Source organism: Scyliorhinus canicula, chromosome 4 (genome assembly GCF_902713615.1).
Source record: "Scyliorhinus canicula chromosome 4, sScyCan1.1, whole genome shotgun sequence".
NCBI classification, from domain to species: domain Eukaryota; kingdom Metazoa; phylum Chordata; class Chondrichthyes; order Carcharhiniformes; family Scyliorhinidae; genus Scyliorhinus; species Scyliorhinus canicula.
Window position 1 is genome coordinate 102,758,185 of NC_052149.1, and position 71,641 is coordinate 102,829,825.

Here is a 71,641-nt window from a genome sequence, read left to right on the forward strand (position 1 = left end):
CGGTTAGGGGAGAATCGCTGCTTGCCGTAAAAAGCGGCAAGCAGCGATTCATGTCGTGGGGCGGCCGTGGGGGGGGGGGGGGGGGGGGGGGGGGGGGAGAATAGCGGGAGGTCGGGAAAAATGTCGGGAAGGCCCTCCCGCTATTCTCCGACCCGTCGTCGGGGGGCGGAGAATCGCGCCTGGGTGTCGTTGTATGCAGATGACCTGCTGCTGGTCATATCAGACCCATTGGAGAGTAGGGGATGAATTATGGGCTTATTAGAGAGGTTTGGGGCCTTCTCGGACTACAAGCTGAAAGGAAAAAGTGAGGTGTTTCCGGTGAATGAGGCGGGTCGGGGAGCCAATTTAGGGGTAACCCATTTTGGGTAGCCAGGGATAGGTTTCTGGGGGATCAAGAGACAGGGGAGTGGGTGACGATGCCCAAATGGAGCCTAACGAAGTTGGTGGAGGAGGTAAGGGAAGACTTTAGGAGGTTGGATATGTTACACCTGACACTGGCGGGGAGGGTCCAAGTGGTAAAAATGAACATTCTGCCAGGGTTCCTCTTTGTATTCCAGACCCTCCCAATCTTCATTCCAGAGGCCTTTTCCCGGAAGCTGGACGCAATGATCTCGTAGTTTATATGGGCAGGGAAGGTACCTAGGGTGAAAAGGGCCCTCCTACTGAAGCAGAGGCAGAATGAGGGGTTGGCATGACGGAATCTGATGAACTGTTACTGGGCAGCGAATGCGGAGAAGGTGGGACGCTGGTGGGAAGGAGAGGGGTTAGAATGGGTTAGGATGGAGGAAGGGTCCTGTAGAAGATTGTGGGGATAGAGGCCCGGCCGGACCCCATAGTGGCGATTTTTGGGCTATCAGAAATGCCAGAGCTGCTGAGGGCAAGGAGGTGGCCTTCGCCTCTCTAGTTGCCTGGCAAAGGATTTTGCTTGAATGGCGGTCGACAATGCCGCCGGGGGTGGTGGCTGGCTGGGAGACATGTACGACTAAGTTTGAAGATTAAGTTCGAATTGAGGGGAGCAAGAACGTTGAGACACGGTAGGGACTGTTCATGACCATGTTTGAGGAATTGATTGTCGCGCGGCGGGAGAAAGACCTGTACAAAATGTGAACCAAGAAATGTGGAGAGTGTTCTCCGATTTATTTATGATTTGTGCTTTTGAATATGTTTGGAATAAAATACAGTTTTTAAAAAATGAATAAGTTCGTTAGAGGTTTCAAAGTCCTTTTGTCCTTGTCTCTGTTGGCATGAACCGAGCCTTATAAATTTAGAGGGCCTTTGTACACAGCCTTGGGTTGTAACAAAAACAGAAAATGCTGGACAATCTCCGAATATCTGACAGCATCATGGAGAGAGTACAGAGCTAACGGGACCAACTTGGTGTCACAACAAGGCCGATGATTCGTGACGTTCGAGACCTCTCTCAAGATTCAGCCGCACCTTGCGACACTTCGCCATCTGGATCTCACCCAGATCAGCATATTTAAATGAGCAATTAAGCCTCTCTATGGTGCAATTTAATACTGTTCACACAAATGTGAGCCAGGTGAAATGACATCTGGGGTATCTCCCAGGCCATTGGGCAGCCGGGGGCAGGGCGCCCCCCCCCCCCCCACCCCTGTCTCCCTCTGGCATCTGAGCACCTTGGTGCTTCCAGCCTGGCACCTTGGCACTGTCACCCTTACACTTTGAAGGTGCCCAGGTAGCATTGCCAGGCTTGTAGGGGCACAGCTGGGTGACTGGTTGGCAGTACCAGTGTGCCAGGATGGCACTGCCAAGGGTCAGGGCCTGAGGGGGGCCATGTCCATGAAAGGGGGATGAGGATGGGATGAAGGGTGGGGGGATGAAGGGCAGGTATAGAGGGGCCTGAAAGTGGAGGCTGAAAGGGGAGGGTGGGGAGACCTGAAAAGGAGGCCCTCAGTGACCCCATTGCAGGTTATCCTCACTTGGGAGGATGTGGGGTTATGCCCATCCTTGCGGGGGTGACAATGCCCATGGATGGGGGGTGTGAAGGACCCTCAAGCTCACTTAGAGGTGGAGCACCCTTTCAAAATGGCGCCCCAATCTCTGAGGAGCCAGACTCGCCAGTGGGTTCTGCTCCCCATCGCTGAAAACATTTCTAAGTGTGGGCTTGACCGGGGAGAAACTCCTGCAGACCTCAAAAAATGATTATTGGGTGAATACCGGTGTGGATCTGACCCAAAAAGTTGGCTGGTGTTGGCAGGGTGCGGGATTGACATTACATTCGTTACTGATTATTGTTTATTGTTGGGTGTAAATTTGGGAGAAAATGTGAAAAAGGAGGAGAATAAAAAATATTTATTTAAAAAAAGATTCTGAAAGGGTTTGACAGGGTAGGCACCAGGAGAGTGTTTCTGCTCTTCTCTGGTCATATGAACTCAAAAGGTTAACTGTTTCTATCTCCACAGATGCTGCCAGACCTGCTGTGTTTATCCAGCATTTTCTCTTTTTATTTCACTCTTATGCTTAAGTAGGGTGCTCTTTCGAAGGGTCGGTGCAGACCCAATGCAGGCCTCCTTCTGCACTGTAAATCTTCGATGATGCCTTTTGCTCTTTCTCTATTAATCCTCGGCTAGATTCTGCAGCCCCCAGCCACATGTTTCTTGACGGCACGCTCTCGCTGGTGGTGGGATTCTCTACTCCTGCTGCTTGTCAATGGGATTTCCCATTGAATCCACCCAACGCTGCCGGGAAACCCGAGGGTAAGGGTACGCTGCCGGCGGGAACAGAGAATCCCAATGGCCGGAGAATTCCAGTCCTCTTCTCCAATTGATTTTTCATCCTCCCTTTGTATATTTATTGGAGCTTCCTGTTGCTTCTCAGTGCTTTATGGTGTGATTGATCTCAGCCTCAATACCACACTGGGTTACCTGCGTGAACCCATTGACTTGTTTCCTCCTTCCTTCCCTTTGGAGATGAGTTCTATGGCGAAAATAAATCATCGTACAACCAGAACAGTGAGAAAAATAAATAATATCAGTAGATTCACTGTGAGGCAAAGGTCTTGCATTCAAAGAACCAATAAAAATGTCAAGATATCTAGCTTTAGTGTCAGTACCAGCAGATTAATCCAGCACTGGAAATCTAGAATTTATTTCTTCCCTTTGCAGGGCAAGTGGGCCGATTCTTTAGATGAATGCAATCAGTATATCCTGCACAATCACTTGATAACTCCAATTCAGAAAGAACACAGGCCATTTGAAAGTAAACCACATTCAGGATTTATTTCACCGCCGCATTATGTACTTGCATAACTTCAATGATGTCACTTCGGAAATGGTCTTGTCAATTATCCATTGACATAGAGTAAATCTTTTGTTATTCAACATTCGTTACCTTAAAATTATGCTCGTGATGAGAACTAAGATTAGTACAATAATAATTGTTAGACAACATATTAAAGTGATGACATAATAATGATGACATAAGCCTCCTGTTGACCACAAAGTGAGCCAAGAGCTTTTATATTGAGCGAATCCTTCGTACAATGTCAATACCCTTCCTAAAGGCCTAACCCGCTCTTTGACTGTCAACCTAAACTGTTGAACTTTATCCGTATGTAATTCATCCGTTTCAGGATTTGACAGGTGCAAAGCATCTTCTTGAGACAATCTGTCTACATGGTCAATGCCAGAAAAGCCTTGGGAGATCTTTGTTGTAATGGTGTGACAGAATGGACACCTCGGTGCTTGTGGAGGTAAACTTGAATCTTTAGAATTCACTGTTACCTAAAATAAAATATTTTCATCCTCACACCACAGAAAATATTTACTTCAAATAAAAGCTGTACTTCTATGCAAACTCATAGGAGATTTTTAAGAGGTTCCTTCAAAGGTTCATACCCAATATGTAGCATCACGTATATCTTTGTTCTTGCTATCTCCATGAGACTTCATACCTGAGTAAATTAAGAACAATTTCTCGTTGATATGGAGCTTACCACCTTCTCTATAGGAGGAAGTTCATTAACAGCTTTATCTTGTAAATTTAAAGAATAGATAAAAGAACTTACTACAACCAAAAGAGTACGAGAATACAACATCAATGTGGGTTTTGCATCTCAGACATATCCTTGTGCTTGACAACAATTCCTTTAAAAATCTACAGAAATAAACCCTCTGGGTGGAATTTAGTGCAACCTGCCAAAGAGTGTTTTGCGGTGACAAAGGCCATAGATTCAGGTAGGGATGGACAAGTAGGAATATCAACAGTAGAAACTAATACTGGGAAGGCAATGGGGTGGTGATCCCACATCGATGTAGTGGGAAGCCAATTTAGATGGTTAAGAAGGCTCATTCATTAGCAAGCCGCTGAATGGTATTACATGTACAATTTGGGATCAAGCAAGTGACGAGTGGGAATTGTGAGCCATCAGATCCCTGACAAGTGCGGGGTTCGACAGGGCCAAGGCAGTGTTATCGATGGTAGGTCAGGTTTGGGGTGCTTTACCTGGTGAAATTGTGGGTGACGTATGAAGGCCGGGAGTATTATATTGAAACCCCAGAGGAGGGCAATGACTTTATTAAAGAGCATAAACTGGGGGAGAACCGAACTTTGATGGGAGATGGAGGAATTGGCACAGCAGAGTTGGGAGGACAGAGGTTGTGGGGGTAGGAGGATGGGGGGCTTTTCTTTCATCTCGGGTGAAGAATTTCATTGGGATGACTATTTATTAAGGGGTAATATGTTTGCAAGTGGGCAAATGCCTCCCCCACCCCCACCACCACCGCCTGTGGTGATGATTAATTTTCGGAGGAGGTGACCTGTGGTTTTGGATGTGAGGGGGAGGGGGAGGTCCACAACAAGCTGCTTGCATAGCCCAAGGAAGAAAGGGGTGGGGGGAGGGGTAGATAAGAGGAGCCTTCGGGAAGGAGCTGCCACATGAAGTGAGGTGGAGGAGATGGCCGCGGGGGTTGGCCAAGGGATGATGGGGAGGGAAGGGGGAGGAAGGTCATCACAGAACATCAAGGAATTTACAATGCATAAGGAGACCATTCGGCCCATTGAGTATGCATCAGCCCTCGGAAAGAACACCCCACTTATCCCCACACTTCCACCCTATCCCCGTAACCCCACCTAACATTTTTGGACACTAAGGGGACTTTAGCACAGCGAATCCACCTAACCCGCACAACTTTAGATTGTGGGAGGAAACCGGAGCACCTGGAGGAAACCCACACAGACACAGGGAGAACATGCAGACTCCACACAGACAGTGACCCAAGCCAGGAATGGAACCTAGGACCCTGGGGCTGTGATGCGACAGTGCTAACCAATGTGCTACCGTGCCGCCCAGGGTGCGATGTGACAGTGTTGGAGGGGAAGCATGGTCATGGGTGGAGAAGGGGGCAATCTTTGATGGGCCCGGTTTAGGGTGAAATTAAAAAGGATGGAATCAGTAGGGTAGTATATTGGACAGTAGAGGGGAATGGAGGTGCAAGCCCCAAGTAAGGTTCATAACATGGAACGCGCGGGGACTGAACGGCCAATGAAGAGATGTCGGGTCTTTGCGCACCTCAGAAGTTTGAAGGCGGGGATGGTCTTTCTGCAGGAGACACACCTCCGGGTGAGGGATCAGCTTAGGTGAGAAAGGAATTGGTGAATCAGGTATTTCACTCGGGGTTTGACTCAAAGTCACGGGGTGGGGTGGGGGGTGGAGGGGGGGCCATTCCGTTGAGTAAAATGACAGGGTTTGTAAGTGCCAAGGAACCGGTTGGGAGATACGTGATAGTGAGTGGGGTGTTAGAGGCGACGCAGGTGGTGCTGGTGAACGTATATGCACCAAATTGGGACAATGTGGGGTTAAGGGGGCAGCTGGGAATGATGGCCACACATCAGTTGATTATGCGAGGGGACTTTAATTGTGTGCTGGAGCCGAGGGTGGACAGGTCGAGCCACAGGTCAATGTGAAGGCTGCAGATGGTGAAGGAGCTGGGAGGATTTATGGAGAGGATGGGTATGGTGGACCCATGGAGATTTAAAAACCTAGAGTGGGAGGGAGTACTCCTTCTTGCATGTATACTAGTTATATTCCAGTATTGCTTTTTTTGTGGTGAGCTGTGAGGTGTTGGTGGGTGTGGTGGGGACAGAGTACGCGGGATTGTAATCTCGGAACACGCGCCGCACTGGCTGGAGGTTCGACTTAGTTCGGCGTGGGAGAAGATGCCGGGATGGAGGTTAGACTCGGGGTTGTTAGCTGACAGGGGATTCAGTGATAAGGTGCGATCAGTGATTAAGGAATATGTGGAGTTGATCCAAAATGGGGAGATATCGGCGGCCATATTTTGGGAGACATTGAAGGCAGTGGTTCGGGGGCGGGAGATTATCTCGTTCAATGCGCACGGAGACAGGAAACGGAGAGAGGAGTATGGACAATTATTGGGCGAGATAGTCAAGGTGGACAGGGAGTATTTGAGGGGCCCACTGTGGAGGGATTGGCAAAAAGAACGAAGGTACAGATGCAGTTCGATAGGTTGTCGACAGAAGGGCTGTGGGACAGCTACGGAGGGCAAGGGGGGTGCAATACGAATATGGAGAGAAGCCGAGCCACATGCCAGTTCACCAGCTTCAGAGGCAAGCAGCATCCAGAGAAATCTTGAGGGTACGGACAGGGAAGGAGAAGGTAGTGTCGGAGCCGGGGAGGATAAATGAGGCATTCAGGGAATATTATGAGGAATTGTACAGGGCTGATCCGGGGGGGGAGGGGGGGGAGAGGCGATATGGGGTGGTGTCTGGACCGGCTGGAATTCCCACGGTTGGATGTGGAGAGGAGGTAGGCACTAGAGGAGCCTCTAAGGCCAAGAGAGGTGATGGAAAGCATACAGGAATGAGATCAGGGCTGGACGGTTACCCGGCATAATTTTATAAGGAGTTTGCTGCTGTGCTGGCATTACACTTGCTGGGGCAGTTAGCAAGGCGCTGGAGAAGGGGGACTGCTGGAGACAATGACACAGGCGGCGATCGCGCTAATACCAAAGAAGGGAAAGGACCCGTTAGAGTGTGGGTCATACGGATCCTTATCACTGTTGAATGCAAATGTGAAAGTGTTGGCTAAGTTAGTGGTGGGGAGGATGGAAAGATATGTTCCAGGGGTGGTTGTAGATGATCAAACAGGCTTCTTGAAAGTCAGGCAACTCTTGAGTAATATAAGGCGACTATTGAATCTGATCATGACCCTGTTGAGAGGGCCGGCACCAGAGGTCGTGTGTCTATGGACGCGGAGAAGATTTTGATCGGGTAGATTGTCGGTACCTCTTTGAGGTCATGGGAAGGTTTGGGTTTGGGCCAAAGTTTGTGGCATGGGTGGTCTGCTGTATGTGGCCCTGGTGGTGAATATATGGACCAATGAGATGAGCTCACGGAGTTTCGGGTTGCATAGGGGAACGAGGCAGCGGTGTCCGCTATCGCCATTGCTGTTTGTACTCACGATAGAGCCCTTGACGATGGCCCTTAGGGGGTCAACAGAGTGGCAGGGGATTATGAAGGGGAGTAGGGAGCACCGGGTGTTGCTGTACACGGACGACCTGCTGTTATATGTGCCAGACTCTCTGGAGAGTATGGGGAGGATTATGGGCTTATTGGAGAGGTTCGGGGTTTTCTTGGGTGATAAGTTGAATATGTAAAAAAGTGGGGTGTTCCCGGTGAACAAGGCAGGTTGGGGAGCTAATTTAGTGGGGTTGCCATTTAGGGTAGCCAGGGATAGGTTTAGGTATCTGGGGATCCAGGGGACAGGGGAGTGGACGACATTGCACAAGTGGAACTTAACAAAGTTGGTGAAGGAGATAAAGGAGGACTTTAGGGGGTGGAATACATTGCACCTGATGCTGGAGGGGTGTGTCCAAGTGCTGAAAATGAATGTCCTGCCGAAGCTCCTAATTGTATTCCAGACGCTCCCGATTTTTATTCTGAAGGCCTTTTTCCGGAAGTTGGGCTCAGTTATTTCTGAGTTCATACGGGTGGGGAAGGTGCCAAGGGGTGAAGAGGGCCCTGCTACAGAGGCAGAGGCAGCAGGGGGTGGGGGTTGGCATTACTAAATGTACTGGACTCCTATTGGGCAGTGAATGTGGAGAAAGTGAGGCGGTGATGGGACGGAGAGCAGTCGGAATGGGTTAGGATGGAGGAAGAGTCTTGCAGGGGGTCCAGCCTGAGGGCCATGGTGGTGGTGGCGCTCCCGCTTGCACCGAGGAGGTATACGGAGATCCTGGTTGTGCAGACCATGATTAGGGTATGGAATCAGTTGAGGACACACTTTAGGATAGAGGGGATGTCGGTGCAAACGCCGGGGGAGACGGATGATATGTACAGGAGGTGGAGAGAGGTGGGGTTGGTGAGGGCGAGGGATTTATATTTGGAGGAGAGGTTCACGAGTCTGGAGGACCTGTGGGAGAGGGTAGAGCTCCCAAAGGCAAGTGAATGTAGGTATTTACAAGTGAGGGACTTCACACGGAAGGTGTTGAAAGGGTTCCCCAGGGTGCTGAAGTATACCCTATTGGAACGCTTGCTGCTTCCAGATGTGGAAGAGGGGGTAGGAACAGGGACATATCGGGTGGCTGGGGGAGCAGTGGAGATAGCAGGTGGTAAGGATTTAGGAGAAATGGGAGGTGGAGCTGGGGGGAAATGGATTGGGGAGTGTGGAGTGAGGCGCAGTGCAGGGTAAATTCGACCACTTTGTGTACGAGAATAAGTTTAATACAGTTTAAGGTGGTCCACAGTGTGCACATGTTTCAGGTGAGGACGAGTGGGTTCTTCCAGTGGGTGGCAAGCGAGTGTGAGAAGTGTGGGTGAGGACCAGCGAACCACACGCATATGTTCTGGGGGTGTGAGAAGCTAGAGAGATACTGGGCGGGAGCGTCTGGGACAGTAGCAAAGATTGTGGGGGTAGAGGTCGGGCCAGACCCTATGGTGCCGATTTCCGGGGTATCGGAAATGCCAGAGCCGATGCAGGGGAGGAAGGCCGATGTCGTGGCCTTCGCCTCTCTGATTGTTCCTTCCCACTCACTTGGGAATCCTGCTGACTTCCGGGACTCCCATCTCTTGAACAAAATTCCGCCCTCTGTTCAGGAATATAACGTGCAGAAGTTAAACATTTGCATTGGATAAGTATCAACATTTCCTTGAGTTTGGGGTTTTTACATGACCATCCAGTATTTCTGCTGGCAATTTAATTTATATTGTTTAATGGCTGACCTTTGCGTTGTGAAAGCAATTATGCCTACAAGCAATACTTACATTTCAATGTTGCAAAAACAAACCATTTTTAATGTTGTGAAATGTTTTACAGTATTTTCAGGTCTTTGCAAGAGAATACATTTATGTATTATGTCAAAAGCTAATGATACAACTGTATATTATTTGAAGGTCAATTGACTATAAACAAGGGGCTATTGTCGCCAAGGAAGGTGTTTTGGCACAGCGGGTATTATCCCTGACCATAATCCAAAAGCCAGGATTTGATGGCAACGGAAGGTGCCGTGAGGTGTTCATGACATGGCCAAACAGATTGATAATCAATCTGTTAATCCTTCCAATTTGCTAGTCGCAGGCAATAAGAGTGGGAAAGTCTCTGGTTCAGCCATGTTGGATGTGGATGGCATCCTTGTAAATTCTAGGAGTTATCTGAACTTAAATTCGAATCATGTTCATTTGGGACTTTAACCATTTTGGAAACAAGAGACAATTTGGTGAAGTAACTCAGGAAAAATTTAGTAAGTTGTAGGTACCTATTAAAGACAGGACGGAACTTGACTAGTGTAGAAGATTAGTTCGGCCTTGGGCATAGGTTGACACTCGATCTCTGTTTTCTCTCCGTAACGTCTCCTCTTAGCCTTCTTCTCTCCAAGGGGAACAGTCCCAACCTCTCCAATTTATCCTCAAAACTGAAGTTTCTCATCCTTGGAAACATTCTTGTAAACCTCTTCTGCAATCTCTCCAATGTGTTCATATCCTTCCTATATTATGGCGTCCAGAACTGTACTTGTTGTGCCTGGGCTTTTCCACTTCCAGGAACAAACTGTGTTTTGTATTTTTATAATTTTTGTTGGATAAACGTACTGCCAAAATGCTTAAATAATTAGATTTCTGCAATCTGTAACGAGTCATCTAAAATGCACTTCAATATTAATCAAGGCAAGAACATTTTGTAGTCATTGATCACTGTGCAACAATGCAGTTCTCTGCTGACCTTTTGTTTTTACCGTTCTGCCAGGAGATCTAGGAATGGTTGCCATCTCCTGAAAAACCCCTGCACTGACCCCCTTAGGGCAAATTTCACCCTCTCCAATTTAATAAACCCCGCCATATCGTTGACCCAGGCCTCCACGCTTGGGGGCCTCGCATCCTTCCACTGAAGAAGAATCCTCCGCCGGGCTACTAGGGACACAAAGGCCAGAACACCGGCCTCTTTCGCCTCCTGCACTCCCGGCTCCACTGCAACCCCAAATATTGCGAGTCCCCAGCCTGGATTGACCCTGGATCCTACCACCCTCGATACCGTCCTTGCTACACCCTTCCAAAATTCCCCGAGCGCTGGGCATGCCCAGAACATGTGGACATGGTTTGCTGGGCTCCCTGAGCACCTAATACACCTGTCCTCAGTCCCAAAAAACCGGCTCATCCTTGTCCCGGTCATATGAGCCCTATGCAGTACCTTAAACTGTATGAGGCTAAGCCTCGCACACGAAGAGGAGGAGTTCACCCTTTCTAGGGCATCTGCCCACGTCCCCTCCTCAATCTCCTCACCCAGCTCCTCCTCTCATTTATCTTTCAGCTCCTCCACCGAGGCCTCGTCTACCTCCTGCATCACCTGGTACGCTTCCGAGACCCTCCCCTCTCCAACCCATACCCCCGAGAGCACCCTGTCCTAAACCCACGCGGCGGCAGCTGAGGGAACCCCGCCACCTGCCGCCTGACAAACGCCCTTACTTGCATGTACCTAAAGGTGTTCCCCGGGGGAAGCCCAAACATCCTCTCTGTGGTGGTATGATTAGCATAGCTGCCTGCCATTGGTGCAGAACACCAGCTTACCATTGGCCCTGGTCGGTCATGTGCCTCTCGACCAGTTGGTTGAGACCAGTCATGTGACGGCTCCCCGATTGGTCGAGAGGCTGAGTTAACCCCGCCTCCAGGGCGGGGTATAAATACCCAGTACTCCCGGCGGTCGTCCTTCTACTGTAATCGACCGCAGGGCTAACATCTAGTAGATTAAAGCCATACTTTTGTTCAGCAACTCATCTCGCATTCAATTGATGGTACATCAGTTTAATCTATGGAAATTTGAAGATGGAGCTCCGGATCAAGCCCGAATGCCTCCGCATCAGCCCGAAAACTCCGAACACATCGGCAATCTTCAAGCATTGGCTGGCGTGTTTCGATAGCTACCTGGCAACCGCAAGCAGCCCCCCCCACCATGGCACAGAAACTCCATATTCTCCATTCCAGCTTGGACATGGCGGCCTACGCGATGATAGAGGAAGAAAAGGAATATGACGTGGCCATGGATAAGCTAAAAGGACAATTTCTTAAGCCGGTAAAACGAGTGTACACCCGACATCTGCTGGCTACCAGACAACAGTTCCCCGGTGAGTCCTTAGATGATTTTTACTGGGCCCTCGCTATCCTGGGGAGGAATTGCGCCTGCCTCCAAGTTTCAGCCACTGAGCACATGGAACTTTTAATCAGAGATGCTTACGTGGCTGGGATGCAGTCCGCCGCTATCCTCCAGCGGATGCTGGAAAAAGACGACCTCAGCCTAACTGAGGCACGGACTCTCTCCACCTCACTGGAGGTCGGCGACTTAAACGCCCGCGCCTATGTCCCCAGCCGCTCTGCAGCGCCCTGGGCCTCCTGGCACGCTTCCCCACCGCCATCCGCCGCTCCCGCCCCCCCTCAGGCCTGCGCCGTGGGACGCCCCGACAAGTCCGCGGGGCCCCGCTGCTATTTCTGTGGGTTCGCCAAACACCCCCGCCCACGCTGCCTGGCCCGTTCCGCCCTTTGTAAGTGTTGCGGGAAGAAGGGCCACTTTTCGTTGGTCTGCCAGTCCAAATCGGTCGCTGCTGTACCGCGCAGCGACCGGGGATCTCCTCCTCCGGGCCCTTCCGGGCCCTTCCAGCGCACCGCGCAAATCTCTCCCCTCCCCCCCCGCCCCCGGGCCCCTGCGCCCGGCCTGTGCACCTCTCTGCCCCCGCTCTCAGCCGCTCCGATCGGCCCGCCGGCACCGCTAACCCCGCCCACAGCAACCTGCGGGCGCCGCCATCCTGGGTCCCGGACGCCACATGCGGGTCCTGGGCGCCACCACCTTGGGGCCCCGACTCCACGTGCGGGTCCTGGGAGCCGCCATCTTGGGGCCCCGACCCCATGTGCGGGTCCTGGGCGCCGCCATCTTGGGGCCCCGACTCCACGTGCGGGTCCTGGGCGCCGCCATCCTGGACTGGCACACAAGGTCCTGCCAGCACCTACTCGGCCGACGATGACTATGGATCTTCACCACGGCTCGCAGCCATTCAGCTCGACCAGTCACGTCCACGCACGCTCGCCAAGACGACGACGCAGATCCACCTCAACGGGCACGAGACGGACTGCCTGCTGGACTCCGGGAGCACGGAAAGCTTCATACACCCTGACACGGTAAGACGCTGCGCGCTCCCTGTCCACCCTGTAAAACACAAAATCGGGTTAGCCTCAGGTTCGCACTCCGTCCGCATCACCGGCTGCTGCATTGCGGACCTCACAGTCCAGGGGAAGGTTTTAAAAAATTATAAACTCCTTATCCTCCCTGACCTTTGCGCACCGGCACTCCTAGGACTGGACTTCCAGTGCAACCTGCAGAGCTTGACCTTCCAATTCGGCGGCCCTATACCCCCCCTCACTGTCTGCAGTCTCGCGTCCCTCAAAGTGGACCCCCCCTCCTTGTTTGCTAATCTCACCCCCGATTGCAAACCCGTCCCGACACGGAGCAGACGGTACAGCGCCCAGGACCGGACCTTGATCAGGTCCGAGGTCCATAGGTTGCTGAAGGAGGGGGTCATCGAGGCCAGCAACAGTCCCTGGCGAGCCCAAGTGCTGGTGGTCCGGACTGGGGAGAAAAACCGGATGGACATCGACTACAGCCAGACCATCAACCGGTTTACGCAACTGGACGCGTATCCTCTCCCCCGTATTTCCGCCATGGTAAACGAGATTGCGAAATACAAAGTCTTCTCCACGGTGGACCTCAAGTCCGCTTATCACCAGCTCCCCATCCGCGCGAGTGACCGCACATACACCACGTTTGAGGCAGATGGGCGCCTCTACCACTTCCTCAGGGTTCCATTCGGTGTCACAAATGGGGTCTCGGTCTTCCAACGGGAGATGGACCGAATGGTCGACAAATACGGATTACGGGCTACCTTCTCGTATCTCGATAATGTCACCATCTGCGGCCAAGACCAGCAGGACCATGACATCAACCTTCAAAAATTCCTCCGAACCTCGAAACTCCTTAATTTAACTTACAATAAGGATAAGTGCATGTTTAGCACCGACCGTCTACCCATCCTCGGCTACGTAGTGCGTAACGGAGTGATAGGCCCCGACCCCAAACGCATGCGCCCCCTGATGGATCTCCCTCTCCCCAATACCCTCAAATCCCTCAAATGCTGCCTGGGTTTCTTCGCTTACTACGCCCAATGGGTTCCCAATTACGCCGACAAGGCCCGTCCCCTCATTAAGTCCACGACCTTCCCGCCGTCGACAGAGGCCTGCCAGGCCTTTAGCCGCATCAAAGCGGACATCGCAAAGGCCACGATGTGCGCCATCGATGAGTCCCTCCCCTTCCAGGTCGAGAGCGACGCATCAGAAGTAGCTCTGGCGGTCACCCCTGAACCAAGCGGGCAGACCCGTGGCCTTATCTCCAGAACCCTGCAGGCTTCCGAACTCCGCCACGCCTCAGTGGAAAAGGAAGCCCAAGCCATAGTCGAAGCTGTGCGACACTGGAGGCACTATTTGGCCGGCAGGAAGTTTACCCTCCTCACAGACCAACGGTCAGTAGCCTTCATGTTCGATAATGCACAGAGGGGCAAGATTAAGAACGATAAGATCTTGCGGTGGCGGATCGAGTTGTCCACGTACAACTACGATATCTTGTATCGTCCTGGGAAGCTCAATGAGCCTCCGGATGCCCTGTCCCGCGGTACCTTCGTCAGCGCGCAGATAGACCGCCTCCGCTCCCTCCACGCGGACCTCTGCCATCCAGGGGTGACCCGTTTCTATCATTTCATAAAGACCCGCAACCTGCCCTACTCCATCGAGGAAGTCAGGTCAGTAACCCATGACTGCCACATCTGCGCAGAGTGCAAACCGCACTTCTACCGCCCCGAGCGCGTGCATCTGATCAAAGCATCCCGCCCCATTGCATGAGTGACGAGCTGCGTCAATTCCTGCTCAGCAGGGGCATTGCCTCTAGCAGGACAACCAGCTATAACCCCCGGGGTAACGGACAGGTCGAGCGGGAGAATGGTACCATCTGGAAGACCATACTACTGGCCCTCCGGTCCAGAGATCTCCCTATTTCCCGATGGCAAGAGGTTATCCCCGATGCCCTACATTCTATCCGCTCCCTCCTCTGTACCACAACAAATCAAACACCTCATGAACGTCTTCTTGTTTTAACCCAGGAAGTCGTCCTCCGGATCCCCTCTCCCGCCGTGGCTGGCCGCCCCCGGACCCATCTTGCTCCGGAAGCATGTGCGGGTGCACAAGTCCGACCCGTTGGTGGAACAAGTCCAGTTACTCCACGCTAACCCGCAGTATGCGTACGTGGAGTACCCCGACGGTCGGCAGGACACGGTCTCCCTCCGGGACCTGGCACCCGCCGGCATGCAGCCTTCCCCCCCTTCACCACTGACCCCCCCCTGCCTCTTTTCCCCCAGCGCTCCACCCAGGCCACCCATTCCCCATCCATGGCGTCTCCACCACCAGCCCGGGGTACGGAGACAGTTCAAGGATCATCGCTCCCGGAGTCCAGGACATCAGCTGAACCACCACCATCAGCTTAACCAGCATCACCAACTCCCCTGCGGCGGTCTGCCAGGACGTCATGGGCAACAAAAAGGCTGATCGAATCCATTTAACTTCGACACCACTATGGACCTTGTATGGACACTATGTACTGTTGCTAAATGTCTGGGCCAGTGGGAAGCCAAGGATGAATTTTTTTTCTCTCCTAACTACTCATACCAACAGTTCTCTCCCCCCCCCCCCAGCTCTCGTTGACCCCCCCCCCCCCCCCCCCCACCACCCCCGGCTTCTTTCTCCGCAAGGGGTGAATGTGGTGGTATGATTAGCATAGCCGCCTGCCATTGGTGCAGAACACCGGCTTACCATTGGCCCTGGCTGGTCATGTGCCTCTCGACCGGTTGGTTGAGACCAGTCATGTGACGGCTCCCCGATTGGCCGAGAGGCTGAGTTAACCCTGGGCGGGGTATAAACACCCAGTACTCCCGGCGGTCGTCCTTCTACTGTAATCGACCGCAGGGCTAACATCTAATTGATTAAAGCCATACTTTTGTTCAGCAACTCGTCTCGCGTTCAATTGATAGTACATCACTCTCCAGCTCACCCAGGTTCGCAAACTTCCCGTCTATGAACAGGTCCCCCAGCCTCCTGACACCTGCCCTGTGCCAACTCAGGAACCCGCCATCAATTCTCCCCGGAACAAACCGATGATTCCCCCGTATTGGGGACCCCATCGAGACCCCCACCTCCCCCCTGTGCCACCTCCATTTCCCCCAAATCTTGAGGGTAGCTGCCACCACCGGGCTCGTGGTATACCTCGTCGGAGGGAGCGGCAGCGGCGCCATTGCCAGTGCTTCCAGGCTCGTGCCCACACAGGATGCCGTCTCCATCCTCTTCCATGCTGCCCCCTCCCCGTCCATTACCCACTTACGCACCATTGCTGCGTTGGCAGCCCAATAATACCCACAAAGGTTGGGCAATGCCAGCCCCCCCCCCCCCCCCCCCATCCCTGCCCCGCTCCAAGAAAATCCGTCTCACCTTGGAGTTCCGTATGCCCACACAAACCCCGTAATGCTCCTGTTAACCTGCCTATAAAAGGCCTTCGGGATAAGGATGGGGAGGCACTGGAACAGGAACAGAAACCTCGGGAGCACCGTCATCTTGACTGACTGCACCCTACCTGCCAGAGACAGCGGCAGCATGTCCCACCTCTTAAACTCCTCCTCCATTTGCTCCACCAGCCTTGTGAGGCTAAGCTTATGCAAGGCCCCCCCCAGCTCGCTCCTGGCCAGCTGAACCCCCAAGTACCTGAAGATCCTCTCCGCCCTTTTCAGTGGGAGCCTCCCAATCCCCCCCTCCTGGTCCCCCGGGTGTACCACAAACAGCTCGCTTTTCCCAAAGTTAAGCTTATACCCTGAGAAATAACAATGCAGTTCTGATAACTAAAATATTCAACTGAATTGGAAACAAATGTAAATCAATTATTTGTTCATGATGCTGAGAATGATACACTTATCACAGCCATTTATTGCAGTAGAACATAGAACAGTACAGCACAGAACAGGCCCTTCGGCCCTCGATGTTGTGCCGAACAATGATCACCCTACTTAAACCCACGTAACCCGTATACCCATAACCCAACAATCCCCCCATTAACCTTACACTATGGGCAATTTAGCATGGCCAATCCACCTAACCCGCACATCTTTGGACTGTGGGAGGAAACCGGAGCACCCGGAGGAAACCCACGCACACACGGGGAGGACGTGCAGACTCCGCACAGACAGTGACCCAGCCGGGAATCGAACCTGGGACCCTGGAGCTGTGAAGCATTGATGCTAACCACCATGCTACCGTGAGGCCCAATATCAAGTACCGTGAGTACATATCAAAAAAGATAAGGACTACTTCTGTATTGACAAAATGGTGTGAAAATGGGGGAAGTATGAGCTTCTAGTGATATAAATAAAGAACTTGTATTTATTTAGCACCATTCAAAAGCATGGGAGCATGGGGTGGCCCAAAGCATTTATAGCAGCAGTTCCTAACTATTGGTCGTGACCCCAATAAGGTACGCAGAAACAGTGATTGGGTTTGTGTGTTATCCCCTCCACTGGGACTGTGCCGGGCACTGAGCCTCAGGCAGCATTCGGCCCTGCCCTTGACTTACTCATCTCTCGGTCTCAGGCTTTTTCCTTCTTCTCAAGACTGTTTACAAATATCATCGGCAGGGATGCAACGTCACACTAGCTTGGGCTCAGGTTTGGCCCTTGGCTCGGGTTGTTATAGGTGCCATGCCCTCCCCACCAACAGTGACAGACCTGAGTATGTGGGGGTGAAATAGGGCCTGGTTGGAATGTGTGTGTGGGGCAGAAGAGAGAGTGATTCATTACTGTGTGGACGGGGGTGTGAGGGGTGAGTGGGGCTGATTACATTGTGTGTGGGTAAGAGGACCCTATTCAAGCCCTCGTATCTACCCAATCCCCGTAACCCAGTAACCCCCACTTAACCTTTTTTTTTGGACACTACGGGCAATTTAGCATGGCCAATCCACCTAACCTGCACATCTTTGGACTGTGGGAAGAAACCGGAGCACCCGGAGGAAACCCACGCAGACATGGGGAGAACGTGCAGACTCCGCACAGACAGTGACCCAGCCGGGAATGAAAGCTGGGACCCTGGAGCTGTGGAGCAACTGTGCTAACCACTATGCTACCGTGCTGCCCGATCCAGGCTCAATTCTGGCCTCGGGTGACTGTCTGTGTGGAGTTTGCAATTTCTCCCCGTCTCTGCGTGGGTTTCCTCCGGTTGCTCAGGTTTCCTCCCACAGTCCAAAGATGTGCAGGTCAGGTAGATTGGCCATGCTAAGTTGCCCCTTACTGTCCAAAAGGTTAGGTCGGGTTACTGGATTACGGAGGTAGGGTGGTCTTATGTAGGGTGCTCGTTCCAAGGGCCAGTACAGACTCGATGGGCTGACTGTAATGCAGGTGATAGAGTGCGGCTGTGGGATTCAGAGGGGGGTGTCAGCAGCCCTCCAGCACCCTCATAGCCGATTGGAGGAGTCCCAGAGGCTACAGGCACCAGGAAATGGCACCGAGGCCAACACTGCTAGGATGGCGACCACAGTGGAGAGTCTAGTTCATGACGTCAGCAGCTTGAGTGGCTCAGTCAGTGACGGCCATGGCAGAGTGCCTCAACAGCATGTCCCAGGCACTGGGGGACGTGTCGCAGTCCTAGGTAGAATTTGATGAGGCAATGAGGCACTGCGCAGCATGTCCCATTCTCAGGTGGGCATCGCCAAGGCACTGCGGAGGATATCCCGATCACTGGGGGAATGTGTCCCAGTCACTGAGGGGCATCGCCGAGGATGTCGACACCATGTTGCGGACATTGGGCAGTCACCAGGGCTGGCAGAGCCAGATGGCACAGGGACAGCTGGGGCTCAATCCTGCTGCCCCTCCTCCCCGGGGTGCACCCCAGGGACCTATAGGCACTGACTGGGAAGAGGGGGCGCTGGGTGGCACCCTGGAGGCATCCTGCAGAGTGGCGACGGCGGCCGGCAGTTCCCCCGAGTTCCACCCCCCCCTGACAATGGCGCGTCTCGCTGTCAGCACCCGGTACAATGCGGCAGGACGGGGCATGCTGCCGGCAAGTGTGCCAGGTTCCTCTGGCCACAGAGCCCCGAGGGGACGCCCACCAGCGACATCAATGTTTATGGGCACACAGAGGCTGCCTCCACCTCTGATGTGCATCCTAGGACACATATAGACATAGTGATAGAGCACAGAAGGCTAGGATCACTGAGAGGGCTCTGGGGATGGGGAGAAGGTATGGGGGATGCAGGGGGTAAATGGGGTGTCAGTGAGATAGGGGTAAGGGGGGTTTCTGGCAGAAACGTGGGGGGGTCTGGGAGGGGTGGGGTGAGGGGTGCGGCATCATTAAAGTCTGTTGGCCTCAATCAGTATGATGCCTCTGGCACTTTGTTCAGCAATGAGGGCCGAGCACCAATCCCATGCCCCATCTCCCCGGTCATGGGGGTCCTGGACACCTTCCGGGGGGGGGGGGGGGGGGTACTGCAGGGTGATCGAGGCATCGGAACCGCATTTTGGGGAGTCCAATGCACTGCTCAATGACAGACCGACTAGCCGCATAGGCCTCATTGTACCAGGTCTCCACATCGGCCACCGGTCTCTGTACTGGCATCATTGCCAGGTCCCCACGGGTACCCTTATCCCCCAAGAGCCAACCGGTAATCCTGGGGTGGCCCTCGAAGAGTCCGGGGATGTCCGGCCCCGGAATGTAGCTGTCGTGCACAATACCTGGGGAGCATGCACACACGTGCATGATCTTCATGTGGTGCTCACACACGAGTGGGATGTTCAGGGAGTGGAACTCCTTCCTATTGATGTTGGGCACTCCCAGACGGCCCAGAGAGCGCAAGGCAACATTCGTGTCATCCACGACGCCCTGGACCTGGAGCACTCCTGCGATGACGGAGAATCCTGCTTCTCGGGTATCTGGTTGGGCTTGGTTCTATAGTTCTCTGCCTGTGCAAACAGTGCATCCATGACTTCACTTCTGCAGCTTGTGAGATGCCATACAATACTCCACTCAAGCTCTGGAATGATCCTGAGGCGTAGAAGCTCAGGGCTGCGGTGATCTTCACAGCCATGGGAGCAGGTTCCCTCCTCCTCCACATGGTGCCAAGTCCGCGAGGATATGGCACAGGTGCCGCACCATCTCCTTGTTGAGGCAGAGCCTCCTGCGGCACACGCTGTCCGTCATCTGTTCGAACGACCAGTGACGCCTGTACACCTTGGGCCTTTGCAGGTCTCCCCCTCTGGGTCCCTCCCTGGCCTGATGGTTGGCCAGGACCTCAGGGTGTCCAGCAGGGCCAAGCACTCGGGCCGCGGACTTGAGTCCCTGTCGGCGCTGCTGTCGCCACCTTCTCCAGCATCTGGCCTGCCAGCAGCACCACGAGGGCAGCTGCCACGGAGTCCAAGATATCATCCATTCCGTGTAATATCTGTAAGGAATTGGGAGAGGGTATGAGACTGACAACCAGCGGTGTCCTCCACCCCAGGACCCTCCATTCCCTCACTGCTCCCCTCCACAACGCGCCCTGCCCACCAAGCCCTGGCCATAGCGGGGACCCCTGCTCACTGACCTCACACTCTGCACTCCAGACACCTGCATGTTAGGTTACCTGGTCCAGGCACTGGTCCCATTCCTGGTGCACTGACTCACCCTCTGGCTGTGGTAATGTCTCTGGTGCTGGTGCCCAGCCCCCGGGTGTTTGGATGTTGGTCGCTGTGTCCATTGTGTTTCTTCCCGCATTGTTCAGGCACAGTGTCCAGGTAGCATGGTCTGATTGGGATGCTGGGCAATAACTCGCACATGCAACATTTCACACCTACCCCCAGAGATTCATTTTGGATGTGTGAAGTTCTCACTAAACTACGATTGCCATTTTCCTATTAGCTACAGCGTTCGGCCGCAACACCCACCATTTAAAAATGGCACCCCGATCTCTTCCTGCTCTGGTGAGGGGAGTTCCTTCGTGCAGAAAACGGGACTGTTGGAACCAACAATTCTACGGACAGGTGCTTGTAGGATTAGAATAGCGGTTTTAATATACTCACAACAGAGCAAGCCTATTAGCCATTGAACTTTCGGTGAACTGGCCGGCTGACCATGTGGCACTGATCTTTATACAGCAGCTTCCGGGGGAGGAGTCCTGGGCAGAGCCAAGGGAGAAGCCCCGTACAACTCGAGCATTCCCAGAGTTACTCCCCCTGGAGGACAGGTAGTGCAACTGCACTTACAATATAGATACATGTATATACAGATTATAATCCGGTGTGAATCACATTCACCACATTCACCCCCTGTGAAAAAAATCGAGTCCAGCGGGGGTGGTGGTTCACAGAGTTAGTCTGTCCGGTGGATGAATTGTTCTTTTCGATCTGCGGAGCACCGGGGTTGCAGCCTCTTGCGGTGGCTGGGTGGGTGTTGAGAGCTGGGGTACGATGGCAGACTCCGGGGCGCGTCTCGTCTGAACTTTATACACCTCTAGCTCGACCGGAGACTGGGGGCGCTGGGGGCGGGCTGGTTCTGGCGCGTGGAACCGGTGGGGTGAGCTTGCAGAATTGGGGGCGCGAGGGGGCGGCAGCATAGGGAACGGGGTAAGGAGTTCCTCAGCGGGGGTGGGGGGGGGGGGCTGGATCCAGCGGGTGCCAGGTCCCAAAGGGATACTGTGTCCTGGCGACCGTCCGGGAACTCCACAAATGCGTACTGGGGGTTGGAATGGAGGAGACGCACCTTTTCAACAAGGGGGTCAGATTTGTGCCCCCTGACGTGCTTCCTCAGGAGGACCGGGCCTGGTGTCCTCAGCCACGCCAGAAGTGAGACTCCCGTGGTAGTGCCCCTAGAAAAAATGAAGAGTCGCTCGTGAGGGGTTTGATTTGTAGCTGTACAGAGGAGGGATCTGATTGCGTGGAGTGCGTCTGGGAGGACTTCTTGCCATTGGGAGACTTGGAGTTTTCTAGACCGGATGGTCAGTAGGACGGTCTTCCAGACCGTCGCGTTCTCCTTCTCCACCTGCCCGTTCCCCCTGGGGTTGTAACTGGTAGTCCTGCTCGAGGCGATGCCCTTGTCGAGCAGGTACTGACACAGCTCGTCGCTCATAAAGGACGAACCCCGGTCGCTGTGCACGTAACCAAACAGGGTGAAGACACTATGCAGGGCCCTAATGACTGTGTGGGAGGTCATATCAGGGCATGGAATGGCAAAAGGGAATCGGGAGAACTCGTCGATGATGTTGAGGAAATAAATGTTCTTGTTAGTGGAGGGGAGTGGCCCTTTGAAATCGATCGCAAGGCGTTCAAAGGGCCTAGAAGCCTTGACCAGGTGGGCCCTGTCTGGTCCATAGAAGTGCGGTTCGCACTCTGCACAGATCAGGCAGTCCCTGGTGACCGCTTTTACCTCCTCGTTGGAGAAAGGCAGGTTTCGGGCTCTGATGTAGTGGGCGAGCCGGGTGACCCCTGGATGGCAGAGGTCAACGTGGATGGCTTTCAGACGGCTGATCTGCGCGCTGGCGCATGTCCCGCGGGATAGGGCATCCGAGGGCTCATTGAGCTTCCCCGGTGGATATTTAATATCATAACTATAGGTGGAGAGTTCGATCCTCCACTGAAGGATGTTTTATTTTGCCCCTTTGCGAGTTGTCAAACATAAAGGCAACCGATCGTTGGTCGGTGATGAGGGTGAACCTCCTACCTGCGAGGTAGTGCCTCCAGTGACGAACAGCCTCCACGATGGCTTGTGCTTCCTTCTCGACTGAGGAGTGTCGGAGTTCTGAAGCGGATTGGGTACGGGAGAAAAATGCAACGGGCCTCCCTGCCTGATTCAAAGTGGCTGCTAGAGCTACCTCTGAGGCGTCGCTCTCAACCTGAAAGGGAGTGGATTCATCCACTGCCCGCATGGCTGCTTTGGCGATGTCCTCCTTGATGCAGCTGAAGGCTTGGCATGCCTCAGCAGACAGGGGAAATCGTGTGGCCTTAAAGAGTGGGCGGGCTTTGTCCGCATATTGAGGGACCCACTGGGCGTAGTATGAGAAGAACCCCAAGCACCGTTTGAGGGCCTTGCGGCAATGAGGGAGGGGGAGTTCTAAGAGTGGGCGCATGCGGTCCGGGTCTGGGCCCAGGACTCCGTTCTCCACGACGTAGCCGAGGATGGCCAGTCTGTTTGTGCGGAAAATGCATTTCTCCTTGTTATAAGTGGGATTTAATTTCTGTGCCGTTTGGAGAAAACGGTGGAGATTGGCGTCGTGGTCCTGCTGGTCATAGTCGCAGATGGTAACATTGTCCAGATACGGAAACGTGGCCCGCAGCCCGTACTGGTCTACCATTCGGTCCATTGCTCGTTGGAACACCGAAACCCCGTTAGTGACGCCGACAGGGACCCGGAAGAAATGGAAGAGGCGGCCATCGGCCTCGAACGCCGTGTAGTGGCAGTCCTCCGGGCGGATTGGGAGCTGGTGGTATGCAGACTACAGATCCACCGTGGAAAATAGCCGATATTGGGCGATCTGGTTAACCATGTCTGCAATTCTGGGGAGGGGATACGCGTCTATGAGCGTAAAGCGATTTATGGTCTGGCTATAGTCGGCGACCATGCAAAATTTTTCCCCGGTCTTGACGACCACCACCTGAGCTCTCCAGGGACTATTACTGGCCTCTATGATCCCCTCACTGAGCAGCCGTCGGACCTCCGATCGGATAAAGACCCTATCCTGTAGGCTGTATCGCCTGCTGCGAGTAACTACTGGCTTGCAATCTGGAGTGAGATTGGCGAAGAGCGGAGGGGGGGAGATGCGCAGCGTGGCGAGGCTGCAGATAGTGAGTGGGGGCAGGGGCCCGCCGAAGCTGAGGTTGAGGCTCTTGAGGTTGCACTGGAAATCCAGGCCTAATAAGAGTGGCGCGTAGAGGTCGGGCAGGACATAAAGTTTAAATTTAGAATAACTAGCGCCTCGAATTGTGAGCGTAGCAACGGTGCGTCCTTGGATTTGGACTGAGTGGGAGCCCGAAGCGAGGGCGATAGTTTGGCTCACTGGAAAAATAGAAAGCGAACAGCATCTTACCAGCTCTGGGTGTATAAAGCTCTCGGTGCTCCCGGAGTCAAAGAGGCATGGCGTGCTGTGCCCGTTGATCTGGGCCTCCGCCATCGAACTTCTCAGGTGCTTGGGGCGGGATTGATCCAGGGTGACTGCGCTGAGTTGCGGGTAGTCGGCGGCTCGATCAGCTGTGCTGGAGTGGCCCCCTGATGACTGCCCTCTGAGTTCGTAGTCGTCGACGTGAGTTTCAGAGTTTGAAGGGGATGGATCCCAAGATGGCCGCCCCCATGAGTCGCACATGGCCGGCCGCATGGAGGAGGATTACCAAGATGGCTGCCCCCATGAGTCGCACATGGCCGGCCGCATGGAGGTGGATTGCCAAGATGGCCACCCCCATGAGTCGCACATGTCGGGTGGGGGCGGAGTCGGCATACAGGCTGCAGCATTTCGGGGCCTGCAGGCCTGTGAATTCAGGGAACGAGTGCTTTGAGCCGTGGGAGGGTTAGAGGCTGGGGCTTTCTTCGCCAGACACACTCTGGCATAGTGTCCTTTTCGCCCGCAGCTGCTGCAGGTCGCGTTACGGGCCGGGCAGTGCTGCCGCGGGTGCTGGCTTTGGCCACAGAAATGGCAGGCTGGAGCAGCCGAGTAGCTGGCTGCGGCAGCAGAGTAAGTGGCTGGGGCAGCAGAGTAACTGGCTTTGGCAGTGCGGTAGCTGGGGGGCCGTGCGGCACAGGCTTGGGGGGGACTGTTGGTCGGGGGTCCATGATGAGGTTGCGGGGTCCGCGGGAAACGAGGTGAGGCTGCGGAAGGAAACTTCCATAGTGGTAGCAGCCTCCACAGTAGTGTCTAAGTCCTGGGCCCCCTTTTCTAGCAGACTTTGGCGCACATAGTTTGACATAAGTCCCGCCACGAAAACGTCCCGCACAGCAAGCTCCCTATGTTCAGCCGCAGTAACGGCTTGATAATTACAGTCATTGGAAAGGTTGTTCAATTCCCTTAAAGATTGTTCAATTCCCTTAAAAACTCGGCTAGCGTTTCTGTAGGCCGCTGACGGCGAGTCGTAAACACGTAGCGTGCATAAACGTCGTTAATGGGCCTAACGTACATTTTGTCCAATATTGCCAGCGCTCCAGTGTAAGAACCGGCCGGATTTAGCTGTGTGGAGATTCTGTGGCTTACCCTCGCGTGCAGTAGGCTGAGTTTTTGTTCCTCCGTTGTTCCGGCGGTGCTGGCTTCTGCCAGGTAGGCTTTAAAACATCTCAGCCAGTGGGAAAAAATTTCCTTAGCCTCTGCATCCTGTGGGTCGAGTTCTAGGCGTCCGGGCTTGAGGGCTGCTTCCATGATTTCTTCGACTGTTTCCTGAGTATATTAAATTGGTGGAACCAACAATTCTACGGACACGTGCTTGTAGGATTAGAATAGCGGTTTTAATATACTCACAACAGAGCCAGCCTATTAGCCATTGAACTTTCGGTGAACTGGCCGGCTGACCATGTGGCACTGATCTTTATACAGCAGCTTCCGGGGGAGGAGTCCTGGGCAGAGCCAAGGGAGAAGCCCCGTACAACTCGAGCATTCCCAGAGCTACTCCCCCTGGAGGACAGGTAGTGCAACTGCACTTACAATATAGACACATGTATATACAGATTATAATCCGGTGTGAATCACATTCACCACATGGACTGAGTGCGACCTCGGTGGGGCGTTCCTCATCGAGGCCCAAAATAAAGCCGATTCCTGTTTGATAGAATTAGAAAGCAATGCCAGAGGGGGCAGTGGTTGGGCCATAAAGCTTTAAGACGTAGGAGCAGAAGTAGGCACTTTGGACCATTGTGTCTGCTCCGCCCTTCAATGAGATCATGACAGATCTGATATAATAAATCTCAACTCCACTTTCCCACCTTATCCCCATAATCGCTGATTCCCTTGCTGATTAAAAATCTGTCTATCTGAGCCTGAAACATACTTAAAGACCTAATGTCTATAGCCACAGAGTCATAGAGATCTACAGCACAGAAAATGTCCTTTGGCCCATCACATCTATGTCAGTCAAAAGCAACCACCTAACCATTCTGGTCCCATTTTCAAGAACTTGGCCCACAGCCATGTATGCCTTGGCATTTTAAGTGAACATCTGAATACTTCTTAAATGTTATGAGGGTTCTCTGCCTCCACCACCCTTTCAGACAGCGAGTTCCAAACTCCCACCACCCTCTGGGGAGAAAAAGGTTTTTCCTCACATCCCCTCTAAACCTCCTACCCTTTACCTTAAATCTATGCCCCCTGGTCATTGATCCTTCTACCAAGGGAAAAAGTATATCCTGTCTACTCTATCGATGCCCCTCATAATGTTCTACATCTCAATAATAAATCCCTCCTCAGTCTCCTCTGCTCCAAGGAAAACAACCCCAGTCTATCCAACCTCTGTCCTTAACTAAAACTCTCCAGCCTAGGCAACAACCTGGTAAATCTCCTCTGCACCATTTTCAGTGCTATCGCATCCCTCTATCATGTGGATTCCAGAACTCTACTTGTGGCCCAATCAACATTTTATACAGTTCCAGCATAAACTCCCTGCTCTTAAACTCTATGCCTCAGCTAATAAAGGCAAGTATACCATATGCCTTCGTAATCACTTTATCCATCTGCCCCGTTACATTAAGGGGACGGTGCACATGCACACCAAGGTCCCTCTGATCCTCTGTGCTTCCCAGAGTCTTGCTATTCATCATGTATTCCCTTGTCTTGTTTGTCCTGCCCTCTGCGATGAAGAGTTCAAGATTCATGACCTTCTGAGAGAAACAAATTCCTCCTCACCTTTGACTTAAATGGACGATCCCTTACTCTGGTCCTAGAATCTCGCACAAGGAGAAACAAACTCAGCATCTCCCCTGTCAAGCCCCCTGAAAATCCTCCATGTCTCAATCAGGTCACCTCTCATTCTTCTAGTGATGAAAGGGCAAATATACGCCATTAAACCATGGTTTGATAGCTCAAGGTTGGCCTGTTAATGACTCCATGGGCTGGATTCTCAGATTCTGAGACTAAATACCGGCGCCTGCGTGAGAATGGTGGGGTTTTACAACCGGAAAAATGGTGCAAAACAGCCACCATTGCCCCGTCTGGTGGGGGGGCTAGCAGGCACGCAGCGTAGAGCATCCGGCTCTAACTGCCGATAAGGCCGGAGAATTGCCGGGTCCGTGGCCGCGCTTGCACACAGCGGCAGCCTGCAACATGGAGCCGGCCACACGCGGACCCGGCCTGTCAAATAGTGCCCTCCTTAGGCCAGGCTTGCCACCCCTGGACCGTCCCCCACCAGTGCCCCTAGCCCTTGCCAAATCCCCCCCTGCCCGAGGATCGGCTCTCCCCCGACTGTGGCGGCGCGAGACTCAGTCCGCAGCCGCCACGCCGAGTATCCGACAAACAATAGCGTGAGAGACCCACGCCGTTGGGATCGCGACCCATTGGGGGCGGAGCATCTCAAAAGTGGCACCGGCCCCGATTTTGGTGCCAACGTGGATTCTCCGGCTGATCGCCGAACATGCTTTCGGCGTCAGAAATTGGAGAATCCCGGGGGCAGCACGGTGGCACAGTGGTTAGCAGTGCTGCCTCACAATGCTGAGGACCCGGGTTCGAATCTGGCCTTGGGTCACTGTCCGTGTGGAGTTTGTACATTCTCCCCGTGTCTGCGTGGGTTTCACCCCCACAACATAAAGATGTGCAGAGTAGGTGGATTGGCCAGGCTAAATTGCCCTTAATTGGAAAAAATGAATTGGGTACTCTAAATTTAAAAAAAAGAAATTGGAGAATCCCGCCCAAGACTCTATAATTTCAAACCATGATTGCTGTTTTTATATATTTCTTCCTCTATTATTGAACTACACAGATATGACATTGGTAAACTATTTTGCTAAACTGGCTACTATTAAAATGAAAGTTGAGAATAATTGCGGCAAGTTAACATGCAAATACAGCAAGCAATTGGGAAGGCAAATGTTGGTTAGCCTTTATGACAAGGTGGTTAGATTATAAGAGTAAGGAAGTCTTGCTGCAATTATATAGCGCTTCGCAAGATTACAGTACCATGTATAGCTTGGATCTTCATACTGGGGAATGATATACTTTCCTCACGAAAAATTAATCATGGTGAAGTGAGACTTACAATAATTAACATTTGTGTTAAATCGTGAGGGACACAAGTCAGTAGGTATGCAGTACTGTACCTCTGTGTACTTGATTTTACCAGATACTAGGCCGACATTGTTCATATGCCGGTAATAAAATCAGGTATGTGATTTTGTGTGACTGATTTATAATGTACTGTATTTCATATTTCAGATATGCTGTCTCACTGGAATTTATATTCGCAACTAAATGAATTGCATGTCAAAAGTCCAAGGGCAGGTATTCAGAGAAGGACCCGCACTATTTGAAATCTGTCTCATGCCATTTTCGAAGCTTTCCTGAGCCAGACAGCAGCACAATCCTAGTTTTGCCAGACTCTCAAAATGAGGGCTGTGTGCCTTCTTGCTGGTGTTAATACCTCCACATAATGTGTGAGCCGTCTAAAATGATCTTTATTGTGTGTTTGTTTTGCATAATTATGCTTGCGCCCTTGCCTGCAGCTAGCCGGCCAATGAGAAAGTCACGCCCCAGATACAAAGCTGTCCACACAACTAAATTACCTTCCTTTGATGGATCTGATGCACTGACCGAACGGTTCAAGTGGTCACCCCAGTTGGTGTAGTAATGGAGTGATGGTCGTCCTGTAACATCAAAGACTGGAGCTGTCATCCCATGGCCTGATGCTGGGGCTGATGCATGTTTTCCATTGGGCCATTCACTGGCTGAAATTGGCAACTGGTAACTTTTGCACTGGGTTGACAATGCTGTACTGACTGACACACTAGTTGGGCTGGAAGATGAGTGATGGGATGAAGCTAATGCCAGGTTGCTATGGGAACTAGCTGGCTTATCTCCATTATCCAAAGCCAAAGCTTTTGAGTTTAGGAAATGCAAAGCCCTCTTGCTTAGATCAGCCTCTGTTTCCTGCCGCCTTGCCCCAGCACAGCTCGCTTTGGGTTTGACGCTAGTTAATGGAAATATCTTGGATTGCCACATTCGGATGTTTGGAACCAGAACGATCAAGCTGAGGGTTTGGGATCGTGGAGCTTCCTGTTTGCACCCTCCTTCTCCACTTCCGATTCAGATCAAAATTCAATTTGTGTGAAAGGTTAGAGGAAATGCGGACAGAGTTTGCTTCCTATCTCAGCAGACTGCGGCTGTGAATAGCATCATAAAATGTTAATGAACGCACTCCATTTGGCAGGTAATGAACAGGTACATCTTAAGTTACTAATAAATTAGAAAGCTAACCGCCCTTTTCTCTATCTTGTTAACCTGCCAAACTACGTTCTCAGTTATTATCCTGAATCCCTTCCCTGTACAGCCTGTGTTTCACAATTAAATACAGGTAAAACAAATAACTACCAACCTCATCTGATGAAAGAACCACTGTTGTCTGTTACATAATGAAACGTATCAAATCCCAGTTACTACAATGGAGCCTCTTTGTTTTAAAAGTTACTTAAAGATTATTCAGCAGCCTATGGGTGTTCTTGACTTAATACATGCAAGTTAATCTTTCCGTAATTGTGCATTTCTAATCTAACTACTAGTGACAAAGTCTATGGATTGTCTGACACAAAAAAAATGAAAAAATGCAAGGTATTATTTTCCATCTACTTGAATTAATTTGTTAAAAATCAAGATCACAACCAATGATGTTAGATGTAAATTATTGTTCACGTAACAGGTAATTGTGCAGATTCAAACGAATGAAGACATGGGGCAAATTTATTATAGATTACAAAAGGCATCAGGAAGGTCAAAGAAAATGGATACTGCACCTGATGAAAAAGGAGATGGAAAAAGAGAGGGGAGCTGTGAGTGACGAAAATAGGAATGCCAAGTCCTGTAACGACAGCATTGAGACAAGCAGAGAAAACATAACTGGCTGAATTCTCCCAAAATGGGGCTATGCCCCCATGCCAGCGTAAAAATGCAGGCGTTACACTCCCCAGTTTCACGCAAAAAATAAAAGCCGATTCACTTACCTTTTGGGGGCTAGCAGGGACCCGGGGAGCTTCATGCAGCTTTGGCTGCGGAGACGGGTCACGCACTTTTGTTTCTGAGTCCGCACATGTGCATGGCAGCGGCCTCCAGAGGCAAACTAGGCCCCCCCCCCCCGATTGGCCGCGCACCCAAGGATCCTTACGGCCCAGTCGCTGCCCCGACCACCCATAAGCCCCCCCCCCCCCCCCCCCCCCCCCCACTGGTGCTCAACCTCCCCGCCGGGCGGCCCCAGACTGAGTCCACAGCCACTACGCGAGAGTCCCAACTGACAATACAGTACCATGTTAGATGCACGCTGACGGGAACTCGGCCGGTTGGGAGCGGAGTATCGCTGGTGGGCCTCTGTCAATGGCCCCCCAGCCACGCGGAGTAAATCGCGGACCCGCGGATGGTCGTGGCCCGGGGAATCGCCGGAGCAGCGCCGGGCCTGATTCCGTCGGGAACTTTGATTCTCCGCCTCCGCGCCAAACGCAATTTCGGTGCGGGGGTGCAGAGCATCCAGCCCAGAGAGTCCCCACGTCAATGGTGAGGAAGCACCACTACTTGATCTGACCCTTGCAGGCACCAGCTCAGATAATGCTCATAGCTTAAGAGGCGAGTATGAAGTTGAGATCAGTACATGGTGTGTCACTGGTCAATGTCAGAAAGGCCAGGGGGAAAGGGGAGTGCTTGTGTCAGCTACAGGGGATTCAATGATGACTTTTATGTGGTTTGTGGGGGGAGGGGGGAGACGGGGCGATGATGGTAGCCTGCAGGAGAACGCCGATGACAAATATGTGCACTAAGATGTTTGGTGGATTGGCACACATGGCCAAGGAGTGTATAGGTCTGACTTCAATGTAGTATAGATCATTCTGCAGAATTTGGTGCTCTTCCTTTGCAACATAAGAGAAGTGGCCAGCTTCATGGCAGCAATAGCCGATCCAACCATGATGGGGCATGTGGTGGTATGATTAGCATAGCTGCCTGCCATTGGTGCAGAACACCGGCTTACCATTGGCCCTGGTCGGTCATGTGCCTCTCGACCGATTGGTTGAGACCAGTCATGTGACGGCTCCCTGATTGGTCGAGAGGCTGAGTTAACCCCGCCTCCAGGGCGGGGTATAAATACCCAGGACTCCCGGCGGTCGTCCATTTACTGTAATCGACCGCAGGGCTAACATCTAGCTGATTAAAGCCATACTTTTGTACAGCAACTCGTCTCGCGTTCAATTGATGGTACATCAATTTAATCAGCTAGAATTTTGAAGATGGAGCTCCGGATCAAGCCCGAATGCTTCCGCATCAGCCCGCAAATTCTTTTTTTTTTTTAAATAATTTTTATTGGAATTTTTTGAAAAATATATATCAACAAAACAATAATAACAATAACAGTTATAATGATAAACACCCCCCGGCACCCGTAACAATGCATATAACAAACCCCCCACCCCCCCAACCCCAATAAACAACAGAATAAATTAACAATAAGCAAATTAACTTAAACACTAGCCCCCTAAACACCCCCCCCTTTTCCCCCCTCCCCCCTGGGTTGCTGCTGCTGCTGACCTAGTACCTTATCGTTGAGCCAGAAAGTCGAGGAAAGGCTGCCACCTCCTAAAGAACCCTTGTACCGACCCCCTCAGAGCGAACTTAACCCTCTCCAACTTAATGAATCCCGCCAGTTCCACCTCCCACTTAGCCTTCAGCTCCTCTACCGACGCCTCCCCCACCTCCTGCATTACCTGGTAGATGTCAGACACCTTCCCATCCCCGACCCACACCCCGAAAGCACCCTATCCCTTACCCCCCGCGGGGGCAACAAAGGGAACCCCTCCACCTGTCGCCTAGCAAACGCCTTGACCTGAAGGTACCTGAACATATTCCCCGGGGGGAGCTCAAACATCTCCTCCAGTTCACCAAGGCTCGCGAACCTCCCGTCAATAAACAGGTCTCCCAACTTCCTAATGCCCGCCCTGTGCCACCCCAGGAACCCACCATCCATGTTCCATGGGACAAACTGGTGGTTCCCCCGCAGCGGGGACTCCGCCGAGCCCCCCACTTCCCCCCTGTGTCACCTCCACTGCCCCCAAATTTTGAGGGTGGCCGCCACCACTGGGCTCGTGGTGTACCTCGTTGGAGGGAGCGGCAATGGAGCCGTTACCAGTGCCTTCAGGCTCGTGCCTCCGCAGGACGCCACCTCCATCCTTTTCCATGCTGCCCCCTCCCCCTCCATTATCCACTTGCGTACCATTGAGACATTAGCCGCCCAATAGTACCCAGAGAGGTTGGGCAGCGCCAGCCCCCCTCTATCCCTGCCCCGCTCCAAAAAGACCCTCCTTACCGTCGGAGTCCCATGCGCCCAAACAAATCCCAGAATGCTGCTGTTCACCCTCCTAAAAAAGGCCCTCAGAACGAAAATGGGGAGGCACTGAAACAAAAACAAAAACCTCGGGAGCACCGTCATTTTAACGGACTGTACTCTACCCGCCAACGACAATGGCAGCATTTCCCACCTTTTAAATTCCTCCTCCATCTGCTCCACCAACCTAGTAAAATTGAGCTTGTGCAGAGTCCCCCAGCTCCTAGCCACCTGAACCCCCAGGTACCTAAAACTCCTCACTGCCCTCTTTAGCGGGAGCCTACCAATCCCCTCCTCCTGATCTCACGGGTGTACGACAAACAGCTCACTCTTGCCCTGGTTCAATTTATATCCCGAGAAACTCCCGAACTCAGCATGAATCTCCATCACCTCCGGCATTCCCCCCACCGGGTCTGCTACATACAACAGCAAGTCGTCCGCATACAGCGACACTAGGTGCTCCTCCCCACCCCGCACCAGACCCCTCCACCTTCCCGACTCCCTGAGCGCCATGGCCAGAGGCTCAATTGCCAACGCAAAAAGCAAGGGGGACAGGGGGCACCACTGCCTCGTCCCACGGTGGAGCCTGAAATACTCGGACCTCCTCCCATTTGTCGCTACACTCGCCATCGGGGCCTCGTACAGCAACCTCACCCATTTAATAAACCCCACCCCAAACCCGAACCTCTCCAACACCTCCCACAAGTACCCCCACTCAACCCTGTCAAAGGCCTTCTCCGCATCCAATGCCACCACAATCTCCGCCTCTCCTTCTGCTGCCGGCATCATTATCACATTCACCAGCCTTCGCACGTTAGTGTTTGTCTGCCTCCCCTTCACAAAACCCGTCTGATCTTCATGTATCACCCCCGGCACACAGTCCTCTATTCTGGTGGCCAAGATCTTCGCCAGCAACTTGGCGTCTACATTCAGCAGTGAAATCGGCCTGTATGAACCGCACTGCAAGGGGTCCTTATCACGCTTCAGGATCAGGGAGATTAGTGCCCGAGACATCGTCGTGGGCAGAACACCCCCCTCCCATGCCTCGTTAAAGGTCCTGACCAACAGGGGGCCCCGCAGGTCCGCATATTTCTTATAAAATTCAACCGGGAACCCATCCGGTCCCGGCGCCTTCCCCGACTGCATGTGGCCAATCCCACTGACCAGCTCCTCCAACTCGATCGGCGCCCCCAGTCCCTCCACCTGCTCCTCCTGCACCCTTGGAAATCGGAGCCTGTCCAAAAAATTCTCCATTCCCCCTTCCACCGCCAGCGGCTCCGACCCGTACAGTTCCCTATAGAAGTCCCTAAAGACCTCATTGACCTCTGCCCCCTGCCACACCACATTCCCATCTCTATCCTTCACTCCACCAATCTCTCTAGCCGCGTCCCGCTTACGCAGCTGGTGCGCCAGCATCCTGCTCGCCTTCTCTCCATACTCATAAACCGCTCCCTGCGCCTTCCTCCACTGTGTCTCCGCCTTTCTGGTGGTCAATAAATCAAACTTGGCCTGTAAGCTACGCCGTTCCCCCAGCAATCCCTCCTCCGGGGCCTTCGCGTACCTCCTATCCACACTAAACAGCTCCTCCACCAGTCTCTCCCTCTCCCTCCTCTCCCCCCTCTCCCTATGGGCTCGGATGGAGATCAGCTCCCCCCTAATCACTGCCTTCAGAGCCTCCCACATCATCCCCACCTGGACCGCCCCAGTATCATTGACCTCGAGGTACCTCTCGATACATCCCCGAACCCTCCTACACACTTCCTCATCAGCCAACAACCCCACGCCAGACGCCAAAGCGGGCGCTGGTCCCGCGCCTCCCCCATCTCCAGATCAACCCAATGCGGAGCATGGTCCGAAATCGCGATAGCCGAATATTCGGCCTCCTCCACCCTCGGGACCAGTCCCCGGCTCAAAACAAAGAAATCAATGCGGGAATAAACCCTGTGCACATGGGAGAAAAAGGAGTACTCCCGAGCCCTCGGCCTCCCGAACCTCCAGGGATCCACTCCTCCCATCTGGTCCATAAACCCCCTTCAGCCCCTTCAGATGCGAAAACACCCGGGCCCGCTTAACCGGCCCATTCAATCCCCTCATGTTCCACGTAATCAGCCGGATCAGGGGGCACCCCGCCCCCCTCCCCCGTCGACTAGCCATAACCCATCGACTGCTCGCCCCTGGCCATCACCCCTTCGGCCCGTTTCCCACGGCGATAGAACCTCACCCCGAACCCTCCCCGAACTCCTCCCTGGCCAATCCAGCAGCAACCCGGTATATCCCCACCCAGGCTAGGACCACTCCTAGCCGCGACTCTCCCTCCACTGTACTGCCGTGAGCCAGCTGACTTCTGCTGACCCCGGCAGCTCCCGCTCTAACTCCGACCCCTCCCGATATGAGGTCCCCCCTCCTCCCCTGCATCAGCTCCTGGGCACCGCTTCAGCACGGGAAACCCGGTCTAATAGCCACGCCCCTCGCCACCAGCTCCACCCCCTCGTCCCACAGCGCGGGAAACCAGAGAAAAGCCCGTGCTTTCACACTGCCCCACCCCACCAACGCAGCTCCCAAACCGCAGTCCCAACCCAACCACCAACTCCATACAAACAAAGACACAGATCAACCACAAACCCCAGTACCCCCCTTAGAACACAGAACCATAACCCACATCGTCCGAAAGCGAGAGAAAAAACAAAAACAAACAGAATAACCCACTACAGCATAAACAATGATACATGAATAGAATATAAAAACTCCCACAGCCCCAATCTCTAGTTCAAGTCCAGCTTTTCGGCCTGCACAAAGGCCCATGCTTCCTCCGGGGACTCAAAGTCGTGATGCCGATCCTTGTAGGTGACCCACAGGCGCGCAGGCGGCAACATGCCGAACTTCACCTGCTTTCCATGGAGCACCGCCTTCGTCCGGTTAAACCCGGCTCTCCACTTGGCCACCTCTGCACTCCAGCCCTGGTAGATACGCACTACCGAATTCTCCCACTTACTACTCCTCACCTTCTTGGCCCATCGGAGAACACACTCCCGGTCACTGAACCGATGGAACCGCACCAGCACCGCCCGCGGGGGTTCATTCGCCTTAGGCCCCCTGGCCAGCACTCTATGGGCCCCCTCCAGCTCCAGGGGCAGATGGAAGGATCCTGCCCCCACCAGTGAGTTCAACATCACGGCCACATAGGCCGGCAGGTCCGACCCCTCCAGCCCCTCCGCGAGGCCCAGGATCCACAGGTTCTTCCTCCGTTACCGAAGCTCCATTTCCTCGAACCGATCTTGCCACTTTTTATGAAGCGCCTCGTGTATCTCCACCTTCCCCACGAGGGCCGAAACCTCCTCCTCGCGCTCAGAGGCCTGCTGCTGCAACTCGAGTATCACTGCACCCTGGGTTGTCTGGGTCTCCAGCAGCTTGCTCGTCGTCACCTTCAGGGATTCCAACAACTCTCCTTTCAGCTCCGTGAAATAGCGCAGAAGGGCCGCCTGCTGCTCCTCAGCCCACTGCCTCCACTCCTCAGGGGCTCCACCGGCCGCCATTTTGTCCACCTTCCCCCGCTTTTCCAGGGGAGCTGCTGCCGTTTTTCTCCTCGCCCCACTTCGAGTCCCGGGGGGTTTTGCTCCAGACCCCTTTATCCACCGGGAATCGTCGAATCAGCGCCGTTTGGGGCCCTTAAAAGAGCCCACAAGTCCTTTTAAAGCGGGAGCTGCCGAACGTGCGGCTTAGCTCTGCATAGCCGCAACCGGAAGTCCTCATCAGCCCGCAAACTCAGAACGCATCGGAAATCTTCAAACATTGGCTGGCGTGTTTCGATGGTTACCTGGCGTTCGCAAGCAGCCCCCCCCACCATGGCACAGAAGCTTCATATTCTCCATTCCAGCGTGGGCATGGCGGCCTACGCGATGATAGGGGAAGAAAAAGATTACGACGCGGCAATGGATAAGCTGAAAGGCCAGTTTCTTAAGCCGGTAAACTGAGTGTTCGCCCAACATCTGCTGGGTACCAGACAACAGCTCCCCGGCGAGTCCTCAGACAATTTTTACCAGGCCCTCGCTGTCCTGGGGAGGAATTGCACCTGCCTCCAAGTTTTAGCCACGGAGCACATGGAACTTCTGATTAGAGATGCTTACGTGGCTGGGATGCAGTCTGCCGCTATCCACCAGCGGATGCTGGAAAAAGACGACCTCAGCTTAACTGAGGCACGGACTCTCTCCACCTCCCTGGAGGTCGCCGATTTAAACGCCCGCGCCTATGTCCCCAGCCGCTCTGCAGCGCCCTGGGCCTCCTGGCATGCTTCCCCACCGCCATCCGCGCCCCGACCCCCCTCAGGCCTGCGCCGCGGGACGCCCCGACAACTCCGCGGGGCCCCGCTGCTATTTCTGTGGGTTCACAAAACACCCTCGCCCGCGCTGCCCAGCCCGCTCTGCCCTCTGTAAGAGCTGCGGGAAGAAGGGCCATTTTTCGTCACTCTGCCAGGCCAAGTTTCAGCCACTGAGCACATGGAACTTCTGATTAGAGACGCTTACGTGGCTGGGATGCAGTCTGCCGCTATCCACCAGCGGATGCTGGAAAAAGACGACCTCAGCCTAACTGAGGCACGGACTCTCTCCACCTCCCTGCTGCGCGGTACAGCAGCGACCGGGGATCCCCCCCTCCGGGCCTTTCCGGGCCATTCCAGCGCACAGCGCCAACCTCTCCCCCCCCCGGGCCCCTGCGCCCGGCCTGCGCGCCTCTCTGCCCCCGCTCTCAGGCGCTCCGGCACCGGCACCGCTCAGACGCCGGCATCGCTAACACCGCACCCAGCAACCACGAGGGTCCCGCGGGCGCCGCCATCTTGGGCCCCGGATGCCACGTGCGGGTCCTGGGCGCCACCTTCTTGGGGCGCCGACTCCATATGCGTGTCCTGGGCGCCGCCATCCTGGGGCCCCGACTCCACGTGCGGGTCCTGGGCGCCGCCATCTTGGGGCCCCGACTCCACTTGCGGATCCTGGGCACCGCCATCCTGGACTGGCACACAAGGTCCTGCCAGCACCCACTCGGCCGACGACGACTATGACGATGGATCTTCTCCACGGCTCGTGGCCATTCAGCTCGACCAGTCACGTCCACGCACGCTCGCCAAAACGACGATGATGATCCACCTCAACGGCCACGAGACGGGCTGCCTGCTGGACTCTGGGAGCACGGAAAGCTTCGTACACCCTGACACGGTAAGACGCTGCGCGCTCCCTGTCCATCCTATAAAACACAAAATCGGGTTAGCCTCAGGTTCGCACTCCGTCCGCATCACCAGGTGCTGCATCGCGGACCTCACGGTCCAAGGGAAGGTTTTTAAAAATTATAAACTCCTTGTCCTCCCTGACCTTTGCGCACCGGCACTCCTAGGACTGGACTTCCAGTGCAACCTGCAGAGCTTGACCTTCCAATTCGGCGGCCCTATACCCCCCTCACTGTCTGCAGCCTCGCGTCCCTCAAAGTGGACGTCCCTCAAAGTCCTTGTTTGCTAATCTCACCCTTGATTGCAAACCCGTCGCGACATGGAGCAGACGGTACAGCGCCCAGGACCGGATCTTCATCAGGTCCGAGGTCCAGAGGTTGCTGAAGGAAGGGGTCATCGAGGCCAGCAACAGTCCCTGGCGAGCCCAAGTGCTGGTGGTCCGGACTGGGGAGAAAAACCGGATGGTCATCGACTATAGCCAGACCATCAACCGGTTTACGCAACTGGACGCATATCCTTTCCCCCGTATTTCCGCCATGGTAAACAATATCGCGAAATACAAAGTCTTCTCCACTGTGGACCTCAAGTCCGCTTATCACCAGCTCCCCCTCCGCGCGAGTGACCGCAAGTACACCGCGTTCGAGGCTGATGGGCGCCTCTACCACTTCCTTAGGGTTCCATTCGGTGTCACAAATGGGGTCTCGGTCTTCCAACGGGAGATGGACCGAATGGTCGACAAGTACGGATTGCGGGCTACCTTCCCGTATCTTGATAATGTCACCATCTGCGGCCACGACCAGCAGGACCATGACGCCAACCTCCGGAAATTTCTCCAAACCGCAAAACTCCTTAACCTCACTTACAATAAGGATACGTGCGTGTTTAGCACCGACCGTCTAGCCATCCTCAGCTACGTAGTGCGTAACGGAGTGATAGGCCCGACCCCGAACGCATGCGCCCCCTGATGGAACTCCCTCCCCCCAATGCCCTCAAATCCCTCAAACGCTGCCTGGGTTTCTTCGCATACTACGCCCAATGGGTTCCCAATTACGCCGACAAGGCCCGTCCCCTCATTCAAACCACAACCTTCCCGCCGTCGACAGAGGCCTGTCAGGCCTTTAGCCGCATCAAAGCGGACATCGCAAAGGCCACGATGTGCGCCATCGACGAGTCCCTCCCCTTCCAGGTCGAGCGACGCATCAGAAGTAGCTCTGGCGGCCACCCTGAACCAATCGGGCAGACCCGTGGCCTTCTTCTCCAGAACCCTCCAGAATTCCGAACTCCACCACTCCTCAGTGGAAAAGGAAGCCCAGGCCATAGTCGAAGCTGTGTGACATTGGAGGCACTATTTGGCCGGCAGGAGGTTTACCCTCCTCACAGACCAATGGTCAGTGGCCTTCATGTTTGATAATGCACAAAGGGGCAAGATTAAGAATGACAAGATCTTATGGTGGCGGATCGAGTTGTCCACGTACAACTATGAGATCTTGGATTGTCCTGGGAAGCTCAATGTGCCGCCTGATGCCCTGTCCCGCGGTACCTGCGCCAGCGCGCCGATAGACCGCCTCCACTCCCTCCACACGGACCTTTGCCATCCAGGGGTGACCCGCCTCTACCATTTCATAAAGACCCTCAACCTGCCTTTCTCCATCGAGGAAGTCAGGACAGTAACCCGTGACTGCCACATCTGCGCAGAGTGCAAACCGCACTTCTACCGCCCCGAGCATGCACATCTGATCAAAGCATCCCACCCCTTCGAACGTCTCAGCATTGACTTCAAGGGGCCCCTTCCCTCTAGCAACCGCAACATTTACTTCCTGGTGGTAATCGACGAATACTCCCGCTTCCCCTTCGCCATTCCCTGCCCCGACATGACCACATCGACCGTCATTAAGGCCCTCCTCTCCATCTTCTCCCGTTCGGCTACCCCGCATACATACATAATGATCGGAGGTCCTCATTTTTGAGCGACGAGCTGCGTCAATTCCTGCTCAGCAGGGGCATTGCCTCTAGCAGGACGACCAGCTATAACCCTCGGGGTAACGGACAGGTCGAGCGGGAGAATGGTACCATCTGGAAGACCATACTACTGGCCCTCCGGTCCAGAGATCTCCCTATTTCCCGATGGCAAGAGGTTATCCCCGATGCCCTACATTCTATCCGCTCACTCCTCTGTACCACAACAAATCAGACACCTCATGAACGTCTTCTTGTTTTCCCCAGGAAGTCGTCCTCCGGATCCCCTCTCCCGACGTGGCTGGCCGCCCCCGGACCCATCTTGCTCCGGAAGCATGTGCGGGTGCACAAGTCCGACCCGTTGGTGGAACAAGTCCAGTTACTCCACGCTAACCCGCAGGATGCGTACGTGGAGTACCCCGACGGTCGGCAGGACACGGTCTCCCTCCGGGACCTGGCACCCGCCGGTGTGCGGCCTTCCCCCCCTTCACCACAGACCCCCCCCGTTCTTTTTCCCCCAGCGCCCCACCCAGGCCACCCCTCCCCCATCCAGGGCGTCTCCACCATCAGCCCGGGTGACGGAGACAGTTCAAGGACCATTGCTCCCGGACTCCAGGACATCAGCGGAACCACCACCATCGGCTGAACCAGCGTCACCATCTCCACTGCGGCGGTCTGCCAGGACGTCACGGGCAACAAAAAGGCTGATCGAGTCTATTTAATTTTCAACAACACCATGGACCTTGTATGGACACTATGTACTATTGTTAATTGTCTGGGCCAGTGGGAAGCCAAAACCCTTTTCTGGCTGCTACTCATACCACCAGTTCTCCCCCCACCCCCCCGGCTCTCGTTGATACCCCCCCCCCGGCTTCTTTCTCTGCAAGGGGTGAATGTGGTGGTATGATTTGCATAGCTGTCAGCCATTGGTGCAGAACACTGGCTTACCATTGGCCCTGGTCGGTCATGTGCCTCTCGACCGATTGGTTGAGACCAGTCATGTGACGGCTCCGCGATTGGTCGAGAGACTGAGTTAACCCCGCCTCCAGAGCGGGGTATAAATACCCAGAACACCCGGCGGTCGTCCATTTACTGTAGTCGACCGCAGGGCTAACTTCTAGCTTATTAAAGCCTAACTTTTGTACAGCAACTCGTCTCGCGTTCGATTGATGGTTCATCATATGGCATCTCCATACTTTTTCTCTTTGCCATGATAGGGCAGAATGGTAGCACAAGTGGATAGCACTGTGGCTTCACAGCGCCAGGTTCGATTCCCCGCTGGGTCACTGTCTGTGTGAAGTCTGCACGTTCTCCCCGTGTCTGCGTGGGTTTCCTCCGGGTGCTCCGGTTCACTCCCATAGTCCAAAGACATGCAGGTTAGGTGGATTGGCCATGCTAGCTCATTCTGGGAAGGTGGGACCTGTATAAACAGGACGGTTTGCACCTGAACCAGAGGGGCACCAATATTCTGGGAGGGAAATTTGCTACGGCTCTTCAGGGGTGGGGGTTTAAACTAATTTGTCAGGGGGAAGGGAAAACGAGCTGTAGTCCAGAAGCCAGTGTTGAGAGTAGTGAGGTGCTGAGGAGGGTATCAAGGTCACAGGAGTGTACCAGCAGACAGAAAGGTGGGTTGAAGTGTGTCTACTTTAATGCAAGGAGCATCCGGAATAAGGTAGGTGAACTTGGAGCGTGAATTGGTACTTGGGACTACGATGTTGTGGCCATTACGGAGACATGGTTAGAACAGGGTCAGGAATGGTTGTTGGAAGTTCCGGGGTATAGATGTTTCAGTAAGAGTAGGGAAGGTGGTAAAGAGGTGTAGGAGTAGCATTGTTAATCAAGGATAATTTAATGGCTGCAGAAAGGCAGTTCGAAGGGGATCTGCCTACTGAGGTAATATGGGCTGAATTTAGAAATAGGAAAGGAGCGGTAACATTGTTAGGAGTTTTCTATAGGCCCCCAAATAGTAATAGAGATGTGGAGGAAGAAATTGCAAAGCAGATTATGGATAGGTGTGGAAGTCTCAGGGTAGTTGTCATGTGTGACTTTAACTTTCCAAATATTGATTGGAACCTCTATAGGTCGAACAGTTCGGATGGGGCAGTTTTTGTACAGTGTGTGCAGGAGGGTTTCCTGACACAAGATGTGGATAGGCCGACAAGAGGTGGGGCCACATTGGATTTGGTACTGGGGAATGAACCGGGCCAAGTGTTAGATTTGTTTGTGGGAGAGCACTTTGGAGATAGTGACCACAATTTGGTGTCTTTAACTATTGCAATGGAGAGGGATAGGGCCATATGGCAGGGCAAGGTTTATAATTGGAGGAGGGGTAATTATGATGCGATTAGGCAAGAATTAGGGAGCATAAGATGGGAACAGAGACTGTCAGGGAAAGGCACAAATGAAAAGTGGAGCTTGTTCAAGGAACAAATACTGCGTGTCCTTGATAGGTATGATGGGTCCCTGTCAGGCAGGGAGGAAATGGCCATGTAAGGGGACCATGGCTCACAAAAGAGGTTGAATGTCTTGTCAAGAGGAAAAAGGAAGCGTATGTAAGGATGAGAAAACAAGGTTCATTTGGGTCACTTGAGGGTTACAAGGTAGCAAGGAATGAGCTATAAAAAAGGGGCTTAGGAGAGCTAGGAGGGGGCATGAGAAGTCCTTGGTGGGTCGGATCAAGGAAAACCCCAGGGCTTTTTACACTTATGTGAGAAATAAAAGAATGACCAGGGCGAGGTTAGGGCCGGTCAATGACGGTATTGGGAACTTGTGCATTGAGTCAGAAGAGATAGGAGAGCCGTTGAATGAATACTTTTCTTCAGTGTTCACTAAGGAGTGGGGCTATGTTTTTGAGGATGAGAGTGTGATACAGGTGGGTAGGCTGGAGGAGGTAAATGTTCTGAGGGAAGATGTATTAGCAATTTTGAAAAACCTGAGGGTTCACAAGTCCCCTGGGCCAGATGGGATACATCCTAGGATTCTTTGGGAGGCAAGGGATGAGATTGCAGAGCCTTTGGCTTTGATCTTTGGGTCCTCACTGTCCATGAAAATAGAGTGGCGAATGTTGTTCCTCTGTTCAAGAAAGGGAATAGGAATTACCCTGTTAATTATAGGCCGGTTAGTCTTGCTTCGGTGGTCAGTAAGTTAATGGTAAAGGGATATGTGGTGAATGTAATTCACACTGTATTGTATTGTATTGGATGGTGTCCTTGTGGGCCCTGTCTGTGAGCCATTGCGCGGCTCTGCCCACAGGGGGAGATGAGGAGCTTGTACAGGGCTCCACCCATGGCCCCTCCCGCTACCGGATGTATAAAGTGCTGCAGCCGTGTGAGCCTGCCCTCAGTTCTTCTGGTCGCAGGCAGGTTCAGTTGTACGTCTATTAAAACCACAGTTTACTTCCAATCGTGTTTCGAGTGAATTGATGGTCACATCAGGATAGGATTAATGACAGCTTAATCCAGGGTAGTCAACACGGATTCGTGAAGGGTAAGTCTTGCCTCACAAATTTGATTGAATTCTTTGAGGAGGTAACTAAGTGTATAGATGACGTTAGAGCAGTTGATGTCATATCCATGGATTTCAGTAAGGCGTTAGATAAGGTTCCCCATGGTCGGCTCATGAAGAAAGTAAGGAGATGTGGGATAGAGGGAAATTTGGCCAATTGGATAAGTAACTGGCTATCACATAGAAGACAGAGGATGGTGGTGGATGGAGACCAGTTACCAGCAGTGTACCGCAAGGATCAGTGTTGGGTCCTTTGCTATTTGTGATTTTTATAAATGACTTGGAGGAGGGGGCTGAAGGGTGGGTCAGTAAATTTTCTGATGACACAAAGATTGGTGGAGTAGTGGATGAGGAGGAGTGCTGTTGTAGGCTGCAAAGAGACATTGATAGGATGCAGAGCTGGTCCGAAAAATGGCAGATGGAGTTTAACCCTGATAAGTGCGAGGTGATTCATTTTGGTCGGACAAATTTGAATGCAGATTACAGAGTCAACGGCAGGGTTCTGAGGAATGTGGAGGAACAGAGAGATCTTTGGGTTCATGTCCACAGATCTCTGAAGGTTGCCACTCAAGTGGATAGAGCCGTGAAGAAAGCCTATAGAGTGTTAGCGTTTATTAACAGGGGCTTTGAGTTTAAGAGCCGCGGGGTTATGCTGCAACTATACATGACCCTGGTGAGACCACATTTGGTGTATTGTGTGCAGTTCTGGTCACCTCACTATAGGAAGGATGTGGAAGCATTGGAAAGGATGCAAAGGAGATTTACCAGGATGCTGCCTGGTTTGCAGGATAGATCTTATGAGGAAAGGTTGAGGGAGCTAGGGCTTTTCTCTTTGGAGCGGAGGAGGATGAGAGGCGACTTTATAGAGGTTTATAAGATGATGAGGGGGATAGATAGAGTGGACGTTAAGAGACTATTTCCTCGGGTGGATGTAGCTGTTACAAGGGGGCATAACTATAAGGTTCGGGGTGGGAGATATAGGAGGGATGTCCAAGGTAGGTTCTTTACTCAGAGAGTGGTTAGGGTGTGGAATGGACTGCCTGTTGTGAAGTGGAGTCGGACACTTTAGGAACTTTCAAGCGGTTATTGGATAGGCACATGGAGCACACCAGAATGACAGGGAGTGGGATAGCTTGATCTTGGTTTCGGACAAAGCTCGGCACAACATCGAGGGCCGAAGGGCCTGTTCTGTGCTGTACTGTTCTATGTTCTATGTAAATTGCCCTTAGTGTCCAAAAAGGTTAGGAGGGGTTATTGGGTTACGGGGATAGGGTTGAAGTGAAGGCTTAAGTGTGTCGGAGCAGACTTGATGGGCCAAATGGCCTCCTTCTGCACTGTGTGTATGATTTAAGAATATAACACAAATTATTGTGACAAATTAACATTCCGAATTATGTCCATTTACCTCCTATTTATTGATCTATTCATCTCAATGAATCTAAAGATTTTTATTGTATAATTCTGTCCAAGTACTTGAACTCTCCTTCTTGAAAATCTTTGAGGAGGAGAATTAAAAGGTTACCAATGACGCAGCCACAGTCACAATTGTTAAAGCTAACAACTGTGTGGCTTCTGGTCACCAAGCAGTGACAAATAAAGTAATCTGAATCCTTGTCTTAACTGTTATTGTAACTCTGACTCTAATTGTAATTGTAATTCATAGCTAACCCTAAACCTAAACAGGAAAGTCACCACCACAGATCGGTTGATAAAGGCAATGACAATTTTTCATCTGTCCACGCACATCTTGATGTTCTTATCCTGTTTGCTGCTATATTACTGTAGTTCGCTACGTGTTTCTGTAAAGTGCTTTACAATACTGTCTCATTTCTACCGAAATCTATAGGCACTTTTGGATTGAGATTTTCTCATGTTCGTCTATACAATGGGTGGGATTCTCAGTCCCGCCGCATCAGTTTTCTGGTGTGGCACGCCCCTGCCGGCAGCGGGTTTCTCCGTCCCGCTAGCCGGCCAATGGGGTTTCCCATTGTGGGCAGCCCCACGCCGTCTGGAAATCTCTACGCATGGGTCTGCTCCCGGCTTAATGGAGAATCCCGACAGCGGAGAATCCAAGATGTTTTTAGAACTTGGAATTTAATGCCTGATAATGAGGTGCAAACAGATTCAATAGTAGCCTTCAACAGCAAACTGGATAAATAAATGAAGATAAAATATTGCAGGGGTTAGGAAAAAAAGCCAGGGAATGGAGCTAATTGAGTTGCAGTTCTAAAGAGTTGACACATCTTCGTGAGCTAAGTGGTCTGCTTCTGTGGTATACTGTAGTGTTATATCAATCAGTGCAGGCAGATATATTGAAGAGCAATGGAGACATTACAAGGTAGCATAACAGACAAAGTATAAACAAGAGAGATCTCAATGCTGAAATATAGAATAGTTCAAACTAGCTTTTACTTTCAGGTGCTGACTGAGATGCTGTGCAATTCCAGGCGTTTCTGGTTTGCGTTCCAGATTTCCAGCCTTTATTGCTTGTGTTTTGCCAAAGTTATTGTAAAGCAATTGTGATGTTGTATGTGTGTTATTTATTTGTAGTCCATACATTTTCATTAACTTGATGTTAATGTAAATTTTGATTGTGTTATGAAATCATGCTTTAGCTTTACAAAGCCCTGGTTAAATGATGCCAAGAGTACTGTAAGCAGTTCCGGTAACCACACATTAGGAAGGACATATTGGGCTTAGAGACAATGCAACATAGGCTAACTAGATTTATGGCTGGATTTAAAGAGTTAAATTACAAGGAGAGATCATACAACCTAGTTGTTGAAGTGAGTTTCCTAACGAGTTTCCTAGGCACCTGCCATAAATATGATGTAACCCACATGTACTTCTGTATAAATCTATCTATACGAGTGCATATATAATATATATATAATATAAATATAAACTAATTATGAGATGTTTGCAAGGCATCAGGGAACTTAGCTAACGAACTTGACTACATTCTTTATATGGGCTGTTTCATCAAGGCACACTCAGTAAGAATGTTCCTAATCAGCAATCCTTGGGCAGATGCTCTTTTGGAATGCGGACAATGATACTAGCCTGTGGGCAGCACGGTGGCGCAGCGGGTTAGCCCTGCTGCCTTAAGGCGCTGAGGCCCCAGGTTCGATCCCGGCTCTGGGTCACTGTCCGTGTGGAGTTTGCACATTCTCCCCGTGTTTGCGTGGGTTTCGCCCCCACAACCCAAAAGATGTGCAGGATAGGTGAATTGGCCACGCTAAATTGCCCCTTAATTTGAAAAAAATGAATCGGGTACTCTGAACTTATAAAAATAAGACCCAAGGACGGTCGATAAGGGGGTCGGGAAGATATCATAAGGCCATGAAACCCCCCCCCCCCCAAATTGTCCAAGAGATGATCATGCAGTTCCCTGCTGCCCAGTAACCAATTTCATTGGCTCTAAAGGTCAATATATGTCATCTACAATCACTATGAATGGAATGTGTCCAGCCGGAATGGGCTGAGTAACTGCTTGAAATTGTATTTCTTTGTACAGCGGAGAAGTGTCTGGGTCATCTAGAGAATTGTTCCCCACCAGTGTATCTTCAATAAACTGTTTGACCATTGGAGCAGACTGGATTCTTTAGTGATTCTAGTGATTCTTTCGGATTCATTCCCGCTAACACCAGGGTTGTGTTGGCTGGAAATTAGGTGGTTAAGCGGTGATTTGATCAATATTTTCAATATATTAAGGGGAGCAGATAGGGTCGATAGAGATAAACCATTTCTGCTAATTAGGGGGACCAGGTCTTGAGGGCATGATCTAAACATTAGATCTGTCAGGTTGAAATTAGGAAAAATTTCTACATGCAAAGCATGGTGGAAAATTGAAACTCTCTTCCGCCCCTGGCAATAGATGCTCGATCAATTGTTAATTTTAAATGGAGATTGATACTTTTTTGTAAAGGTATTAAAGGATACGGGGCAAAGGCATGTACACTTAGGTTGCAGATCAGTTGGATGGTGGAAAAGGTTCCTGTTCCCGTGTTCCTAAGAAATATTCAGTATTTTAAGTAAATAAATTACAATTCAGGAAATGAAGGGTGTCACAATGATGGGAAATTATGACTGAGTGAAATCTACCTATACCATCACCAGCTAACCAAATAGGTATTGAACTGTCTAAAGAATACCTGTTCAACAAAAAAGAACAAGACACTGACCAAAAATAGCTGCCACAGTCACCTGATTTCTCATACTGTAAGTTGACCATTTTTCTGGAAAGTTCCTTTGTGGATTGTATTACAATCCTGTCCTGACTTGTCGCATGGAATCTCATACTTTGTGACTATCAAGGTGCACTTCAAAGTGACTCTTGGAAGGTGTTACAATGCAAAGTGCTAGATGTTCATCAATTGTCTGATGAATGTAAGAATTTCAGATATATTGTATGATATGTATTTGGTGCAATAAGCATAAAAGAACCTGGCTTAGTCTGTGTATGGCTGTTACAGTAATGTTTTTAAAGAATCTTCGTTTGAAAGATTTTGAGAGCCAGGAGTTCAATTAGGGCACTTTGGATAGCTTAAGCAAATGGCGTTTTGGTTGGATTAAGGGAGATTCTCATGGTGTTAATTAGATTTCAACTTGATAACATAACATAATTAATGGGAGGAGCCAAGGTATCAGGCAAAAGCATGTTAGTTGCGTTTTCAATTGGGATGTGAGCAGAAGTCAAGCATCTGCTCTCACTGAAGTTCAGTTAAAATATGTCTGCAGACAGATCAGTCGTTTCTTTCCAAGCAATTCAGAATTGTGTGGCTGGAATGTGAGGTGAAACAAGCTGAGAAACAGCTTCTGAAGAAATACAACCAGAGTTTCTGCATTGTTCTGACAGGATTCAAGTATTTTCTTTAAAATAGTCTCAAACAACATCTCTGTGAAGGAGGTATTACAGAGTGCTAACTGTATTTGAAAGTGGATTGAGAGCTAAAATTGTTTTCTTGTTGTTCGAGTGGGATTAAAGACAGCAATTAAGAGGTATTGCGCCATTGTATTGAATAGCATTGTTTAAGAGTAATTGGAAGTTTTTTTGTGTGATGTTAAAGATATTTTAATATTGTTTTAGTAATAAAGTTTGTATTAATAAACCTTTTCCCTGTTTTTTTGTGAAATCACTCCTGGAGCAAGGCATCCTTTCCTCACAGTTTTACAAAATTCAAATAAAATATTGGGATTTCTGTCCAGTTTCTTAAAATTAATTTACGGGATGTGGGTGTCGCTGGTTAGGCTAGCATTTATTGTCCATCTCTAGTTACCCTTCAGAAGATGGTGGTGAGTTGGCTTCTTGAACTGCTGCAGTCCTTGAGGTGTAGGTCCACCCATTGTGCTGTGAAGGAGGGAGTTCCAGGATGTTGCCGCAGTGACAGTGAAGGAGCAGCAATATATTTCCAAGTCAGGGTGGTGAGTAACTTGGAGGGGAACCTCCAGGTGGTGGAATTCCCATGTATCTGCTGCTCTTGTCCTTCTAATGGTCATAGATTTGGAAGGTGCTGTCTGAGGAACCTTGGTGAGTTACTGCAGTGCATCTTCTAGATGGTGCACATGTCTGCCACTGTTCTTCGGTGGTGGAGGGTTTGGATGTTTGTGGCAGGGGGAACAATCAAGTGGGCTGCTTTGTCCTGGATGGTATCGAGCTTCTTCAGTGTTGTTGGAGCTGCACTCATCCAGGCAAGTGGAGAGTATTCCATTACACTCCTCATATGTGCTTTATAGATGGTGGACAGGCTTTGAGGGGCTCAGGAGGTGAGTTACTTGCGATAGGATTGCTAGACTTTCACCTGCCCTGGTAGCCACAGTATTAATGTGGCTAGTCCAGTCCAGTTTCTGATCAATGGTAACTCCTCCCAGGATGTTGATTGTGGGGGATTCAGCGATGGTAATGCCATTGAATGTCAAGGGCCAATGGTTCGATCCTCTCTTGTAGGAAACGGTCGTTGCCTGGCACTTGTGTGGTGCGAATGTAACTTGCTGCTTGTCAACCCAAGCCTGGATATTGTCCAGTTCTACTCCAGTATTTTAAAGGAAACTAGCTAACTTCAAACGGCCGCAATGTTCAACAATCTATGATTCAAGTACAAGCAAGAGGCTTCAATTGAATATCCTATTAACTCTTATTTGGGCTCTAACGTTTTCCACTTTTGAGATCTGTGTATATGCCATTAAGCCTTTTTGTTACTAATTAACTTAACCTTTTTTGACTCCAGAATACCTGGTTCAATTGGCTCTCAATTAAAAATTGGATCAGAAAAGGCAGTTATGGGGAAAATAAATTTTTTAAAACCTTTGTTGCGATCAAGCGAGGAGGGAGAATAAAGGGGGCCAGTTCACTCCTCCCCACCCAGTCACAACAAAATTGTGGACTCTTATCCAGAATTATTCTCACAGATTAACAAAAGAGTTAAAAGAGTGGGGAAAGTAAATTGTTCCTTTGAAATATAAAATGCACAAAGCTCCACATTTGATGACAGTGCCTTTCGAGAAGACAGGGAAGTGACTTATGAGGATGTAAATGTTCTGTCCCTCTAGGAACTAAAAGGGATGGCTAGGCATTTAGAATTAGAGTTTCACCCGAAGTATGTACAATGTTAAAATATGTGGCCAGAGAATTAGTTGAGAATGTAAGTCAAGAATAGGAAACAAAATGGAATTGACTAAAATCCAGCTGGAACAAAGATGAAGAAAGTTAGAACTCCAAGAATTAGAGAGAGGGAAAGCTTTCTAAACAAGATTACAGGAACGTCAAAGGGAAATAATGGTAGGTATCATGACAGTACCCTGAAAGTGCCTGGAGAGACTAAAAAGGCTGGAGAAAGTCAGCAGGAATCTGCATGAGCGCAGGCAACCTGCAATGGTTCAAAGGCCCTGCAGGGAGCGCTGGAACGTGTGAAGGTTGGAGTAGCTAAGAAACAGCTGCTTAAAGTTAAAAAGTTCAAGGTTGTGGTGTTATGCCTATGGGCTATTTCATAGATGGATGGTGGGTGACCTCCAGCCAGCAGGTGGTGGTGCAGAAACACCATGCAGTCACTAGACCAAGGTCATGTGACCAGTGACTCCCATATAAGGGGTGACACATCCGGCCATCTTCAGAAGAAGATTGAGAGGGTAATAAGATATCCAAGTGACTGGTCGGTGCTAGGTACAGATTCCAGAGGAATGGTTCGCAGACTCCATAACATGCTCTGTAACAGATTGCTATCTTACCACATGAGACTCAGTAAAAGATTCTGGTTTGGACAAGTCAAAGTGTTTGGCAGATTCCTTCGTGAAGTACAAAGGACCAAACACAACATGGTACCACGAGTGCTGAAGATTTAAAGATAGTGATGGCAGTGACAACATTAGGCATTCGGCTTGAAGACCGGTCTGGTGAACTGCAACCTGAGGTGACATAATGCATAAGAAAACGCTGAAGCTGGTCATGGACGGACTGAGGAGCCCCACCCTCCCCTCCCCCCCCCCCCCCCCCCCCCCCCCCCCACCAGCTTAAGATGTCCGGTAACATAGGTGAGAACTGGTGGCTGTTGAAACAGCAGTTATGTTGCGGCCATGACCTACAGGGGCTGGTTTAGCTCACTGGGCTAAATCGCTGGCTTTTAAAGCAGACCAAGCAGGCCAGCAGCGCGGTTCGATTCCCGTACCAGCCTCCCCGGACAGGCGCCGGAATGTGGCGACTAGGGGCTTTTCACAGTAACTTCATTGAAGCCTACTCGTGACAATAAGCGATTTTCATTTCATTTACAGGCCCAGCCTGATGAAAGGTGAATCGCGTTGCTGCTAACGGTGGCAGGGCCACAAGCACTTGAACTATAGAACTCATTTGTGTTTGATAATGAGGAGGAGCACAAGAAATTTGGTGAAATTATGAAACGTTTGAGCACTATATGTTCCATATGCGCACCCAGAGACCTGTTGAATCGTTTGACAGTTTTATCACGGACTTGAGGCTGAAGGCTCAGTCATGCAACTTCAGTGACCTGAAATCTTCGTTAGTCTGCGACCAAATTGTCTTTGGTATAGCTGATGATAAGCTTTGGGCGTTTTTATTGAGGGAGGAAGATTTGGTGCTGGAAAAGGCAATGAAGATTTGCCTCGTGAGCGAGATAGCTGCACAAAGAATAGGTGCCAAAGAGAAAATGCTGGAAAATCTCAGCAGGTCTGGCAGCATCTGTAGAGAGAGAAAACAGCTAACATTTCAAGTCCAGATGACCCTTTGTCACTGAGGAAGTTGAAAGGACCAAAGCAGAAATAAAAGAGATCTGTGAGGGGCCTGTGGAGGTTAAATAGGAAAAGAAAAGAAGGCCAGTGATCTGTTTGTGGACAGTTTCCTGGCAGATTTAAATGTAGACCAGGGAACATAGAACATAGAACAGTACAGCACAGAACAGGCCCTTCGGCCCTCAATGTTGTGCCGAGCCATGATCACCCCACTCAAACCCACGTATCCACCCTATACCCGTAACCCAACAACCCCCCCCCTTAACCTTACTTTTATTAGGACACTACGGGCACTTTAGCATGGCCAATCCACCTAACCCACACATCTTTGGACTGTGGGAGGAAACCGGAGCACCCGGAGGAAACCCACGCACACAGGGGGAGGACGTGCAGACTCCACACAGACAGTGACCCAGCCGGGAATCAAACCTGGGACCCTGGAGCTGTGAAGCATTTATGCTAACCACCATGCTACCCTGCTGCCCCAAAAAAATTAAGAAAGAGTGAGGGTGATCTCCCACATAGATGAACAGCAACAGAGGAATACAGCGGGAGCTAAGCATTCACCTAAGGGAAATCGTGTTCCATAGGACATGGGACTAGTTAGTGGAACATAACTTCCTAAAACAAAAGAGGAATACAGGAGAACTATGCCAAAGCAGACAACACTTGTGGAAACAACAAGAGCGATACCAATAAAAGCTATGCAGTGTTATCTGCTGGTAAATCTTCCAAATGAAGGTAACCATCCTCCTGAAACAAAATCGGTTTAGTAGCAGGTTATCCAGGAACTAACATAGTTCAGCAGCATCTGGGTATCAAGACTTAGTTAGAATTGATGGGATAGTCCAGACCAAGGCTAATAATGAATGGCAGTGAATGTGGTTGTTGTTTTTTCCCCTTGTAATGAAATGAGAATGAATCTCATTTAATTCTCCCTGATGGAGGAGGTGTCACAACAACAGATAACTGTGACTGAGTGAGCTCTCTCTGTAATTTCACTAGCTATCCAAAAACGTTGAATTATTTAAAGAGGACCAATTTTTGAAAATTAACTTGAGGAAAGACACCAACGGAAAAAGGGACTCTTAAAAGGAATGCACTAAAAATGCAAAGTACTGGACTTTAATCAACTGTCATTCTGTCAAGACAATGGGAACTGCTAAACAGCAGATACCCAACACACATTCAAAACCTCTTATGGAGAGCGAAACGACCCACCGCCTGCTGGTTTCCATTATCTTGAAATGTGCCAAACGTTTCTGAGATGAAAGACCAAACATAATAATCTTTATTGTTGTCACAAGTAGGCTTACATTAAGACTGCAAAGAAGTTACTTTGAAAATCCCCTAGTTGCCACACTCCGACGCCTGTTCGGGTACAAAGAGGGAGAATTCAGAATGTCCAAATTACCTAACAGCATGTCTTTCGGGACTTGTGGGAAGAAACCGGAGCACCCAAAGGAAACCCACGCAGACATGGGGAGAATGTGCACACTCCGCACAAGCAGTGACCCAAGCCGGGAATCGAATCTGGGACCCTGGCGCTGTGAAGTGACAGTGCTAACCACTGTGCCACCGTGCCGCCCCGTGTGATTTCTTGTTTTGCACAATGACTGTAAGACATGTTAATTGAATTTCTTCTCTTGGTATGTATAAATGGGAGGTCCAAGAATTGGTTTTGCCATCCAGAAAGAGGAGAAAAATCAAAGTCACACAGAAACACTGCTGAAGGAAGCAGTGAGGACTATATTTCACTTTCTCTCTCTCGCTCTCTCTGAAGCTGGGAGTGTCTCCAGCAAGGTGCAGTTACTTGAACTTCAAGTCAACTCCAGGATTTTAAAGGAAATCACCTGCAATTTTCAACAACTTACACCTCAGGGACAAACAATCGTATACTCTTTTAACTTTTATTTGGATTTTAACTTTTCTTACTTCTGAGATCTATGTGTGTGTGTGTGTGTCATTGTGTCGTTTATTTTTTTCTTGGGTTGAGTAACTAATAAACTTTCTTTGACTCAAGAAAACTTGGTTTGATTGTTCCCTTATTAAAAAGTAATTACATTTGAATTGGAAAAGGCATTTCCAGGGAAAATACATTTTTTAAACCCTTTGTTGTGACCAACCAAGGGGCTGAATAAAGGGGATCCAGCTCATTCCTTTCGACCTGGTTCCTGGAACACAGCTAAAGAGAGAAAATAGGGTGCTGGAGGGAGTGGGTAAGGAGAGAGATTTGTAACACTCGAACAAACTCTACTATCATTACTTCTGTACCATAATGAGATCACATGACTCATAAAAAGGAATTGCAGCTCTTTGTGTTCTCATAATTGATTGTAACCCTGGAAAGCTACAATTGGAATGTCATGTATCAACTCTCATGGAGACAGCAGCCCATGTGGAAATGCAACAAGGTGGCATATTTGGTTTCCAACAGAATAGGATGCTACGAGATTAGGAACACCATTAAATGTCGAAAGCACAAGCAAGGTTAGAGACTATAACAAATTCCTAGTTAAGGGATGAATTTACATATTTAAAAACGTGTTCGGCCAATATTTGTTGAGTTTTGAAAGGATGGGTTTTGAAAGGACAAGGAGGATTTATGGTTACCAATAGCATCATACTGTGGCCTCAGGTTGGAACTATTGTAGTTAAATCAGCCAAGTCCTTTCCCAGTAACCATAAAGAGAATCATAGAAAAAAGGTTACTCGGCCCATTTTGACTATACTACCTCTTTGATAGAGCATTCCAACTAGTCCCACTGGCCTGTTCTTTGAATTACTTTTACTTTTGTTCTGTTACACATTTTAGAGAAAATGTTGTGCACAAAGGTGCCAGTCAGAATTTGGAGTCAAACTATCTCAGACTTATGCAATGAAGTGTGAGCAGTGACATTTTAAAGGGAAACCCAGCAGTCACAAAACCAGCTCTGTGTGGTTTTGCTTTGTTGTTTGAGGGATGGAAATTTGCCAAGACACTTGGGGATGGCCCTGACCTTATTCAAAAAAATACAATAGGAAGGACCCTTTAAGGCCACCTGAACAGGCATGAGTGGAGGCATCAGTTTAATGTCTCATCCGACAGTTGGATGGTCCCAAACTGGTGCAAAGGACCTGAAAGGTTAAAGCCCAGTATCATTTTGTCACCTGGCTGGCTTTGTTACTTCTGTTTTGACCAAATTATGTGGTACACAGACAGGAGCTGACCATTTGTTGGGTCCCATCCTGGAAGCTTCAAAAGCAAGTAGAAAAAGCAAAAGTGTAAGAAATCATTACATGCTGTGTATTAAAAAAACCAACACATTTGGTCTTTCTAACACTGCTCCATGTTGGTCAGTACTTGTTACTCGGGGGCATCCAGTTATTTCTGGAAAGGTTTGCAATAAATAATTCCAGACAGGAGCCACAATAAACCTGGTACCTTCACGATTCCAAGCAGAAGGTGCTAATCACCCACTGAATTAGCATACATTCTACAGATTTATTTCTGCAAAAACGTACTTTATTCATAAAATACCTGAAAGAACATTACAAAACATTTCAAAATAGCCATTATAGAAAGTGCAATAATATTCAAGTTTTCTACATAAATCATGTTGCACCCTGAGGTGCTTCAATGCAATCAAAGGAACATTATAGACAGTTGAAATTCATCATTACATAAATTGCAATGGTAGTTAAGTTGTCTACATAAATCACATTGCACTCTGAAGTTCTTCAACACTATTGTGATACATGTAATATTCACTGCACTCATTCAATGTGCAACAGACGAGCGAAAAATCGCAGGAATAAATAGGTATAAAAATGGACGCAGGTCTACCTTGGTGCACCACTAGGAGCAGGAAGAGGATTAGAATTGGAATACATTCAATTTTAGTCATACTGCCCGAGGGGGTCTATAAAATACCCAGTCCCTCAGTGTACTATAGCTGATCTTCTTAGACAGCGACGGTTCCCCATTGTGTCTCTGTGGTGGCTGCCCCGAGATATGGTGCACAGATCACAACCAATAAATAAACTTTAGCCGTTCAAATTAACATTCAGTCCAATTTTACTGACTCATTTTACAACTCAGTAAATAGAATTGTCTCTTTTCTGACATGCTGGGCAATCATGATCTTGTTCTGATACTGTGTTTCTACATTTTTGTAATGTCGCCCGTTGATCTTTCCCAATATGTAAGATCTCCTCAGACTGCTGTTCTTGTGAAATTATAAACCCGCTCTTTCCACATCAAACACACAAGAGGAATTCTCCTCATTGTTTCACACACATTGTTTATGTCAAGCCCTTTGAGGTTAGCTGAATGAAGCACCAGTAAAATACATCGTAAAATTCATCAGTTACTCCCATAGTGTGTTATTGATCAAATTACAATATAAAACACTAATTGGTTTTTAATCCTCTAAAACAATAAGCGTTCTATTCTCATCACACACATGTACATCCATCGGTGTCCTCAACATAACTTGACCTCATTATTGTTTGTCCAATTGCTATTAGCCCCAAAATTCCAGGGACCAAGGAAAGCAACACTATAGTGGAGAATGGAATTCAGGATTGTACATCGGTCTCAATGGTGCTTCATCCCTTTTCATCAGAAACCCTAATATTTTGGGTAATGCTTATAATAACACATCAGTTACTCTCTTTACAACTGGATGGTAGGACAGGAGTACAAGGTGATTGATTACAAAGCCAAGGTTAGAAGACGAACATACATAAGAAATAGGAGCAGGAGCAGGCCATTCAGCCCTGCTCCAAACAGCAGGAAAATGTTTTAAATAGAGAGCCTCTTGGCTCAGTGAATCTGGGACAGAGTAAGACTTGTGCCAGCCATTGATGTCACCCTGACCTCGTCAGATTTTCTGAAGTCAGGCCAGTGTTTGAGCCGTGGCTTGATGCTATTTCATTGCTAGCACAACAGGGGCACTCCCTTAGCTGAGCAGAGGGAAGGAGTTTTGGTGTTGTACCTTATCAAAGTGTTCACCAGCCCACAGGACTCTTTCGGAGGCTCCAGATTTTGAAAATGTTCCTGCTTTTCCTTCTTCTCTTGACACTGCAATTCATAATTTTGTACCTTTCAAAACTTTCTCCACCACCCTAGTGATGTTGGATGCATTCTTGATGAGCTCCCTTGTTTAAGAAGGTAACTCTGAAAACTCCACTGTATGCCACTCAATCTGGTTAAAGTCTGAAAATCTTTATTTTGAGCATGCAAGGGAAAGATGCAAGCTACAGAATCTCTCAAAGAGCAGTTACAAGAACATACATTTAGACACAATGCAGCTTCAGGTGGCTACACGCCCGAGCTCATGGTCTTCTTGTGTTCCTGATTCAGTACAAATGTGAAAGAACTGAGGAGCAGCCTGAGCTTATTAACCATAGTGACTTCATCTCTAGCAAAATACAGATGGAGGGTGAGAAAGTAAAATCAAATACTAGTGTTTTGTGTTTAAACAAAGGAGATTACAAGGGGATGAGAGAAGAACTAGCTAAGGTAGACTGGGAGCTAAGACTTTATGGTGGAACAGTTGAGGAACAGTGGAGAACCTTCCAAGCGATTTTTCACAGTGCTCAGCAAAGGTTTATACCAACAAAAAGGAAGGACGGAAGAAAGAGGGAAAATCGACCGTGGATATCTAAGGAAATAAGGGAGAGTATCAAATTGAAGGAAAAAGCATATAAAGTGGCAAAGATTGCTGGGAGATTAGAGGACTGGGAAATCTTTAGGGGGCAACAGAAAGCTACTAAAAAAGCTATAAAGAAGAGTAAGATAGAGTATGAGAGTAAACTTGCTCAGAATATAAAAACAGACAGTAAAAGTTTTTACAAATATATAAGACAAAAAAGAGTGGCTAAGGTAAATATTGGTCCTTTAGAGGATGAGAAGGAAGTTTTAATAATGGGAAATGAGGAAATGGCTGAGGAACTGAACAGGTTTTTTGGGTCGGTCTTCACAGTGGAAGACACAAATAACATGCCAGCGACTGATAGAAATGAGGCTATGACAGGTGAGGACCTTGAGAGGATTGTTATCACTAAGGAGGGAGTGATGGGCAAGCTAATGGGGCTAAAGGTAGACAAGTCTCCTGGCCCTGATGGAATGCATCCCAGAGTGCTAAAAGAGATGGCTAGGGAAATTGCAGATGCACTAGTGATAATTTACCGAAATTCACTAGACTCTGGGGTGGTCCCGGTGGATTGGAAATTAGCAAACGTGACGCCACTGTTTAAAAAAGGAGGTAGGCAGAAAGCAGGAAATTATAGGCCAGTGAGTTTAACTTCGGTAATAGGGAAGATGCTGGAATCTATCATCAAGGAAGAAATTGCGAGGCATCTGGATAGAAATTGTCCCATTGGGCAGACGCAGCATGGGTTCGTAAAAGGCAGGTCATGCCTAACTAATTTAGTGGAATTTTTTGAGGACATTACCAGTGCAGTAGATAACGGGGAGCCGATGGATGTGGTATATCTGGATTTCCAGAAAGCCTTTGACAAGGTGCCACACAAAAGGTTGCTGCATAAGATAAAGATGCATGGCATTTCGGGTAAAGTAGTAGCATGGATAGAGGATTGGTTAATTAATAGAAAGCAAAGAGTTGGGATAAATAGGTGTTTCTCTGGTTGGCAATCAGTAGCTAGTGGTGTCCCTCAGGGATCCGTGTTGGGCCCACAATTGTTCACAATTTACATTGATGATTTGGAGTTGGGGACCAAGGGCAATGTGTCCAAGTTTGCAGATGACACTAAGATGAGTGGTAAAGCGAAAAGTGCAGAGGATACTGGAAGTCTGCAGAGGGATTTGGATAGGTTAGGTGAATGGGCTCGGGTCTGGCAGATGGAATACAATGTTGACAAATGTGAGGTTATCCATTTTGGTAGGAATAACAGCAAACGGGATTATTATTTAAACAATAAAATATTAAAGCATGCCGCTGTTCAGAGAGACTTGGGTGTGCTAGTGCATGAGTCACAGAAGGTTGGTTTACAAGTGCAACAGGTGATTAAGAAGGCAAATGGAATTTTGTCCTTCATTGCTAGAGGGATGGAGTTTAAGACTAGGGAGGTTATGTTGCAATTGTATAAGGTGTTAGTGCGGCCACACCTGGAGTATTGTGTTCAGTTTTGGTCTCCTTACTTGAGAAAGGACGTACTGGCGCTGGAGGGTGTGCAGAGGAGATTCACTAGGTTAATCCCAGAGCTGAAGGGGTTGGATTATGAGGAGAGGTTGAGTAGACTGGGACTGTACTCGTTGGAATTTAGAAGGATGAGGGGGGATCTTATAGAAACATTTAAAATTATGAAGGGAATAGATAGGATAGATGCGGGCAGGTTGTTTCCACTGGCGGGTGACAGCAGAACTAGGGGGCATAGCCTCAAAATAAGGGGAAGTAGATTTAGAACTGAGTTTAGGAGGAACTTCTTCACCCAAAGGGTTGTGAATCTATGGAATTCCTTGCCCAGTGAAGCAGTTGAGGCTCCTTCATTACATGTTTTTAAGGTAAAGATAGATAGTTTTTTGAAGAATAAAGGGATTAAGGGTTATGGTGTTCGGGCCGGAAAGTGGAGCTGAGTCCACAAAAGATCAGCCATGATCTAATTGAATGGCGGAGATGGCCTACTCCTGCTCCTAGTTCTTATGTTCTTATGTTCTTATTATGTTCTTAAAACACATGTAGAAAAACAGGCCAGGTGTGCAGGCAAAGGGTTGTAGAAAAATGCAGTGAAACTGCTTTGTAAGGGTAACTCATAGTAGTCGCATTAATCCTTTATTTTCCGCGTCAGGGTGCAATGCAGATTCACCAGGATAATAACAGGGTTAAATTATGAGAACAGGTCACATAGACTAAGCTTGTGGTTCACTGAATATAAAAGATTAAGGAGTGACCTGATTGAGGTTTTCATGCTGATTTAAGGAGTTGATAAGGGATAAATTCTCTGTTAGAGCAGTTTGAAACAAGGGGTTCTTAAAATTACCATTAAGCCATTCAAGAAGCAATTCTTCACACCGAGGCGGTGAAGTTTAATGCCCTCCGTCCCCAGCAGCTGGTTTGAGGCCGGGGCATTTATTTGGCCTGGAGAATGCAGAGGGACCCCACCATTCTCCTGTCTCTGCCTGATTAAGTTTGAGATGGGAAGACTCATGAATGGTAAATAAGGCCCTTAAATGGGCAACTAATATGTGGGAACCCAGCATTGGAAAGAGAGGAGGGCCTGCTGAAAGCAACCTTATCCTTGGTGATACAATGGCACTGGAGGGCAATGGAGAGCTGAAGAAAAATGGAGAGGTGCTGGCCTCTGATTTTTCCACAGCTGGTGGGGCCCCAGGCTCCTAAATCCCAGAGAAGGCCTGATGCTGGCCTGTTAAATTTGACAGGCAATAAATTTCAGTAGGCCTTCCCCCAACAAATGCAACGCAAGGTTCTCCAGCCAGTTCGTGAGATCCCTGGCACGGTAGCACGGTGGTTAGCACTGTTGCTTCACAGTGCCAGGGTCACAGGTTCGATTCCTGGCTTGGGTCACTGTTCGTGCGGAGTCTGCATGTTCTCCCCGTGTCTGCATGGGTTTCCTCCGGGTGCTCCGGTTTCCTCCCACTAGTCCTGAAAGACGTGCTTGGAAGATTAGATGGAACAAAACACATCAGTGAATAATATTGTAAAATAGTGTTGCAAATTTGTCATAATAGGTTGAGAAAACCTCCTGCATCGAGAAACACATGAGGCAGACGAAGCACATGCATAAGCCTGTTTCCCATAGCTTCTGTTCTTCCGGGAACAGGTTGCGATCCTGAAGCTAGAGATTATAGCTTGAGTGGCACATCAAATATAGCTGACCAGGTGATTCCCCTGCCCTTACCACCTGCCATTGGTGGGTTGGAAGTGTTTGGAAGAGTCTGTACCTTCCATGGCCATCAAGTTCTGGTGGTGAACTTGAGCCCAGAGCCTCTGGTTCAGAAGCAGTGAGGCAACTCACTTTGGCATAAGACCTCCTGTCATATTTTTTTTTAAATCAGCTTGAAATTACATGTTGCCAATTGTAACCATTTGTAAGTATTTTCTATTATCCTCCTATTTTAATACAGGTGTGCTACCCCTGTTTATTTTAACAGAACTTTCCTCTACTCAACGAGGACGGATCAATTTCACACGAACAGAGAAAGCCCAGAGTCACCATCGATGTTTGGACAGCTTAATTCCAGGTTATTATCTTGACACTCATGTAGTTTTAAAACATATAGGGATAGAAATTGGACGGTGCTTTTTGTTCAGTGTTTGTGTCGCAATTCACAACCTGTCTGTACCTGTGCCATGGAGGTATGTGGCACACAAATTCGATGTTGCCTCATTATCTGATTGCACTGCCAGTTTGATAAACACACAGCTAGCTGCTCGAGTCCTCAGCAAGAGGCTGAGCAGCATGTGCTGAGAGCATGTGGTTGCAGCCAGTCTGCCCTTCTTAAAGGCAGTCTGTCCATCTTCAAGGGAGGTTGCACTGAATCAAGGAAGGTTGCTATTATTGTGATGACTGTCACTCATAAGCATTAAAATGGAACATCAGGGCAGAGGAAGAAGGGTTCCTGGGCTCATTGGTGTGGTACAGGAGGCATAAGTCTTACAACTGGATAGGAAGAGAGAAATGGGGGGGCGAGGAGACCCTTAAAGACCACCTTCAGAAAGGATTGGGGGCATGTGCCCACTGAGGTCAATTCCCAAGGTTTGGTCCTGATGGCCTTGTGACAAAACCTCTAAGATCTTGCATGGGTAGCAACGGTCAATGAATGCATCCTCAGACGACATCGCCTACCCACCAGACTGCCACTGCACCACATCCCCTCACACTCATCAGCTGTAGCTGGCACTCTAGACTGGCAACTAACATCCTGATACCCTCACCAAATTCCAATGATGTGAACCTCAAACTCAGCTCCTGTTGCTTCCACATATCTCCAGCTATTCAGCTGCGGGAGGAAACTCACAGAGTACAACACATGCACTAATATTCGGTCCTCTCTCCAGGGAAGGGGGACACATAATAGAAGGGAGCTGGACTGGATAAAGATCTCTGCATCTCCACAGCCCTCTAGAAGTGATGGTTCTCTATATCATGGGACTGGCTGCAATAGATCCCATGGCATCTGACACTATTGAGAATATCGAGTGATGAGGTGCGTAATGCCCCTTCTTAACTCCCAGAACACACACTTTTTAAAAATGAATTTTATAGGATTTAGGCATCACTGGCTAAGCCAGCATTTATTGTCTATTCCTAGTTGCCCTTCAGAAGATGACAGTGAGCTACCTTCCTGAACAGCTGCAGTCCCCGAGGCATAGTCACCCCCACAGTTCTATTGGCGATGGAATTCCCACGATTGTGACCCAGCAAAGGAGAAGGAATGATAATATATGACCAAGTCAGGATGGTGAGTGACCTGAAGATGAACCTCCAGGTGGTGGGGTCCCCAGGGATCTGCTGCTCTTGTGCGTCTAGATGGCAGTGGCTAGGGGTTTGGAAGGTGCTGCCTAAGGAACTTTGCTGTGTTACTGCAGTGCATCTTGCAGATGGTACAAATGGCTGCCACTGTTCATCGGTGGTGGAGGGAGTGAATGTTTGTGGAAGGGGTGCCAATCAAGTGGGCTGCTGCGGCCTGGATGGTATCGAGCTTCTTAAGTGTTGTTGGAGCTGCACTCATCCAGGCAAGTGGAGAATATACCATCACACTCCTTGCAGATGGTGGACAGGCTTTGAGAGGTCAGGGGGGGTTACTCTCCACAGGATTCCAAGCCTTTGACCTGCTCTTGTAGCCACAGTATTAATGTGGCTAGTCCAGTTCAGTTTCTGATCAATGGTAACCCCCAGGATGTTGATGTGTGGGATTCAGCAATGGTAATGTCATTAAATGTCAATGGGCGATGGTTATATCCTCTCTTGGTGGAGATGGTCATTGTCTAGCACTTGTGTGGCGTGAGTATTACTTGCCACTTATCAATCTAAGCCTGGATATTGTCTAGGTCTTGCTACATTTGAGGATTGCTTCAGTATCAACATCCCCACTTCCGGTCATTGATGAAGCAGCTGAAGATGGTTGGGCATGGAACACCACCCTGAGGTACTCCTGCAGAGATGTCCTGGAGTAGGATTATTGACCTGCAACCTGCTACCACCATTTTCCTTTGTGCCAAGTACGAGTCTAACCAACAGAGAGTTTCCCCCTAATTCGCATTGACTCCAGTTTTGCTAGGGCTCCTTGATGTCATATTCGGTCAGATGCTGCCTTAATGTCAAGGGCAGTCACTCTCACCTCATCTCTGTTGTGGGACTAGCAGCCGCGCCACGTCCCAGCTTTACCTGCAGATACGGATGGAGAAATGCCGGGTCCGTGGCCGCGCATGCATACGGCGGCGACCTGCGGCGGTCACAGCGCACAACGTGGCAGCAGCTGCGTGCGGACCCGGCCTGCCAGATAGTGCCCCCCCCCCCCCCCCCCCCGTATAACACCCTCACCACCCCTGGACTACCCCAACAGTCTCCCCCCCCCCCCCCCCCCCCCCCCCCGGCCAGCAGAAACGGCTTACCCCCCCCCCCCCCGACTGTAGCGACGGTGGACACACTCCGCAGCCGCCACGCAAGGTTGACGAATCCTCAGACCACAGGCCACAAGTGGTCCACGCCGTTGTGAAGTTGGCCCATTGGGGGAGGACGATCGGGAAGGGCCTTCGGTGGCGTACTCAGTGACGATGCCGTTTTTGAGGGGGCGGAGCATATGAAAAGCAGCACCGCCCCCGATTTCGGCTTCAAAACAGATTCACCGGCCAATCGGCAAATTCGATTTCGGCGTCGGCGATTGGAGAATCCAGCCGGGACTGAATCGGTGGGCATCTATAACAACTAAATTGGCACCGATCTCGGAGTAATTCATAATCCCTTAATGGACTAGTACCGGTGCCACTTGGAACTCGACCAATTCCAATGAAAACTGGTGTCCAATTCGACGGAGTCGGGATTTCCACTTGAGAAGCTGACAAGCTGCAGCCGCATATCAGCCACCCCACTCCCCACACACACTCATCCCAGCCAACAAGATGGTAGCACGGAGAGCAGCACCCTGGTTTGCGAACACAGAGCTTGAGACCCTGCTGGACACCATGGAGGAGAGGCGAGCCACCTCCCCAGGGTAGGAAGGAAGGAGGCTGCTGTACACCGGGCCTGGGAGCAGGTGCAGAGGCTATGAGCACCGTGGGCCACACAGCCAGGACTGGACAGCAATGCAGGAAAAAGCTGCACAACCTCCTCAGGGCGGCTACGATAAGTAACCAACACCGTGCTCCAGGCACCAACCCAGTCCCACAAACCTGCAAACCCCACCCCCAACCTGGAGGGCAAGAGCACCCTACTCTGCATCACATGCCAGCACCCATACTGCCCGTCATGGCTGGTGCGATTTTCACAAAGGTCACCAGCTGCCCACCCCTGTGCTGCAGGCAGCTAACTGCCTATCACTGTGCGCTTTCTGTATCCACGCCTCACCCCCCCAGAAGAAGGCGGCGCATAACCGGAGAGAGAGAGAGAGAGAGAAGACCGGAGGGTGCCTGTTGGACCTGCGGCCCCTCCTCCTCATCACCCACCATCCCAATCCACGATCCAATCATGCGCCATGTCTTGTGTCTTACAGCAGGGGTGGGCAAACTACGGCCCGCGGGCCGCATGCGGCCCGCCAAAGGTATTTCTGCGGCCCACCAAGTCATTTTTTTAAAAAAAAATTTTTTTTTTTTTAATTTTTTTTTTTATATAAATTTTTTTTTAAGATTAATGGGGGGGCTGTTGGGTTACTTACTGGTATAGGGTGGATACGTTGACTTGAGTAGGGTGATCATTGCTCGGCACAACGTCGAGGGCCGAAGGGCCTGTTCTGTGCTGTACTGTTCTATGTTCTATATGAGGCGCCCAGAATCATAACCGGGTGAAGTAATTATTTTACTTAATATACTATGCGGCCCTTTGTGAATTTCTGAATGTGGCCCTTGCACGGAAAAGTTTGCCCACCCCTGTCTTACAGGGTCACCTGGCGACGAGGCAGGTCCTTCTGGTGTTCACACCCCGACCCCATCCCCAAGCATATTCCATCGAGGAGTCTGCAATGGACAGCAAAGTGAGCCCCAAAAGGCCAGCCCAAGAAACCCCGGAGCATCAATCCAGGGACGACACTGACTTTCCGTCACAGCTGACACACCCTCCACCATCCCAGAGACACTCACCTCGGTTGAGCATGTTAGTGAACAGGCTCCTGGGGAACTATATGGTGTGCACCACACATATTCAGCGGCACATCAGGAGGGGGCTGACGGTTGAAGGGTGGCCTGACCCGAAGAACTAGCTCCCGTCCACAGGTCTCAGGCGTCTGGAAAGGGCAGTCCCATCGATATCAAAGTTGCAGATACATAGCCGGCGGCTACATGAGGGGGTGTCAGCAACCAACTAGTGCCTGCATATGCAGCTGGAGGAGTCCAATGGTTGCGGGGACAGGAGGTGGTGCTAACCATGCGTGCCACCAAGGCCAACACCGCATGAGTGATGTCTGCGGTGGAGCCTTGGGGGTCAAGGTATCGGCCATGGGTCAGGATGTCCAAGGCTGGGGCCCTTTGTGCGGGCAGTGGCTGAGGCGCAGGGCAGGGCTGACCTATCACAGACTGTTATGCACCAGGACCATCTGGAGATTGCACCGGCGCTCCAGAGCTTGGCCCAAACAGTAAGGGTTATGGCTGAGGGCGGCAACGGTGTTGTCCACACAGTGGCTGGCCTGAGCCAGTCCCAGAGGGAGGTGACACAGCCACTGAGTGATGTGGCACAGTCTCAGAGGGAGGTGGCCCACTCCCTGTGCTCCATGGCCGTGAGCATGGAGACCCTGGTCGAGATGAAAGCGGGTCGCCAGTTCACTCCGGTCGTATCCCCACCCCAAGGAGTAGCCCGGGAGCTACTGGGCACACCGAGGGAGGAGGAGGTAATGGGGCCCCAGCTAGTGACTCTGCAGGGGAGGTGCTGGAACACTATAGCGCCTCGGACTCCCCTCTCCTGGCACATCTGATGGGCAGCAGGCAGAAAAAGGTGGAACCATGCCAACTGGGACACCCAAGCGACTGCAAGCTCATCCAGGCCCAGTAACTCCATAGAACGATCGCCAAAGGGGACCCAGTTCACAGGGTGGGAATCGCAGCAGGCCGCCTCCAGCCCTGATGTACAGCCTGGAGATCCACCTGGGCGTAGCATTGGTAGACACACATTAAGTTGATTCGGGTGCAGGACATTGGAGGAGGTGGGCACGGGCCGGGACCACAAGGTCGGACACCGCACACCCCTTGGTACGTGGTCCATCTCAACTCCAACCCCCCCCCCCCCCCCCCCCCCCCCCTCCCCACCCCATCCCCATGTGTTCAGTGGGACTGTGTGATAGTTTGGCGAGCTTGCATGCAGGGATTACTGCCAACCCAGGGCCCACACCCCATAGTGACACAGGTAGGAATCGCGGAGGGGGTTGCGGTGGGGTGTGCAGCGGAGCGATGAGATGGGATGTTCGTGCCATCTGCCAGGCCCCCTAGTGGGTGACCCTGGAGGCAATTAGAGCGTCCCATGCACGCTGCTCTTGCTCACGTGTTGTGAAACCACCTGTGCCTGCTCGGGCCCCAAGCCCTTCTCATCCAGCCCTCCTCTGCATTCTCCTCATCGGACGTGGCTTGGCATTCATCCCCCTCCTCTACCACGTTGCCCCTCTGCTGCGCGATGTTGTGGAGGATGCAGCAGGCCACCTGTGGGAGACTCTCCTAGTGTTACACTGGCGGGTCCATCCAGAGCGGTTCAGCCACTTGAACCGCATCTTCAGGAACGCGATGCACCACTCTATCATACCCCTGGTTGCTGCGTGGGCATCGTTGATGCAGGTCTCTGTGTCGGGCTGGGGCCTCCGAATAGGCGTCTTCAGCCTCGGCTGCACCCGATCAACCTTATCGCCCAAGAGCCAACACCTCACCTGGAGGTACGCCTCAAAGGTGTCAGGAACCAACCAGTGTACCAGGATGAAGACATCGTGCACGTTGCCCAGGCAGCAGATGTGCATGTTGTGCAGCTCGTGGCCACACAAGAGCTACATGTTCATCGAGTTTGGTTTGTGAAGACCGGCCCATCATGGGCCAGTGCATGTAGGGGGACATGCATCCGTTTCATCACCCCTGGACCTGGGGCACCCCACAATGGCAGTGAACCCCACTGCCCTGGCATCCTGGTTGGCTCGGTCCACATGTGCACCGAGGCCTGTGAGCTTCCGGATCGGTCCCCACTCGCCGCCTGGAAGGACTCTGTGGCATAAACGTTTCGGGCAACCATCACCTTGACGTCCTCCCCCATACCGCCGCGTTGCCAGTTGTGCCATGATCTGGCAGATATGTTGCACAGTTCCCCTGCTCAGCCAGAGTCTTCAACGGCATGCCCAGTCTGGCAGGTCCTTGAATGACAGGTGCTGCCAGTACACTCGTGGTCTGATGCAGCACCTCCTTCCCACCTCTTCCTCAGCCTGTTGGGCCACCGGCGCTCCATCCTCACGTGCTGTCTCCTGTTCCTCTGGGGCAGGCTCCGCCGCTGCAGGGTTCTTCCCGAGCTGCTCCCGCTCGTACAGTCTCAGTGCTCCCCCCAGGGCTGTGGTGGCAGGATGAAGACCGCAATTCCTAGATGGATTCCAAAGTCCATTGTCTGCAAGGGGTGGAAGGCAGACATCTGAGCATGGTGTGTACCCCCGTGCCCAACCAGATCCACTGTGGCCCTGGCTTGCAGTGTTTCCCCTTCCACCCTCCTACCCCAATCTCCACACCCAGCCGTTCACCCGCACTCTGTCCTACGCACCGCACCGGTGCCCGGCACCACGTGGACCCCTGGCCCCAGCACCCAACCCTGCCAGCAGGGGTACTGGTGGCTGGCTGTACCCATGCCAGAGGTGCGCTCTGCGGTCCCTATCCAGCAGCCTCCTGGAGGGGCGAATGTGGGCATCCCCCTTGGGTGGCTGCATGATGCCTTTTGAGCGAGAGGCACCCAGTTGTGGGTGGGGATGGTTGGTGAGGTGGAGGGGGGGGGGGGGGGGTGGAGTGCAGGGGTGGTGAGGTGGAGGCACCCATACGGCCCGTGTCACTCTATGCAACCATGGGCCAGGGTGAGCAGTCAGTGGGGTGGGCAGCAAGGTTGCAGCAATGGCGGTCTGTGCCTGGACACCCCAGTCCCCATTCCTTTGTAGCTGTTGAATACAACCGAGTGCCTTGCTAGGCCATTTCAGAGGGTATTTAAGAGTCAACCACATTGCTGTGGATCTGGAGTCACGATATTAGTGAACCAGATGCTTTTTTACCACAACTGACAATGGTTAATGGTCAGATATTTCATTGAGTTTAAATTCCACCATCTGCCATGATGGGATTCGAACCCGGGTCGCCAGAGGATTACCCTGGATTACTGGCCCAGCGACAATACCACTCCGCCACTGCCTCCTCCTTCCTGCCACAATGATCAAGCTACAGATGCAGTGATAGGGGCTTCTTTCCCTCCGGAGACCCATCCCTCAGCACAATCTTTCCCTTTCCGATTTCCTGTTTTCAGACACACAAGAACTGCCACCTGTCCAGCCACAATATACCCACAAGTAGGAGTGGGACAGCCCCACACCAGTGATAAAGAAGCATCATCACTTGATCTGACACATCCGCTACCAACTCAGGTTCCTTGGAGTGCAGCAGAGGGTTGGGGGTCAGCATGTGATGAGCCACGGCGCACAAATGGGCTGCAGCCAGGCTGAGAGAAAGGATAGTCCATGGGCCAGCTTATCAGAGGTTGGTAGTCGCTGAGGAATTCTGCTGTAGCGTACTCGGATGAAGAATCCAATGGGGGAGCCTACAGGAGAAGTCTCATGAGGATTCATATCGAAAAGTGGGAGCCTGCCAGACGGACAGCTTCCTGTCACTGTTATAGAGCATGAAGGAGATCATGAGGCAGAGGGCATCACTCAGACCCTCCCCTCTCCACAGCCTCTCATCCAACTCCCTGTTGTGTTACTGACCCAGAGACACTAGCTGTAGCCTCCATGTCTGTTGCAGCCTGTATGTGGACAGGTTACCAAAACCCCTGTACGATCTGTAAAAAATACAGCAACACTTACTGCCAAATCACCATATCTCCCCCACAAATACTCCACAAGCTTTGCTCTAGTTATTCTAATTAGCTTTGCTATTATACATTTCTTTACCTGCAGGTTGGGTGCCTTGTCCTTTAAATAACATTAATACTGGGTTCCTCTTGCAGTCAAACACTTTGAATAAGTTGAATGGACCTGCACGGTCCAAATTTGCAAACAGATCATTAGCTTGGGCTGAATGGCAACAGTTCAGACGCTTCAGGAACATGCCCTGTGTCACCCATGCGGGCTCCTTTCTCAGCATGGAGTGTCATACAAGTAGTGCCACAAGCTCTACGGACCCAAACATTGTTTCCCAAGCTGCTATGGTGAAGACTATCACCTGGAGCAACTCATGTTCAGTTCCTAGGAGATGGGAATAAGTGGTTATGATAGTAGATTTAGATGATAAAAGATGGGAGAAGGCTAGGGTAGACCATAAATACTAGCATTGACTGGCGGCTGAATGGCCTGTTTCTGGGCGGTATGTGGTTTGCGATGAGTTAGATAATCTTCAGCAAGACCTCAATTGGCCTCCGCTAAGGGGGAATCCTGGGCTTCCATTTCTAATCCAATATGCATGCACAGATGCTAGGTAAAGGTGAGCAATGGAAAGCCATGTAGGGCATTAGAAGGTTGCCTGGCATGGCTGCAGCCAGCTGATCCAACACCTGCAGAAAAATTGAGGGAGAAGAAAAGCTGAAGTACTTCGATACCCGACTGCCATATCAGCAATCCAGTGTTCATCCAGAGTCCAATTGTACAATGGAGGGGGAAGATGATCCTTATATACTCAATGCACTACACTCAGTTATTGACATGACAAAATCTCAGATTTTGGATAAAAGTATAAACTTTATTGGCATATAGTTTACAAAATAAATTTGTACTTCTGATAATACATAAATTGCAAAGGAAATATAAAGTAATTAGAACCATGATAAGTTAGCAGAGTGATGCACTCTAGTCCTCCACAACAGATCATTGCATTGATCCATTGGCATGTGAATATATGTTATAATGAAGACGCCTGCTGATTGCGTACATACAGTGGTGGCATGATATTTCTATAAGGTCCCATATCATGTAACTTTGGAAAGCTTGACAACAACTCTATTTGATCTATACTGCCTCATGTCTATTTCGTCTTTATCTTCTGTAAACTTCTTTTTACGTTCAAAGAAGACCATAATTGCACCGGTAAGTGAGGCAACAATGATACCGCTGAGAAATATTGCAAAACCAACAATCACGAAAAAGAAATAGTCGAAGTAACCCAGGGGTGTGTGACAAACCTCGAATATCTTGACTAAAGCTTTGGAGACACGAATGCCAACCATTGATTTTGGTGCAGTGCAGAATGTATTAGCTTCATCTGTTAATCAAAAGAAAATTATTTCCTTAATTTACTGGTTGTTGAATTACATTGAAACACAAACAAGAATACAATAAGCAAAAAAGTATACACACAGCCATACAAAGAACTAAAACTTAAGTACCTTTGTGGTTTCTTGCGTGTCATCTGTCATTGAAAGAATATGTCCACTTAACCATTAACTTTAAATAATTTCTGGCAAGAACACTGGAGGACCAGAAAGGTTATCCTTTGCACTGCAGCGTAGTTTTACCAGAAATGATACCTGGATTCCATGGATTAAGTAACAAGGCTAGATTACACAAAATAGATTCCTATTCCCTGGAATTTAGAAGGTTAGATTTTTTCATCTGATTAAGGAACTAATTATTAGGTAAGGGAGATGGAAACTATTCCCCTTGGTTGGGGAACTTAGGACTAGAGGATGTAGACTAAAAGTTAGAGCCAGATCTTTCAGGAGTGCAGTCCGAAATCACTTTTACTTCTGAAAAGGGTGGTCGACATTTGGAAATCTCTTCCGCAAATGGCAAATGTTTGATCAATTGATCATTTAAAATCTGAGTTTTGTATATTTTTGCGAACAAAGGATTGAGGTGTGTGGAGAAAAGGAGTTAGCCTTTCACATTGGGGGAGCTAGGTGTAGGGAGTGTGTCAATACTGGCATAGGCCCACCACAAAAAAACAGTTTGAAAATCAGAAAGCAAGAGAGGTACAGCTTGTAATCTATATTCAATTCAGGATGTGGATCGGTGCTTTTCATTTAGAATAGCAACGTTGGCTGCATTCTTAAAGCAAAGCGTGTGACTGATACTGTAGCCAGTCTGCATCGCTGTTTTCCATATCCAGCAATAAGAAAACAAATGAAACAGCAACAAACATGATTTTACTAAAAGTGAGATATACTGGAGCTGCAGGGTGTTAAATGTGACCCACACTTGGATTTATTTTGCCTTAGTAGCTAGTAACATAATAGTAGCAGAACTTAACTTGATGACCCAGAACCATTTACACTTTTTCCCTAATGCCTCAACTTCTACCAGTGCACCCTTGAACCCCCAGCACCAAGTACCAGAGTCCGCAGGAGCTACACTGTGCGCTATATCACAAACAAAGAGTTTGGATTTTTCTTCAGGTTTTTAGCAATTTATACACGCGTTTTAAAATTCCTTATTCAGATTTATTGTTTCATTTTTTAATAAAATGGGAATACCAATACCACTAAGGGTGGCACAATAGCAGAGTGGTTAGCACTGCTGCTTCACAGCTCCAGGGTCCCAGGTTCGATTCCAGGCTTGGGTCACTGTCTGTGCGGAGCCTGCACATTCTCCCAGTGTCTGCGTGGGTTTCCTCCGGGTGCTCTGGTTTCCTCCCACAGTCCAAAGATGTGCAGGTGAGGTGGATTGGCCATGCTAAATTGCCCTTAGTGTCCAAAAAAGGTTAGGTGGAGTAACTGGGTTACAGGGATAGGTTGGAGGTGTGGGCTTAAATAGGGTGCTCTTTCCAAGGGCCGGTGCAGACTCGATGGGCCGAGTGGCCTCCTTCTGCACTGTAAATTCTATGATTCTAAGTTAGAAATTGAGCCCATTCCCAATTGCAGGAATCAGAATTCACCAAGCATACATTCCTGGGAAATGTCGAAAGGTTTATCCAAGGGAAGTCAAGTATGTGATGTTTTAAACTTTAATATATTATCTATTTTTTAAAAAGCTATTTTGTCCAAAAATCAACAAGGTGCTAATGTATTTACTGCTTGTGATTACTTAAATGATAAAGCAGAAAAAGTTATAAAATGAAAAGTTGAGCAAGGAATTGTATTTGTAATTGTTGCACCATCCAACTGTTTCTCCCCTGTTTTTCTTTCCCTGCCCATGTATCTAGCTAGGTCCTTGTTTTCCAGGATGGTCACTCTTTTGGAGCTAAATAATTCACAATGTCGCCCCCAAAATTACCTGAGGCTCATTGGATTCTGTGACCCAAAGTTTAATTTAAAGCAATATTCTTGGGGGTTCTTTTTATTTATACCCCTGAGGGTCTTATACAAATCTGTAAGA

General features: G+C 50.3%; 2 protein-coding genes across 5 annotated transcripts in view; both read right to left on the reverse strand.

The window, feature by feature from the left end:
• Positions 1–1,631: 1,631 nt before the first annotated feature.
• Positions 1,632–29,172, reverse strand: LOC119964859. Of its 4 annotated transcripts, none has more exons than XM_038794928.1 (4): positions 28,306–28,896; positions 9,017–9,070; positions 3,861–3,916; positions 1,632–2,940 (listed from the first exon to the last, which is right to left on the reverse strand). In XM_038794928.1, exons 1-4 carry the CDS (start codon positions 28,739–28,741, stop codon positions 2,869–2,871), a joined length of 618 nt encoding a protein of 205 aa, XP_038650856.1. In that variant the 5' UTR covers positions 28,742–28,896; the 3' UTR covers positions 1,632–2,868. The 4 variants fall into 4 exon arrangements, 3 of the variants coding, with proteins under 3 accessions (XP_038650856.1, XP_038650854.1, XP_038650855.1); XM_038794926.1 differs by lacking the exon at positions 1,632–2,940 and adding an exon at positions 2,952–3,746; XM_038794927.1 differs by lacking the exons at positions 1,632–2,940; positions 9,017–9,070 and adding an exon at positions 2,952–3,746.
• Positions 29,173–69,050: 39,878 nt separating this feature from the next.
• Positions 69,051–71,641, reverse strand: part of LOC119964861 (leucine-rich repeat-containing protein 52-like) — a 5,278-nt gene continuing 2,687 nt past the window's right edge. The window contains exon 2 of the mRNA XM_038794929.1: positions 69,051–69,590. Within this exon, the coding sequence (XP_038650857.1) occupies positions 69,298–69,590 (293 nt within the window). The 3' untranslated portion in view covers positions 69,051–69,297. The remainder of the gene's footprint in view (positions 69,591–71,641) is intronic.

Coding starts and splice junctions, on each gene's coding strand:
- LOC119964859 (XM_038794926.1), bottom strand. CDS start 28,741: ATGTGGCAATCCAAGATATTTCCATTAACTAGCGTCAAACCCAAAGCG. Junction 9,071..28,305: donor ATCAGATCCATCAAAGGAAG/GTAATTTAGTTG, acceptor ATTCCTGAACAG/AGGGCGGAATTTTGTTCAAG. Junction 3,917..9,016: donor GAAGTCAGCAGGATTCCCAA/GTGAGTGGGAAG, acceptor TAATTTACTCAG/GTATGAAGTCTCATGGAGAT.